This window comes from Pelodiscus sinensis, chromosome 6, assembly GCF_052426305.1.
Source record: "Pelodiscus sinensis isolate ZL-2025 chromosome 6, ASM5242630v1, whole genome shotgun sequence".
In the NCBI taxonomy this organism is placed as follows: Eukaryota; Metazoa; Chordata; order Testudines; family Trionychidae; genus Pelodiscus; species Pelodiscus sinensis.
The window spans coordinates 51,425,248-51,497,336 of record NC_143057.1 but is presented as its reverse complement, the minus strand read 5'-3'; the positions used below and the strand labels follow the sequence as shown (position 1 = coordinate 51,497,336).

At 42.1% G+C, this 72,089-nt stretch overlaps 1 protein-coding gene across 1 annotated transcript; it reads left to right on the top strand.

Annotated features, from left to right (window-relative positions):
- Nucleotides 1–16,793: 16,793 nt before the first annotated feature.
- ISOC1 (isochorismatase domain containing 1) lies at nt 16,794–32,912 on the top strand. The gene is made up of 5 exons (XM_006131898.5): nt 16,794–17,622; nt 22,999–23,118; nt 23,299–23,502; nt 23,845–23,961; nt 31,439–32,912. Exons 1-5 carry the CDS (start codon nt 17,185–17,187, stop codon nt 31,583–31,585), a joined length of 1,026 nt encoding a protein of 341 aa, XP_006131960.4. The 5' UTR covers nt 16,794–17,184; the 3' UTR covers nt 31,586–32,912.
- Nucleotides 32,913–72,089: the final 39,177 nt, after the last annotated feature.

Genomic DNA, 72,089 nt, shown 5'->3' with positions numbered 1-72,089 from the left:
AAGATCGTGCCAATGTAGACACAACCAAGGTCTCCAACACTCAGAACTATTACTTAAGGTTAGTAACAGAGCTCAAATGATCAAGAGGATGTAGATGAGGAAAGTTTGTCTATAAAGTACTCAAACTGATACCAAATAGAGATTTATAGAACATACTGGAAGATTTGCCAGTCATTGCTCAGCCTTAACTCAAATAAGTTTTGTTTTTCTTCATTGAAATAATTGTTGTGGGGTGGGCTAGGGATGAGGGGTTCAGTATGCAGGGGAGAGTACAATCCCCAGCTCTCTCATCGCAGCAGTTTGGGACCAGGTGAGAAGTTCCTCTCTGTGGCTGCTGCAGCAGACACAGACAGAATGGGGTGCATGTCCCCTGGCTGTGCAGGACACAAACTGCAAGACTCTCCTGCACCCGTCTCCCCCTCTCAGACCCTGCACCCAAATCTCGTGTTCCAGGTCACAAAACCCTCTAAGACCCTTCACCCCCTCGAACACTTCTTCTGCAGATAAAATCCTCTACTGCACCCATATCCCTTCCTGGACCTTGCACCCTAATTGCATATCCCAGGTCACAGCTCCTGCTTCACCCAAACTCCTTCCCAGAACTCACACTCCTTCCTGCCCCCCAGTCACCTACCCTGATCTCCTTTCTGAACCCAATCTCCATCCCAGACTGTGCACATCCTCCATTTTTATCATAGAAGAGTACAGACCTTGACCACTTACCAAATTCTTGGAATGCCCCTCTCCAATCAAAAATGATTGCCCACCCCTGCTGTAATTCAGTTGTCTTACACGTGGGGAGAATTGGCCTGGGATTGTCCACAGCATTCCAAAAAGAGCTAAGAGAGCACAGCTATCGTGTATATCCTCTTTGCATCGGTACGCTCACCATTTAAAAAAATGTTCTTCCAGAAATACCCCATGTATGATTGATCATTAATTTGCAATTATTCTGTAAATAAATGAGAATACTAATCAACCCCACCCTTTGGAACTGGAAATGAGTTTGAACTAAAGTCCCAGGTGCCCAAGACTCTTAAATTTTGAACCACATCCACATTTCATCTAGTCAAAATCTTGGGTACAAACAAGCTGTCATTTGGGGAACATCTGGCTGTTGTTCCCTGGCACGCTGTGAGTCTCAGTATCATCTCTACCTAAAACAACCAGAATCCTCATGGTAAAAGTTTCATTGTACTATCTTTGAGTCCATCTCAGCCAACACCTGATATATCCTTTATGACAGCAGAAATCTAGGGTCAGGTCTCTTTGAAACCAACAGTAAAACTCCAATGATTTCACTGATAGCAGGTCCTTAATGTGTAACATTCATCTTCAGAGTTCTCACAATTGTAGGTGTGCATCTATATCTAAGTTTCCTCTTCAAAGCCAATCAGTTCACATTTGTCCCACTGCGTTCTTGTCACTTTCCTGTATACTGTGCTGTTCAGTAGAACCATAGAAATACAGGGATGGAACATATCTCATATGGTCATCTAATACAGCACCCTGAACTGAGGCAGGACCTGAGTATACCTAGATCCATGACAGGTGTTTATTTAACCTATTCTTGAAAACCTCCAAAGACACAGATTTCACAATCTCCCTCAGTATCTATTTCAGTACTATCCCCATCATTAGAAAGTTTTTTCCTAATATTTAACTTAAAATCTCCCTTGTAGATTAAGTTCATTACTTCTTAGCCTATCTCTGGTGGATATGGAGAACACTTGATTGACTCATTTAGAATTACCTTAGCATATTTGAAGACTATTATGCACTATATAAATCATCTTTTCTCAAAACTAAACATGCCCACGTCTTTTAAGCTTTCCTAAATGCTTTAGAACACCATGACATATGATCACTTTTGTTGCCCCCTGTAGCCAGACAGACCCCCCCCATCACATCCATCTTATTTGCCTCTCTGAGGTTCCTGAAGCATACAGGGCAAAGAAGGAGCAATAAAATCAACATAGTCTATGCTGGCTCATCTGATCCTGAGAAACTGAAAATATAGATGTGAGGAAAGAGCGATTAAGGCAATAAGCTGACCTCGAAGCTGCGAGAACTGCCCGGCTGGCACCCATGTTGATATGATCACACACAGTCCCTGGGAGAGGAATCTCCCACTGAGAAAAGAATGCCCAGTACTTCCAATTTAGTTATCTCTCTTACAAGTGTAAATTAAGTTCACAACTCCCTTGTAAGAACTGGTCTCACAAAAGACAGACCAGCACCATTTGGCATGACAGATAAGGAAGAGAAATACGTGACCCCATGGGTATAAAGATGGGTCCAGCAGCACACTCACTTTGAGTGTCAATCTACCCTCTACCTGCTGGTCGGGTTAGGTGTTCGACCTCCCAAGGTTCCATGGGGATGCCCACCTCATATTTTCGTCTGTCCTAGGAATTGAGGGACTGGCCCTTGCCTGACATGCTGGAGTCGAGAGGCACAGAAAGGGGTTAAAAATTGTACCTGGATGTGGTCCTTTGTCTTAAGTGTACACATAGACTTAGAGCTCTTTAAAGATTAAGCTGTCACTTGGTACCATTATTTCTATTTTCTACCTTTATTTTCTTTGTAACCATTTTTAAAATCTATATTTGCTAGCCTTTAAGAAAGAGAGCAATAGCCATTGTCACCATATGATTTATAAGCTTCTTTAATAAACCTGTAAGGGTATGTCTACACTACAGCGCTAATTCAAACTAACTTAGTTCGAATTAGTTAATTCGAACTAAGCTAATTCGAATTAGCGCAGCTAGACTTAAAAACTAGTTCGAATTAGCGTTTTTCTAATTCAAACTAGCATGTCTACACAGAGTGGACCCTGAACAGAGGTTAAGGGTGGCCGGAAGCAGTGCCGGCAGGGCATCAGATGAGGACTTAGAGCGTGGAGCTGCTGTCTCAGGCTAGCCAAGGGCTGTGCTTAAAGGGACGCGACCCCCACCCCGGACAGACAGTTCTCAGGGTTCCCCGCTTGCAAAGCAGTCCTGGCTTGGAGTGCCCACACGTGGAACATCACAGCACTCGGCCATCACCCCGGCTGCACTTGCCACAGGCTGCCATCCGGGAGGAGGAGGCAATCGGGGGGCTGCAGGAGAGCTTCCACCCTGAGAAGCCCACAGAGCCAGCCCAGTCCTCCCCATCGGGGGCACGTATCCCATTCCTCCCTCACCTCCTTCCACTTACCCTTCCCTAGCCCTCCTTCCTGATGTACAAAATAAAGAAAATGTTTGTTCAAAAATAGAATCTTTCTTTATTGAACAAAACTGGGGGAGACTGGAAAAAAGAGGTGGGAGAGGGGAAGAGAGAGGTTGGGAGAGAGGAGGACAACTAAAATGATCAGGGGTTTGGAATAGGTCCCATATGAAGAGAGGCTAAAGAGACTGGGACTTTTCAGCTTAGAGAAGAGGAGACGGAGGGGGGATATGATAGAGGTCTCTAAAAGCAAGAGTGGTGTGGAGAGGGTGCATAAATAAAAGTTCTTCATTAGTTCCCATAATGAAGGACTAGAGGACACCAAAGGAAAGGAATGGGTAGCAGGCTTCAAACTAGTTACAGAAAGTTCTTCTTCACAAAGCAAATAGTCAACCTGTGGAACTCCTTGCTGCAGGAGGCTGTGAAGGCTACAACTAGAACAGAGTTTAAAGAGACGTGAGATCAAGTCATGGAGGTTGGGTCCATGGAGTGGTATTAGCCAGGGGGTAGAAATGGTGTCTCTGCCCAAAGTTTGTGGAAGGCTGGAGATGGATGGCATGAGACAAATGGCTTGGTCACTGTCTTTGGTCCATCCCCTCCAGGGTATCTAGGGTTGGCTGCTGTCGGCAGACAGGCAACTGGACTAGATGGACCTTTGGTCTGACCCAGTATGGCCATTCTAATCTCAGGGCTCAGGGTCGGGGGTCTCAGTGGACCACCCTGATTTTCATGCAAACCTGCTCCTGGGTGGCCAGGCTGGCAGCTCTCCTGCCCTAGACGGCCCCTTTCCTGTGCCTAGTACGGAGTTCGTGGACGAGGTCCACGATGTCTGCACTAGACCAGGCGGGTGCCTGCCTCTTGCGGTCCTGGCCAGGCTCCCGAGAGCCGCCAGCCTGGTCCCGGGAAGAGGCGGAGGCCTGGGGGGCATCGGGTGGCTGGCTCATGGCGTGCCAGGTGCAGGGTCTGCTGGCTGGGTGCTGGCACGGGCACCGTAGCCAGCCCGTGCCCCTTTAAGGGCTCCGGGGCCGGGAGGGGGGCATACAAGTTTCCCTGGTGGTGCCCAGAGTGGCCACCAGGGAAAGCTGGGGAGGGCTAGCCTCCCACTAGTTCGAATTAAGGGGCTACACAGCCCTTAATTCGAACTTGTAAGTTCGAACTAGGCTTGGTCCTCGTGCAATGAGGTTTTCCTAGTTCGAACTAAGCGCTCCGCTAGTTCGAATTAAGTTCGAACTAGCGGAGCGCTAGTGTAGTGCCTATGAAAGTTAATTCGAACTAACAGACGTTAGTTCTAATTAACTTTGTAGTGTAGACATACCCTAACTGTTTAAGTTTTAACCTGACTCCTTCAGTTGCTGTAACAGAACCAAGCACAATTTAAAAGAACTTCAGCCGGTCATAAGGGACAGGTATAGGAACACACCCTGCCCTGACCGTCAGCTGACACCCCCTCTGGACTCTCTCCAGTTCATCCACTTCTTTCCTGCAAGGTAATACCTAGAACTGGAACACTACTCCAGCTAAGGGCTTATCTGTGCCAAATAGAGTGGGACAATTACGTCTTGCATCTTACATACCACACTCCTGTTAAAATACCCCCAGAAGTCATTAGCCTATTTTGCAACTGCACCCCATTGACACATTCAATTTGTGATCAATTATAACCTACAGATCCTTTTCAAGCAGTACTACTACCTACCCCCCTTTTTGGCGATGTGCACTTGATTTTTCTTAGGTGTAGTATTTCATACTTGTTATGAAATTACAACTTGTTAATCTCATACCAATTCACCAATTGGTTAAGGTCATTTGGGTTTCCAATCCTGTACTCCAAAGTGCTTGCTACCCCTCCCAGCTGAGGTCATCCACTATTTCCATAAGCATTTTCTCCACTCATTTATGCATGCCATTAATGAAAATATTGATTAGTACTAGCCATAGAACAGATCCCCTGCAGAACTCCACTACGTTATCTCCATTTGACAGCAAATTATTGATAACGGATTGAAATATTTGTCTCAAAGTTATGTACCTATTTTAGTAACTTTATTTTAGACCACATTTTCCTTGCTTACTTATGATGGTAGATTGGATTAGAAATGCCATGCACAAAGGAGCAATAAAAGTACTATTTTATAATACAAATATTTGTAATCGTACTTTTTGCCAGAAAGGTCAGTGATATAAATTTAGCAGATTCTTTTCCATTTGGGTAATAAAAATGAGTAGGAGATAATCTGATAAATGTCCTGTCAGTACATGAAAGCACTGTAATAATGCTTTCTTTCTAGGATTATACACATCTAGAAAGTCATCCCTTACAAAAACCTATCTGTACACGGGCGGTCTTGCACTCACCCCCGTATTTGTCCTTGCGGCCTGCAGGGCTAGTCTCTTGTCTGCATCGCTCACTCGCTTTGGTGGCGAATGGTGGTCCCGACTCCGGATTCAGTCGTATTCCTGGTTCAGGAACGCGGGGTAGGGGGGCCCAGGCCCGCCCTCTCTCACGGGCCCCAGCCCAGGGCCCTAAAGACAAGTTCGCTGTGCCCTGTCCAGCCGGTGGGGGCTGGGCCGCAACTCACCGGCCTCACCTTAAGGCCCTGCCCTGGGCTACTTCCTACCCCGCTGGTTCCAGCGATGTCTCCAAGTGCCCTCTCCATCATATAACTCTCCAGCTGTCCCCCTCCTCTTTCTCGGCTCCCTTCCTCCCTGGCCTTTTAACCTCCACTCCCTCTCTCCCACCTGACCTGCTGACGTCACCCACCGACCCCGCCAACCGGCAGGGCATCCTTCCGCCCTGACCATGCCCCGGTGCGTGGCTGACGCCCCGTGCTCGCTCTTCCCCCGCCCATCAGCTGCTACCGCCGGGTCAGTGCGGGGTGGATCGGCTTTGGCCGGGCGGAGGCGTTCCGCCCCGTCACACTATCCTTTTTAATGTTGTGTCTAGGCCCCCATTTCCATTTTGCAAGGCACATCCAATCTGTGTAAAGAGAAAATTTCACATGTTATATGAAAATATCTAATATGTCATTAATGAAAATTTTGATAGGATATTAAGGTTTAAGATAATAGGGTTAACTCACCTCTGCTTCACTGCCATTTTACATCAATACAGCTCTTTAGAATGGAGAATCAGGCCCTGTTATGCTATTCAGGTTCTAGCTTGAAAGTCTTGAGTCTGAAGACTAGCCATTCCACAGTTCTTGTATATGGAGTTCAAAGACCTTTCTGACTTTTTTTAACTAAAAAATTAAAATTAAAGGCAGAATGTTTTTGTAATCTCTGGTTTTATCATTTGTATGTAAATCTAAGCATCACAGAAAAGAGCACTGAGTAGTGTGGGGCACATTAGGTAGGATATGCCATAAACTAACTGAAAGTTCTGTCATAAGCCATTGAACACAAGATTTAATATTCTTGGTTGTGGTTGTTAGATCAGAAAAGAATGAATATTAAGGAACATAATATTCCCGCTCAATTTATTCTTGCAAATATTATGTTATGGGATGCCTGATAGTTTTGCTTTCTTTGCTAAATTCCAAATAATGTATTTTACTATTCTGCTTATCTTAATTTAATTATTAGACATCAGAGGGATTTTAGCTAGTTAGAACCCAGAAAAGTCAAATACTATTATCTCAGTATTGAAGTTTTTATTGATGCTACTGTTGTCACTCAGGCCGTGTCCAGACTCAGGGGTTTTTTCGGGAAAAGTAGCCTTTTCCCGAAAAAACTTCCCCTGCGTCCAGACTCAAGCCGCGTTCTTTCGAAATTATTTCGAAAGAACGCGGCTTTTCTTTCGATGGCGGTAAACCTCGTTTCACGAGGAAGAACGCCTTCTTTCAAAAGTTCTTCTTTCGAAAGAAGGAGTTCTTCAATGTAAAGAGGCCGTCTTCGAAAGAGAGCATCCAGACTCGCTGGGTGCTCTCTTTCGAAAAAGCGGATTTCTCTTTCGAAAGATCCACCTGCAGTCTAGACGCAATCTTTTGAAAGAGGCTCTTTCGAAAGATGCTTTCGAAAGAGCCTCTTTCGAAAGAAGCCTGCAGTCTAGACATAGCCTCAGTTGAATTCAATGGAATTACTCCAGGAGTGCTTTGGCCATACATATCTAGTCACATCTCTCGATATTATTCACAAATACTCAATTCAAGTATTTACTTTTAGACCTGACCTTTTATAACCCATCATTGAACAATTAATTATGCAACCCTTGCTGTGCCCACCCACCCCCCATAGCAATATTACTGAAAAAGCCAAGCACAGAGCTTTCAGAAGGGCAAGAAACTATTTTATTTTTATTTCTTGAGGATTGTTGATTCTTCATTTGCTCAAAACAACAAACAGTATTTGTTGCACTGGAGCAGAGTTACAATAAATAATTTTTGTAGTTATTAAATATTTTGGTACATAATCAGCAGTGAAAGTAACTTAAAATTTACAAATACTGTCCTATAGCAACCTGGATCCCTGCCAGCACTATAAGTAGCTCCCTGCTGGCTTTTGCCACAGCTCAGCCAGCTATTGCAGGAGCTGCGCACCAGGGCACACCTATTTACTGTCACCTTTGTGCATAATTACAAAAGGAGATGGTTCACAATCAGACCTCCCTCCCAGAAACATAATCAATTGATTGCACAAGTCTTTCAACCCTGAATGGACTATAAAGCCACATTCAATTCTTTTGGGGAGACTGACTCCTACAAATTCAAGTTTATTTTCCCCCTCTATGCTAGCAAAATCTTCTGCATTTTGCTTCTTCATTAGAAATAAAATCCTATGGCAGAATCAGGCAAGGAGTAAATCTTAATTTAATGTACACTTACTCATGGATAAAGGATTTCAGGAATTAAATCCATCAGTCTCATGATTACTGGAAACTTCATTTTTTTGAATAGCTACTAATGTAGAAATTTGTCTGGCAGATGTTCCCAGGAAGGGAAAACAAATTAGAAAACCTTGAAAGAAGAACTTTAGTTTGTAAATTACATCTGTAGGCTAAAATATGAACTACTGGCAAATTAAGAAATAGAGCAATTGTCTTACTTTTAAAAAAGCAAATGGGCCCAGGCTGTGGAGGAGCAAAAAGGACAAATATTTTCTGAGCTCCATTTTTAACTTTTTTAGTTTCTACAACATCAGCTGATATTCATTATTTTTTATGACATCAGTGACAGCTGAAACCACTCTTTTTGTTTTTCTTTTTGACAAGCTAAATCAAAGAACAAATTCTGATAAAACTCTGATGGCCATGGTACACACAGGCTGTGTCTATACTACACCCCTTTTCCGGAAAAGGGATGCAGATGAGACAAGTCTGAATTGCAAATGAAGCAGGGGATTTAAATATCCCCCGCTTCATTTGTATAAACATGGCTGCCGCTTTTTTCCGGCTCGGGGCTTTGCCGGAGAAAAGCGCCAGTCTAGATGGGATCTTTCAGAAAATAAAGCCTTTTCCGAAAGGTCCCTTATTCCTGATTTGTTGGCTCCTCAAATCTGCCATGCTAGGCGCCATCTGCCATTTTTCCTTGTAGTTTCAGACATAACTTTTATAAAAAGTTATTTACAGGTTTTCACAAGTCAGTATTTTTAGGACTCTGTAGTAGAAGTCAGAAGGTGACCTATCTAGTAAGGACAGATGCACTGAAGACCACCATGTACATATTTTAAGACCTCTGTAATTTAAATATGGCATAGACTGAATATACATCTTCAAGTGTTGACATAAGAATGTTGTAAACATGAAGAGAAAAACAGAAAATATTGGAAACTAGATTTCCATTAAAGGATTAGATTCTCAGAATGTGGTTCAAGGACTATTGTTTTGCAGAACACTGCAGCAGAGTGTTGTCCTGTTTCATGGTCTGACTCCTCCTTATTTCCAGTAACTACAATTGTTTTACAAGACCATGAAAACTACATTAATGTTTTCCTAATAGTCTCCATTTAAACCACTGCTGTAATTACCACAGCAATGTTGCACAATTTTGATTGTAAGGTGAGGCAGGCTGTGAACCAGTCAAATGCAGAACAAACAATGAAAACTTTCAGCACCCTTGTATTACTGTGATTCCAGCTGCAAAGATTATGTAGATTACATTCTTCCCATTTTTATTAGCTGTTGTGTGAAAGATTGAATGGTACTTATATGGTCTATAAGAATAAGCCTAATTGAAGGTCTTGGTGTTGATTTATAGAGACCTGTGGCAGCCTTTGCACACCCCATACCAAGAGGGGTGCATGTCACGGGTGTGTGGACACTCCTATATTCCACTTCCCATCTGTCAGTGACTCAAGCCAGACTATCACTACAGGACGGCATAGCCTAATGATGAAAAGCAAGGAGGCAATCACTAGAAGAAGAGGTAGGGCAATAGGCCCATCCAATTCCCAACCCGAAGCCCCATCAGTGGTGGAGTGGTTCTCCACTAGCTCAATGGGGAAACTAATACACCAAGCTCACTCAGGTGGTAGATACTATTCACACCTCCTCCCTGGGTCACTTTGTACCATCTCTGGTAGTAGCACAACCCATGAAGCTTTAGAGTCCTCCAGTTCAAGTCACTCCCCAGAGCTCCACCAGCTTTGGAGGTTTATTCCTATCTTCTGGCTTTCCAACTCCCACTATCAGGACATGTGGCTAATCCATCTCTGGTACACCTGTTGAAGGTCCTTTCTCTCCAGCATAAAGCCCAAACTGAGCTGAATTGCCCCCCTTTTATGCTAGCCATAACACTTGGAGCATGCCCAGTATGGCTGGGGAGGAGGGACTTCCTCTGTTCACAGTATATTAACCCCTTCCAGCCCAGTGTAGGGTATGTGCACTCTATCAAAAGATCCAAATGCTTTGTGTCCAGAGTACACTAAAGGTTTCCTTTCATTCCGTACAAAACTATTACAGCTGTGATCAATGTAAATCTCAAACAAATAATTCCTTGATTTAACAGGGAGGCTTTTGGTGACAGAGGGTAAAATCCTGCCCTCATAGGAATGGGAGTATTGCTGTTGACTTCAGTGGGACCAGGATTTCACCCACAGCGTTTTCAGAATGCACATCATGACATTTCTTTTGACTTCTAGGAAAGAAAACAGAATTAAATGCTACCAGAAAGGATCCAGATGTTCTGGATAATGGAACAAAATTCTCTTGTTCCTAGCTGATGTCAATTGCTCGGTCATGAAGCTGACAGTAAACAAGGATTTATTAGAAAGAGTATTGCTACAATGTTGTTATGTTTTAAACCCTACACAAGATAGGGTTGTTTTTGAGAATAGAGTACATAATTTCTGGCGTTAAGATTCTTTTCTCTTCAGCTATCAGAGAAAACCAGAAACAGAGGTAGAGTGTTACCAGATGCACTGGGGGAATTATGGTGTTAGAAACATAATGGTTTTGTCTTGGGAGTGTCTTTTATATTTATATGTAGCTAGGCCAATGCATGTTCTGTATGTTTAGTAAACATGGTTATTTAGACCTATTGTGCCTGTGTAGTTCCTTCATCTTGCATATGTTATGTAAAAAGCAAAAGACACAACATTTTGCAAGGAGTGCAGAGGGGATGTGACTGTTGCCAGCATGCAGCACCAGGCATCCCCAATGATCCCTGAAAACACATCCTTGAGAGGATGTCAAGAGGGGAAAGACTAGAAGGAGCAGAGCTAAGAGGCCAGGACAGACAGGCCCACTGCAATCACTCTGGCCAGGGAAGGCCCACGTGCTGGGAGTTTGAGACCTCTGACCTAAAGGCTTGGCCACTGAAATGTACCCTCTCTAGAGAAAAAATCAGCTCCCAATCAAAAGAACTAATTTGTCAGAGGAGAGGCCACCTAACAATGAAGTTACCTGGTAGGAGTCTGTGATCACCTATTGAGGCTAACCCAGGAGTCACCTGACTTAGACTATAAACAGCAAAAGCAGTTCTATTTGGCCTTTCTCTTCAGCTGTGTAACACCAACTTAAAATGAGGGAAACTGCTGCAAGACCTGGATGAAATCAGAGAAAGGAGGGGCCCTGCCTGCCTGAATATAGATGATGCTCTAATACCAACCAAAGGAAAGGAGAACTACAGGAAGGAGAAAGGCATGTAGGATTTATATTTTTAAAATAGATCTGTGTAATACTCATATGATTAAAGAAAGAGCAATAGCATTTTAGAATTCTGTTCAAATTGTTTGTATGCTATATGATATACTTAGTATGTAGACTGTTGCAAAAGACTCACAAGTACAATGGAGAGGGTGTTTTGAAGATACAAGAGTCTGAGGAATCACTGCATAGGTAGGGGTCAATGAGGTCTCAGCTCTCAGGAGGGAATGGTAAGTAGAGGCCTGCATTCCAAGAGAGTCCCTGTGGGCCCTAAGGCTGGGATGGTGCCTGGGCTTTGTTCTGACTCCAGAGGGTAAAAATACCGAAGGATCCAGAGACTGGATTTCCACACAGTGATCTGGTGGGTTGTCACCAAGAGGAGCTACACTGGATCTGTCACAGCCTCCATTGCCCTCTTGTTTAATTTTCAAACAACTACCTTCATTCTTTCTCCCATGCAGCCCATTGTACTTAGAAGGTGTTCCCTAGAACACTGTGGGTTGGAGGGGCCACAGGCTGGCCAGCATCAGACGGAGGGACTAGGGGAGAGTCGGGTCCTGGCAGCAGGAGTCCGCCCTCCTTCTGCACTTACTATCAGTGGCAAGGTATGCAGAGCAACAACCTCAGCTCTTTGTGCTCCTCCATAGCTGTCACTTGGGAGAGGAGGCAGCATTTGCATTCACCTGCAGGAAGTGGAGCAACTTGGAGTGAGCTGGGACCATTGCTCTACTTGTCCTACCACCATCTGTGAGCGTGGTGAGGAGGTGGATCCCTGCAGCCAGCACCCAACTGGCCCCGCTAATCCCCTGGGCCACATCGCTCTGGAGAGGGACAAGCGGGGAGGAGGATTTGAGGGGGGGGTTGTGTCCTGGCCATTCCTCAGGCTGGGGGTTGGTCATACCTTTACCAGTCGCTAACAAAGCCTACAGAAAACATGACAATGGGTAGGTTGTTGGTATGCAGCAGAGACCACTGCATATCATTCTGGTCAGTATTGCCTCATTTCCTTATACTTGACCATCAGTCCATCTGTATTCATCTATCTCTTGTCTTATTCGTAGACTGTAATCTCTTTGGGGCAAAGACTAAATTTTTGTTCTGAGTTTCAGTGTCTAGCATAATGGGCTCCTGCTCCATGACTAATGCACTTAAGCATTACCCCAAAAATAAATAAAAAATCTTAACTATGCTGTTGAATTCTCTTACTACTTTCTTATGGTTTATTCAACAATTGCTAATATTCCCTCATACTACTGAGAATCCATTCAGCAAGTTGATGGTTCTCAAATACATATGAAAATCCAATTTCCACAGAAAATTAGAAGCTTCTAAGATAACTATGAGCAGACATAGCTCTCACCTTTATATATGGTGTGACTGACTAATAAGAAAAAAGGTTGACTTTAATAGATAGTGAATACTGAAACTTGAAATAGTTGCAGTGGAGAGGACTGGCTGCTATAATTTTTGAAAATGGTACATCACAGATTAAAATTAACTATAAGATCACTAAGTCAAACAGGATAAATAGGATTCATACAGATTATTAAATTTGCCACCCTTTCATTTGGAGAGCTGGAATTAATTCAAGTTAACTGAGTGACCCATAAAATTATTCTGTTCAAATGCTTCTACTTAATACAATTAATGACTATAGCCAGTTACTTAATAGTATCAGCAGAACAATAAGCCTCAATGAGCAATTAAAAATAAGTCCTGAATAACCAGCTAGTTGGCAGGGAGGGTATAGATGGCTATGTATTCTTCAGACTTTGAAAGTAATCCCAAAATGTGTATTTCTAATGCAATAATAATAATTTATAATTAATTTCAGAACATCCCAGTAAGGAACATACATTATATTTAATATAGAGCTAGGTAACCTGAGACTGAAGAGCTTAAATCATTTGGCAAATATCACACAGCAGATCAGTGACAAGTTCAAAAAATCTAAGTCGACTGCCTGCTTTCAAGTCCCTTGCTCTAAGTACTGTATTTGCAGATTACATTAGTTTTAAGAGTTGATCCTAAGCATGCTAAATGATTTTCTACATTTTAGAAATGCTATATTGACAAGTTAGTTTATGTTCTCTGAACATTGCAGAATTGTGTTCATACTTTTGCATTTAGCCTTAAATGTACACTAAGAGAAAATCCTTATCTAAATTAAGCTATATGGATCACAGAGAGACAGCTGTGGCTTCACTAAAGTAGACCATTCTTTTTTTCCTTGCTAATCCATGTGATTCATTGCTCTAATCCAGGGGTGAGGAACCATTTCTGGGTCAGGGGCTGCTGACCTACAAAAAAATCAGTCAGGGGGCCACACACAAGGAGCCAAACCCTCCCCCCAAAACATAACTGTCACTGACTTGATCCCCGACTGAGAGGGATAGACTTCCCACATTCTCCTCACACACCAGAGCCTGAGTGGGGAAGGGGCAGGCTAGTAGATTTTGAATGCTGCAGCCCTGCAATAGGGTGGCAAAGGGGTTGGTGTGCCAACACAGGCTCCCCAATGCTGGGGGGGGGGAGAGCCCTGAGGCCTTAGGTTCCCCACCCTTAACCATTATGTGTGTGATTCTTCCACTGTTTACCTCCAGGAGTGGTACTTACTCCTGTGAGCAGTCCTACCAATTTCAATAGGACTACTTGTGTAAGTACTAACTCAACATGAGTACAGATGACAGAAATGGGCCCTGTTCTTATTCATGGTGTGGTTAAAGTTCTGACCTCATTAGTGTCTGTAAACTTGCTGAATTTAGTGGGAGAAAATGAGGGCAGAGTCAATGACGTTATGGACCTATATTTTAATTCAATTTTAAGACTCATTTTGTGTATCTTCTGCTTACAAATAAGATCCTCAGTTTGAATACCTCCTCCTGTAACTCGTAGAATTTTCACTAAACACAGCTATTAGTTGAAACAATAGTAAAGAATAAAATTGTGAAGCATGTAGAAGAACATAAGTTGTTGGACAAAAGTCAACATGGTTCCTGTAAAGGGAAATCCTGTCTTACTAATCTGTTAGAGTTCTTTGGAGGGGTTAACAAACATGTGGAAAAGGGGGATCCAGTAGATATAGTATACTCGGATTTTCAGAAAGCCTTTGACAAGGTCCCTCACCAAAGGCTCTTGTGTAAATTACATGGCCATGGGATAAGAGGGAAGGTCCTTTCTTGGATTGAGAACTGGTTAAAAGACAGGAAACAAAGGGTAGGAATAAATGGTAAATTTTCAGATTGGAGAGGGGTAACTAGTGGTGTCCCCCAAGGGTCAGTCCTGGGACCAATCCTTTTCAACTTATTCATAAATGATCTGGAGAAAGGGGTAAGCAGTGAGGTAGTAAAGTTTGCAGATGATACCAAACTGTTTAGGATAGTCAAGACAGAAGCAGACTGTGAGGGACTCCAAGAAGATCTCACCAAACTGAGTGATTGGGCAACAAAATGGCAAATGAAATTTAATGTGGATAAGTGTAAAGTAATGCACATCGGGAAAAATAACCCAAACTATACATACAGTATGATGGGGGCTAATTTGGCTATGACAAATCAGTAAAGAGATCTTGGAGTTATCGTGGACAGTTCTCTGAGAACTTCCACGCAGTTTGCAGCAGCGGTCAAAAAGGCAAATAGGATGCTAGGAATTATTAGGAAAGGGATAGAAAATAAGACCCAGAATATCTTACTGCCCCTGTATAAAACTATGGTATGCCCACATCTTGAATACCGTGTACAGATGTGGTCTTCTCACCTCAAAAAGATATTTTGGCCTTGGAAAGGGTTCAGGAAAGGGCAACTAAAATGATTAGGGGTTTGGAACGGGTCCCATATGAGGAGAGGTTAAAGCGACTGGGACTTTTCAGTTTAGAAAAGAGGAGACTGAGGGGGGATATGATAGAGGTATATAAAATCATGAGAGGTGTGGAGAGGGCCGATAAAGTTATTTATTAGTTCCCTAAATAGAAGAACTAGAGGAAATTAATGGGGAGCAGGTTTAAAACTAATAAAAAAAAGTTCTTCTTCACACAGCATGAAGTCAAGCTGTGGAACTCCTTGCCAGAGGAGGCTGTGAAGGCTAGGACTATAATAGAGTTTAAAGAGAAGCTAGATAATTTCATGGAGGTTAGGTCCATAAAAGGCTATTAGCCAGGGGATAAAATGGTGTCCTTGACCTCTGTTTGTCAGAGGCTGGAGAGGGATGGCAGGGGACAAATCGCTTGGTCATTGTCTTTGGTCCACCCTCTCTGGGGCACCTGGTGCTGGCCACTGTCGTCAGACAGGATACTGGGCTGGATGGACCTTTCGTCTGACCCAGTACGGCCGTTCTTATGTTCTTATTGAAGTTTTCATTAATCAGTTAAGGCTGTTGTAGTGTCTGCAAATGTGATACTTTGGCATCAGCAGGGAAAAATACAATATTGAAGGACTACATTTGCTAGCCACTATATTTTTAAATCAAGCGCTAGGTTTATTTTCTGCTAAATTTGTAATTGTTAGTTCTTCAGCATTATAATAATTGTTGTGTGTGTCAGTCAGAATTCCAACATGTGTATTTTAGACAGGTAAACACTCAGTAATACTGTGAACAGTTCTGAATTGAATGACCATTGAAGCAGCCACCAGAACCTGAGATGTCAGCATTTTTGGTACTTTATTCCTATAATTCACACCCTTACCACAAATAATCCGGTGTATAACCTGACCTGAAGTTTGAGCCAAGAACTTGGTTATATTCCTGGCTGTACTACTCACTCACTGGGTGATTGTGGGCAAGTTACTTCTGGGAAAAGTCTGTCAATTTCACATCCTGGAAACTCAGAAAATGAGAGAAGAGAGGATGTAGACACAAAGTTCTCCCCCCTGTGGATCCAAGTGCAGCCTCAAGAATTTTTTTTAAGGATCATGGAATCTCACCAGTCTGCATTTTGGATTTAAATTTATTAAACGATCTTATCTCTCCATAATACCAGGATGAAAAACTGTCCCAAATCTATATCAAAGTCGAGGCTGCAAAGCATTTGAAAGAAATTAATTAAAACCCGGGCAGTCTTCAGACCATATAAGAGATCTATTTATCTATAGTAAGTGTACATACACTTACTAGTCCAGTGTCCATATGGTTAGGGCCTCAAACATGCAGCAATTCCTTTCTGAAGATAATTGTAAAGGATGGATTTTGTGTAAGTAGATAGTGCAGTAGAAGCTGTGAAACAAACAATGTAATGATAAATATTATCTACAGGTTACTGGCTGGCAATCAGATCAGCAGCACTCCTTAAGATATGTTCACTCGATAAAATACCCTTTATCCACTTGAGAAAATTACCAAATGGGAATAGTCTCAAAGAATTATAAAGTGCTTCGGAGGCCTAAACCGAAGGCAAGTGCTAGATTCAGGCCGTCACTGGCACGGCGCAGTCAGTGCTGGCAGCAATTCCAGATTAGTCTTTTCACAGCTCGGGTAGCTAACTGCTAAGGGGCATCCGTCCTGCTCAGCGGCAGCCGGAGAGCCACAACCCCGAGCAGCCTCTCTGATTACTGGGACTTGCACAGCTACCACCGCAGCGCGCCTGACTCAGGCGCCCCAGGGGAGGAGGGAGCGGAGAGGCTGCCTCGCAGGGGCCCGGCCGGCTCGCGCCGTGACGATGGAGGGGGCCGGTCCAGCAATCCGAGGCCCCGATCCTGCACTCGGGTCCGCGGCGGGGCAGCCCAGCTGAGCGGGACGCGGCGCCGCTGCAGGCTCTGCGCCAGCGGGATCCCCTAGGCGGCCCATTAGCTGCAGGGCCTGGGCCTCGGGCGCTCATCCAGCCCCGGGCAGACCGGGAGCGAGGCGCGCGGAGGGTGAAGGGCCTCTCCTGCCGCCTAGCCGAAGAGGGAGCAGGGCCGGGCCCCATGGTGAGGAGGCGGAGCAGGAGCCGGGACTGGGAGCCGCCCGTCTGGCCGGTGGGAGGGGGCAGCAGCAGACGGAGCAGCAGCGGCGGCGGGTTGGGCCGCAGGGAGGCGCCGGAGCGGCTGCCCCTGAACATGGCGGCGGCGGCGGCTGCTCCTCTCGCGGGCGGCGGGGGCTGCTGCCCGGCCGGGCCGGGAGGCGGCTCGGTGCCCGTGCTCTTCTGCTTCTCGGTCTTCGCCCGCCCCTCGACCGTGCCGCACGGCGCCGGCTACGAGCTGCTGATCCAGAAGTTCCTGAGCCTCTACGGGGACCAGCTGGACATGCACCGCAAGTTCGTGGTGCAGCTCTTCGCCGAGGAGTGGAGCCAGTACATCGACCTGCCCAAGGGCTTCCTGGTCAGCGAGCGCTGCAAGGTGCGCCTGGTGCCGCTGCAGATACAGGTGAGAGCCGCTCCCGGGCCCCGCAGCTTTCCGCCCTCGCTGTGCCTGCCCCCAGCCCGGACTTACGGGCCGCCTGGGAGAGCGCTGCTGTCTGTGTGCACATCGGGGGTGGCTTACACACACTCTCCTGAGGCGCACCCCTTCAACTTCCTCTGAATACACCGCACTTCTGGGTCCCCCTCACCCCATTCCTTTCCTTGCTCAGTGCCTTTCACTTCTCCTTCAGGCCCCCCAGAGGGTGCTGGAGCTAGGGGTGTGGGGGCTGTGGCAGCATCCCTTGTCTTGAAGTGGTGTCCGTTTATATATATATATATATATATATATATATATATATATATATATATATATAAGCTTCACCGTTTTATCCATTGGCTTTCAGCACCCCCATCATAAAAAGTATTCTAGTACCACAACCCCCAGCCAGCCACCTCTCTCTCAGGTACACTCCCCTTTTCACACCCATTGCCTGCTTCCCTCTGAAGTCCACATTCGCCCTTGCTGTAGAAACCTCATCCTCATACCCACCCACCCCCTCCTATGTAATCTAAAATTCCTTGAAAAAACGAAGGTTGTAGGAATATAACATTAATTTGTCTTAACATGCATATTTAGAATTCTATGTCTACAGTTGTGACCAGAGTTTTGGAGTAGGATTTATTAGCGTTTATCACTTTAATTGTTGCACAAATAGTTTAATAACAAATTATAATTATCTTCAAGAAATCTCAGAGCTTCCACATGTTGCAATACATGCCTTGTTTTAAAAATGATTCGCTATAGAACACAGGTTATGAAAACAATTGCATTTCCAGACTAGCTTTTTAATTGTAATGATTTGCAATGCTTGAGGGAAACTTTTGGGCAGAGTAAAAAGGGATTAAGCAAAATCTAAATCCAGGAAGAAACAATACAGCAAACCCACATTTTTATATTTATACCAACTGATACATTTATATTATTAAGTCTGTAACCTATTCTCTTCACAGAAACATGCATCTCCCAGCCACTCTTGAATCTGGGTTTTATATTTAATGAATCAGAACATATTTTTTTCCAGAGATGGTGCAATATATAAAACGGGTAAACGCTTACAATATGAAATAGACAGTGCCGGCCAACTGTTTCTTCCTTTAAAACAAACAAACAAACAAAACACACACACACAATTTGTGATGAGGCAGAGCTGAAGTTGGGGTCAAGGTTCAAAACTGAAAACATAAAGATTAATCTTTAATTACAAATCTTATAGTGCCAAAGCTTTGTACCATGCAATATATGTCTCCAACTTTATATTAAGCCCTGCACAAAAAAATTTCTGATAAGTTACAGGTTAGGGACTTAATGGCAATCAATCAGACCACTAGACAGATGCAGTACATGTTTTTCATAGTAATATATCTTCATGCCTACCAGACATTTTGTGCTGCAGTGGTTGCACTCTGAACAAAATTACCTAATTCCCCCCCCCCCCTTTTTTCAAGCTTAGGGAGCTGTGAAACTTCATCCTTTTTTAAATAATTAAAATGTGAATTTTATGGTAAGGATATTTAAAATGGTTAACTGCTATGCATACCATTAAGCAGGAGGCTTACCAGTATGCTTAATCTTTAACTAGTTTTCTGGCTCCTGTCGGTGACCTCTGGTGGCAGCCAGCTGGGGGACAGCCCCAGCTGCAGAGGATCCAGTGGGACCAGAGGTGAGAACCTCACAGCTGCAGTGGGGCTGAGTAGTTGTCTATGGGTGTTCAGTCCAGAGTTAAAACATTCCTCTCTGATGTGGAGAGGAATGATCCAGTTTTAGCTGTAGTCCATTCATTTTTCTCTGTCAGGCAGAAATTCTGGTTGAGTTGAAATGCAGTGTAAAAAATGAATAATTCTTTATTATTTAAGATATAGCTATTCTTTGTATCCCCCAGTGCTTCCTGTTTGCCTCCTGCCTTTTCACTGACTGTCAGAAGTGGGGGAGGTTTCGCAAACAGGGTCCCTGGGGCTGGCCACTGAGCAGCCTCTGCCTGTGGCCAGCCTGGGCTGCTGTAAACAGGGGCTGCTGGACCCTGTAGGAGCCAGGACCAGGACTGCTGCGCCTTTGCATTTTAAATGTTGTAAGAGCTACTAGGCCTCTTACAACATTTAAAATTCAGAAGAGCAGTGGTCCTGGAGTGAGCCTCTTCTTATCAACGAATTATGTAGTTGATACAATTTGTATCAACCACATGATTAGCAAAATACCCATTCCTTATCATCCTTAATTCAGATATGTCCTTCCATAAACTCATTGTAATTATGATAGGCATTCAGGCATTGGTCCAGAATATAATTGTGATTACTGTGATCAAAAAGTGACAACACTGCATGTTGTTCTTCAACTGAAAATATTCAATTCCTTCCCCCTCGTCTCCAAAGTTCAGAAGGCTTGTAACCTCACCTTTCATTAATTTTGTCTCTGCATGTTCCTTTATGAAAGCTACACTTCAATTTAGATACATCTAACAGGAAAACTTGCTCTTGTGTACCTACACTGATATACATACATTGATGTAAATTAATGTAAACGTGCTGTGTTAGTGAAAATCCAGGCATTAGCCTCTCAAATTCTTAATTGTCTGCCAGTGGTTAAGCTGTCTATTTGGATTACAGTAAATCCCTCTGTTCTTATTAGCTACTGATCTTGAAAGTTCTCATCTATACGCCAACAAAAATCTTGGCTGCATTAATTTCTAATCCCATTTCATGTGATACATAATTAAAAATAAATTATTTATACTGATTTGGATTGCAACACAGGGGAACACCGGTGGCCAGTATGCTAAGTGGGGAAAGCCTAGCATACTGCCTACCCAAACCGACAGCCTGGCCCCACCCATACTGTGCCTCCAGAATACCTACTGCAGGCAGAGAGGGTTGGGCCACACATCCTTCTTCCTACCTGTGCTGGAGAGGCTGGAGCTGCGTGTCTACCTTCCCCCTCCCCCCCAACCTGTGATGCTGAGTGGAGCAGGATCTAGGTACAAGGGACCAGACTGGGGCCAGGGTTGAAGGCTTGCTTCCCTCAGCCCCTGCCTTCACCTCTGCCCATGGAGGGCAATCAGGAGTACAGAAAAGGTGCAGCTAAATTTGGGGTTAAAAGTCAATTTTAGAGTTTGAAGAGGGTCAAAAGCTGAGGCAGCCACATTTGATTTGGTCATACACTGTAGTATGGGAGTTCTGTTGGTAGTACCTGAACACAAGTCTGGGTTTATAATAAGGATGTTAAGAAGCGGGTAACTGGCTAATCGTGTAGTTGATACAAATTGTATTGACTACACAATTAGTCTATAAGGGGGAGGGTGATTGTTTCACCTGCTGCAGCTCCACAGCTTAAATGTAATAGGTGCAGGAAGCCCGGCTCCTCCTACATTTAAAATGCAGAGCCACAGCATTGATAGCTTCCAGGACTGGCGCGAGCTGGGACTAAGCAGTTCTAGCTTTTGCCGGCTCTGGGACTGCTGCAGCTTTGCCTCCCCTGCTCTCCTCTCTGTGCATCATGGAGAGGGTGCTGAGGGGAACTGTTCCCTCCCCCTTGCTGCCTCTGTGAGACAGTGGGGGGGAGAAGGAGGGAAGAGCAAGTAGTCACTCAACCAGTCACTTATATTCCTTATTTTATAAACTTTTGGCTTCAATTTATTTACTAAGGTTAACATGAGGATACATCTTGCCAACATGAAGTTACCATTTAAATAATATCAGAAACAAACAAAGGTTCATTTTAAGAGGCTTTCACTTTTGGTGAGCATCTCAGTGTCTGTTTGGTCCTACATGGTTCTAAAGCCTTTTAGGAAATAGTCTTATAGTAATATTTAAATACAAAATTGAATAGTTTCTACAAAGATAGTAGTAGCATAAGCTTTCGTGGGCAAAGACCCACTTCGTCAGATGCATATACATGCATCTGACGAAGTGGGTCTTTGCCCACGAAAGCTTATGCTCCTATACTTCAGTTAGTCTATAAGGTGCCACAGGACTCCTCGCCGCTTTTGCAGATTCAGACTAACACGGCTACCCCTCTGATACAAAGATAGTAAACATCTTTTATGGAATGAATTTCAGCATTAAAGTAAAATAAAAGTTTTTACCACTTACATAGTGCCACCTGGGTGTTGGTCTTTACTAAGATGCTAGTGTATTAAAGAAAAAAAAATTCAGAAGAACGGAGTCCATGTTAAGAGAGAGATAAAGTACAGATGAAGGATGATGGAAGAAAGAATGCCGCATCAAAGTAAAATGTTTGGAAAAGTTATTTGTTACGTCCATTATTTAAAAAAAAATTGTAATGCAAACTCAATATAAGGCAAAAATATAAAAGCAGTGTTGTTGGAATCTAGAAGAGAGAAATGATCAGATGACAAAAATTCAAACATAGGTCACCTTTGGGTCTCTGATTACATGATCTCCTGGAAACTTCATGTTCGTGTTTGGTATTTAATGCAGAATTCCATATTGTGTTAATTCCATGAACATGCTACTTTAATTTTGTGTTATATCTGAAAGTCTAGACTTTGACCCCCTGGCATAGAACTACTGCAGGTTTATTTTAGAGTAGTTTATAGTTGTGTAAGTAATTGTTCTGTGAATAGTGAAACATAGTTGGGCAACCTTTCAAATATTTAACTTTTGTAAAGATGAACAGCAAAGCAAATCCAAAACTTGTATGCATGCTGTTCTGATTATTTATGATACTAAAAAAGGTTTCAAGCTTTTTCCAAAGATCTTTGTATTTCATATTTCCATTATGAAATTTCATATTTCAAGATGGTAAGGTCGTCAGTTTCTTCTAGTTGCTGGAGAATGTTGACCAGATGCTTGTAAGAGTAATGGTGCTGTTACTGGTGGCAGTACCTCAGCTGCGCACACACCATAAATCACCCTTTCCCCCTGGCAATTTCCTCCATAAGGGTAGATACTCTGATTCTTAATAGTAATATTCCAAATGTATTATTGATTTTCCAAAGTTGGTTTAGAAATGGAATATGTGGTGATCTTTGTGAAATTAATGTGTGGTCTTAATGCACTCCGCAGTGACCAGAACAGTTTGTACAATTAGTATTCTTATGATGTATCTACTCTGCAATAAAATGCCCACAGTTGACTTGAAAGAATTGATCAATGCCTGCCAAGGCTGTTTTATTGACATGTAGAGACCCCCTCGGAAGCTGAAGTTTGAATGGACCTGAAAAAGCAACTACTCTCTAATACTTAGGACTTATCTAAATTAGGATTTAAAAGTATGTGTTTTAAATCCTGGCATAAGGTTTTAAACCTTTATTTCCCATTCTAGAAATCCCCTTTTTTAACTAATTGAATTAAAACTGCAATGTTAAATCTGTATTTTTGTTTTCAGATAACCACACTGGGTAACTTGACACCTTCAAGCACTGTATTCTTTTGTTGCGATATGCAAGAAAGATTCAGACCTGCTATCAAATATTTTGGTGATATCATCAGTGTAGGACAACGATTGGTAGGTTTACTCATTTTTTTCCGCTTCAGTAACTAGTTAAAAAATATTTACGAATTGTCATCAATGCATGGATACTACCAGTGACTGGTGCCTATACAGTCCAATTTTAAGTACTATAGGTTCATGCCTCTAATGCTTAGATAACTGTTTCAAATTCTCGTGGAATTTTTTTCCTTGCAGCTCCAAGGTGCACGGATTTTAGGAATTCCGGTCATTGTGACAGAACAATATCCCAAAGGCCTTGGAAGCACTGTGCAAGAAATTGATTTAACGGGAGTTAAACTTGTGCTTCCAAAAACAAAATTTTCTATGGTATTGCCAGAAGTAGAAGCTGCATTAGCAGACATTCCTGGAGTCCGCAGTGTTGTCTTGTTTGGAGTAGAAGTAAGTCTTTGTTCATTATAGTACTGTGGTTGAAAAAGTGTTTTCATGTTGATGTCTTTGCACAAAGCAGTGTAATAGGACAGATAACACTTAGAGTTTAAATTGTTTGTCATCATGTTTGTTGTTCAAAGAGGACAATCTTGTAAAACTTGTAACTAGATGATTATAAATAGAGTTTGAGGCCAGATCCTACAATCATGAGGTTTTCATTCAAAATTCCCATTCAATTAATTAGTAATTTAATTAATGTGCAAACTATAGGATTGATGCCTAATTTAATTTTTTACTGTAGTTCCACATAATCTGATAAATATTTTTATAATGCTGGTATTTTTCTGATAGACTCATGTGTGCATCCAGCAAACAGCATTGGAATTGGTTGGCAGAGGTGTGGAAGTTCACATTGTAGCTGATGCCACCTCATCAAGAAGTATGATGGACAGAATGTTTGCTCTTGAGGTAACATGCATAATTTAGACAGTCCTTTCTTCTACAACTTGGTTTCATGTTTGGATCTCTTGCTGAGAAAATCACAAGCATAATAGCAAGTGAATAACTCAGCATACTTGAAGAACATTAATGGGGTTAGTCTTGTAGTCATCCACAGAAACAGGAAAGCCAGGATTTAAAAAAAAACCCTTAAATATTTTGGTGCCCTGTGACTATAAGTGAAGCACAGAGTTGGGGATGTCAGGGTCAGAATTTGGGAACTTCTCATGAAATGTGGAACATTCTACAACATGACTGACTTTCTTGCCCCTTAGATGACCTTATAAGGCAGAACTCTTTATGAAACAGTATTAAAATATTATAAAACTTTTTGTGGTTCAGAATGTTATTTTGCATGACAGGCTACTATTGTTTAACCCTTCAAAGTATAAAGATGCTCCATTTGTGAAGCACCTTCTAACATGCCCAAAAAAATCAGTAAATTCAGTCAAGTCCTACTTGACTCTAAGTAACGAAAAAGCTTTAACTTTCAGACTTTCAAAAAAGTTTCTTCATCACAATTAGAAAAATTCTAGTAGTCCAGTTGAATGTGTTATAATTGCTGTAGGAGTTACAATACATAAAGTTAGCCAATGTAAGAAGTGTAGCTGAATTTCATACACAACTTTGCCTTTATGGAAAACAATGCACTCTAATTAGCTTGCACGCTTCCTTGTGTTAAAAATTCAGGATAGAAAAGAAAACTCTGTTGGTGTTTAACATAGAACATTTTGTCTGGATTTTAGCAAATAGTTGAAAAATTAAACTCATAATAGTAACTGTAATTCCATAACTTTGTGCTAGTCACACAAAATCAAAAAAGTTTTTCTACACCTTCTATGTCTAATAAAACCCTAGAGCTAAAGGAAAGCCAGCAGTATTGAACATTTGATAAAATGCAGTAACTTTAATTAAGTGTGAGCTTAATGAAATCTACCACATTTGTATGATACTTTTCTGGTAGTAGTCCTTACGTAATAGTCATAGACTCATCTGCAAATTAATATAGTTCAGTATTATTATTGCTTAATACGTATAGCAGGAAAAACCCCCAGAAAAAAACCCAGAATTTTGGTTGTTCTCCTGTTTCTGTACATTTGCTTTGAACAAACAGCACATATCTTTTAGGTGTGCATGCAGACATGCACACAGACAAACACACACAAATCACAGTTTTGTGTATTGTAATAGGTTTTGAGTTATCTGGACTAAGGATGTAAAAGCGGTTAATTGGCTAATTGTGTAGTCGATACACTTTGTATCAACTACATGATTAGTCAATGAAAGGGCCACTCTGCAGAGCCACAGCAAGGGTAGCTCCAGGAGCCGGCTCGATCCGGGACTGAGCAGTCCTATCTCGTGCCAGCTCTGGACCACTGCGGCTCTGCATTTTAAATGTAGTAAAAGTCCAGCAGACTCTTACTTCATTTAAAATGCAGAGCTGCAGCGATCCTAGACCGGCATGAGCTGGTCCAGCAGCCCCTGTTTGCGGGTGGGCTGGGCTGGGCTGGGCTGGCTGTGGGCAGGGGCTGCTCCAGCCTCCCCTATTTCCTCCTATGCCCTGGAGGCGAGACAGTGCTGGGGGGAACTAGCTTTTAAGCTGGCTCCCCCTCAGCACCAGCTGCTCTTTCTTCCCTTCCCCCCACTGCCTCTCGTACAAAGGCAGCAAAGGGGGAAGGGAGAAGCAAGTAGTTGAGTACTCCACTCAACTGCTCGCTTACATCCCTAATCTGGACAAACACTGATTTTGTCCAGTCAAAACGGATACAGTGTAATTCTAAAAAAGCAGATAATACTCAGAAATCCTAGAAGGGCACGTCAACAAATTAATTGGTTTTAAGTAACTTCATTTTTGTTTTGAGGAGTTAGGGGTAAATGTCAATGGTTCTTAAAATGTTCACAAAGCATTTGCTAGTTCTCTGTGGAGAGCTGACAGGTTGCATGGTACTGGCTCCTCTTCACTTCCAGCCACCTCTAAAAGCTTCTAGTCTCCTTTTTACAACAAAGAACCTCTACTCGGGCTACTGCCTTATGCTCTACTATAATGGAGATGTATTGAATGCTGCTCTCCGGGACCATGGCTAGGGAAATAGGGACCAGAGAACAAGGCGTCCCTGTTTACAGAAAATGGAATCGTGGGACTCATTGCCTTAATGTTTCCATGTTTTCCAAACATTTGGTAATCCCTGATTTAGGCTAACTGCATCACAAGAAGGAATATTTAAAACCTTCAATTTTTTTCCCTCTGGATTTACAGGTTAAGTTTACCTATCCTACGGGGCAGTGTTAGATTTAATTAATACATGTTGCTTCACTTATGCACATGGTTTTTGAGATCCTCTAGCAGAGAGCTCTGTAGAATAATAAGAGTATGTAGACATTTTACAGTTTTCTAAATTATTGGTGTACAGGCAGTCCCCGGGTTACGTACAAGATAGGGACTGTAGGTTTGTTCTTAAGTTGAATCTGTATGTAAGTCGGAACTGTCCAGTTCTGACTTACATACAGAATCAACTTAAGAACCCCAGGCGTCCCCAAGTCAGCTGCTGCTGAAACTGATCAGCAGCTGATTCCAGGAAGCCCGGGGCAGAGCAACTCTGCCTGGGGCTTCCTGTAGTCAGCGCTGGTCAGTTTCAGCAGAAGCTGACTTGGGGACGCCTGGGGCAGAGCAGCTGGGGTGCTACTGGACCAACCCAGCAGCACCCCATCTGCTCTGCCCCAGACGTCCTGATTCAGCCGCTGCTGAAACTGACCAGCAGCGGCTGAATCAGGACCTGGGGCAGAGCAGCTGGGGTGCTGCCGGGTTGGTCCAGTAGTGCCCACGGGCGCTGCAGGACCAATCGGCAGCGCCCCAGCTGCTCTGCCCCAGAGTCCAAAACAAAAGCCTGGTCTGCTCGGGGGGGGGGGAGCACACTAGCTGCGCCCCCTTCCCCCAGCAGACCAGGGACACGGGGAGCAGAGCCGCAGCGGCAGCGGGGTGCCGCGCCTCTGAGGCTTTGCTCTGGCAAAGCCTCTGAGGCGCGGGACCCCCCGCGGCTGCGGCTTCAGTCAGGGTGCCTGTGGTCTGCTGGGGACCGTCCCCAGCAGACCACAGGCACCGGGACCCAAGCGGCAGCAGCGGGCGGGTTCCTGCGCTTCTGAGGTTTTGCCAGAGCAAAGCCTCAGAAGCGCGGGAACCCCCGCTGCTGCCGCATGAGACCCGGTGCCTGTGGTCTGCTGGGGACGGTCCCCAGCAGACCACAGGCACCCGGACTGAAGCCGCAGCCGCGGGGGGGTCCCGCGCCTCTGAGGCTTTGCCAGAGCAAAGCCTCAGAGGCGCGGGGGAACCGCCGCTGCTGCCGCTTCAGTCAAAGCAGCAGCAGCGGCGGTTCCCCGCGCCTCTGAGGCTTTGCGCTGGCAAAGCCTCAGAGGCGCGGGACCCCCCCGCGGCTGCGGCTTCAGTCCGGGTGCCTGTGGTCTGCTGGGGACGGTCCCCAGCAGACCACAGGCATCCAGACTGGAGCGGCAGCAGCGGCGGTTCCCCGCGCCTCTGAGGCTTTGCGCTGGCAAAGCCTCTGAGGCGCGGGACCACCCGCGGCTGCGGCTTCAGTCCGGGTGCCTGTGGTCTGCTGGGGACCGTCCCCAGCAGACCACAGGCACCGGGTCTCATGCGGCAGCAGCGGGGGTTCCCGCGCTTCTGAGGCTTTGCTCTGGCAAAGCCTCAGAAGCGCAGGAACCCGCCCGCTGCTGCCGCTTGGGTCCCGGTGCCTGTGGTCTGCTGGGGACGGTCCCCAGCAGACCACAGGCACCGGCACCCAAGTGGCAGCAGCAGCGGTTCCCGCGCTTCCGAGGCTTTGCTCTGGCAAAGCCTCAGAAGCGCGGGAACCCGCCCGGTGCCCCTGGTCTGCTGGAGACGGTCTCCAGCAGACCAGAGGCACCGGAGCAGCTTACGAACGGGGCTTTCTCGCCCCGACTTCCGGGGCGAGAAAGCTCCGTTGGTAAGTGCGGATCCGACGTAAGTCGGATCCGCGTAAGTCGGGGACTGCCTGTATAGTGCATTTAATTTTTTTCAAATTTGATCCATGTATGCATCAGAATGATTATATTCTGTATAATCAGACACATTTTGGCATGAAACAGGAATAGTTCTTCACTTTGAGCAGTGTTGTTGTCAACCTTTTTTTTCTGTTGCCCTTGGCCCTGTTTACATTCCTCAACTCTGTGCAGATTAGTACTTCCTTTATGGTGGGGTTTATATACTGAAACGCTGACTATGGAGCCTGCCTTATAATGGTTAGATTCTGTTGAAGGAGAATACTGCATAAAATTTGTGTAACTAAAGCTGAGGCAGACAACTGTCATCCTGTGATCTCCTCTCTTGCTGTTACTTTTTAGATATATACATATATATGTAGTCCCATTTAGAATTCAGTCCCGCATGTTGAGATTGTCTTAGTCATCTTGAAGCATTCTGTAAAAGAAAATGGCTTTTCAGTAAATTAGGTTTTTTATGCTTGAATGAGTACAAGCAATCCATGAAGCGGAAGAAGTTTTGAGTGCTGACTGAAGCTATCTTGAAGCTTCTATTAGTTTTCTCAGCTGCTGACAAAAAAGTGGTAGTGAGTACAAGACCAAAAGTTATGTGTACACTATGGCTAATGTCATCAGACCTTAGTTTTCTGGACGTCAGGCATGTGTTAGTGTATTCTTTTAGGGCACGTCCACACAGCAAGGCTAAAGCCAAAATAAGCTACGCAACTTGAGCTACGTCAGTTGCATAGCTTCAGTCGAAATGGCTTTTTTTCCTATACAGCAGGAAGTCTGAGAGAGCACTCTTCCACCGACTTCTCTTACTCCTCGTAAAATGAGGGTTAAAGGAGTCCTCCAGCTTGACATTTCGTCAAAATAACTGCTTGTAGTGTAGACACAGACTGTGTTATTTCGGAATAACATCAGTTATTCTGAAATAACACTGCAGTGTAGGCGTAGTCTTAAACAGTTAAGCGATGAGCCTGGGCTCATTGGTTAACCCTTATGGTTACACATAAGGGCCCGGCCCCCTTGTATCAGAGACAGCAGGATGGGAGAGGAGACAGGAGCTGGTGCTTGTGGGGAGCTGGTACGCGGAGCTACCTGTCCCCCCAGCACTGCTACCCTGTACAGAGGCAGCACCATGGGGTACCAGGTGGGAGCTGGTACCCGTGGGGAGCTGGCTTTTAAGCTGGTACTCCATGAATACCAGCTCCTATGGAGCTGCCTTTCCCTTCCCCCAGGTGTAAATGTGTGGGACAGGAAAAAAACAAAACAAAACACTTTTTAACATCCCTGTTCAAGGGTATGAATAAACCACTCCCTGAGAGACATAAGTTACACCAACATAAGCATCGGTGTGGACAGTGCTGTTGGAGAGCTTCTCATGGGTGTGGTTTTATTATGCCAATGAAAGAGCTCTCTTCTGTCGGTATAGAGCATCTTCACTAGACATGCAGCAGTGATGCAGCTACAGTGCTGTACATGATAGATGTGCCCTAAGACATTTAATAGCTCATTCCATGGAAAAATAGTTTCTCCACTTCGGCTAAGAGATTCATGGTTTCTTAAAATATATCCGTAAAGCTGATGGGTAGGTCATTTACACTTTTATTAGCCATTATAGAGAAGAGGTATATGCTACTTTCAGAACCATTTAAGCCTACAAGATAATGACCTTTATGCCTCACTTCACAGGGTGAATTTTACCCTCAGCATTTTCTTAAAGAAATACCATTTAAGGGCATTTAACAGCCAACTCTCACTTCTTACTCTGTTTTAATGACACATGGATTACTGACATGAACACAGATTTCAACTGTACTTCTGAGCAAAGCCTCAGAAGCAGGGGACCCCGCCGCTGCTGCGGGTTTGCTCGCAGTGTCCCTGGTCTGCTGGAGACGGTCCCCAGCAGACCAGGGGCACCGCGAGCAAACCCGCAGCAGTTGGCAAAGCTTCTGGCAAAGCCTCAGGGGACCCCACCACGGCTGCGGATTTGCTCCTGGTGCCCCTGGTGTGCTGGGGACCGTCTCCAGCAAACCAGGGGCACCAGGAGCAAAGCGGTCCCGCGCCAGAGCAAAGCCTCAGAGGCGAGGCACCCCCACTGCCGCTTTGCTCCCTGTGTCCCTGGTCTGCTGGGGGGGGGGGGGGCGCAGCTAGTGTGCCCCCCCCAGCAGACCAGGCTTTTGTTGTGGACCCTGGGGCAGAGCAGCTGGGGCGCTGCCAGTTGGTCCCTCAGCGCCGCTCTGGGCACTACTGGACCAACCCGGCAGCACCCCAGCTGCTCTGCCCCAGGCTTCCTGATTCAGCCGCTGCTGGTCAGTTTCAGCAGCGGCTGAATCAGGACTCCTGGGGCAGAGCAGCTGGGGTGCTGCTGGGTTGGTCCAGTAGCGCCGACGAGCGGTGCTACTGGAGCAACCTAGCAGCACCCCAGCTGCTCTGCCCCAGACGTCCCCAAGTCAGCCGTTGCTGAAACTGACCAGCGCTGACTACAGGAAGCCCGAGGCACAGTTGCTCTGCCCCGGGCTTCCTGGAATCAGCTGCTGATCAGGTTCAGCAGCAGCTGACTTGGGGTTCTTAAGTTGAATCTGTATGTAAGTCAGAACTGGTGGTCAGTTTCAGCAGCGGCTGAATCTGGACGCCAGTTCCGACTTACATACAGATTCAACTTAAGAACAAACCTACAGTCCCTATCTTGTACGTAACCCGGGGACTGCCTGTACTTTCAGAAGAGTTCTCTTTGTGTAAATGTTTTGGTACAGATTAAATAAAGACTTTACATCATTAATAAAACTTATTGCTGTCTTACTAATATGACTGAATTACAGTCAACAGTTAAGGCTTGTAAAAGAATCTTCCTTTCATGAGACTGCTGGTTCCATAGCATCATGTAATCTCATGAGCAGGATATTGGATAGTATCTAACCTCTGGGGAAAAAAAAGGAAATACAGCTTCAGTAGCAGCTAACTTACTTTCATTATAATAATAATAATAATAATACTTACTTAAATAGCTCCTTTTTATCTGAGGATCTCAGTTTTGTTTCAGAACCTCTTTGTGGTGGATAGGGAGGTGTATTAGTCTCACTTTATGTATGGGAAAACATGTTGGGGGAAGTGAGATGCTTAAATCCTTCGAAGATCTGAACTGGAGAGAGAAAACTGAGTACCATGCCTTTGCCTTAATTCATGACTGTCCTTTCCCCTAATATGCCATAATAAAATGGAACTGACATTCTCCTCCCCCTTCCTAATTCTCATTGGCATCCTGGTTTTATCAACAGTTTTATCCTTCCCAACAATGAATACTGGGGACAGAATAGCACAGGTTTCAGTGTTTAGTGAATATTTTAGAAGTATTTTTCATTTGATATATTGTATGTGTTTAGCCACACTTGTAAGGGTCTCACCTTTGTCTGTCTGTCCTTTTCTCTTTTAGCGTCTTGCTCGCACTGGAATAATAGTTACCACTAGTGAGGCCATCTTGCTGCAGCTGGTAGCTGATAAAGACCATCCAAAATTCAAAGAAATTCAAAACATCATTAAGGCAAGTGCGCCAGAGTCAGGGCTCCTCTCCAAAGTATAAAGAGGGCTTTCTGAAAGAGCAATATATTGTCATCTTTAAGGAAGAACTAAAGCTGTAAGCAGACACATGCACACACATTCACACAAACTTTAGTAGAAATATAAACCTAAAAATTGGCATATTTGTGCTTGCCTTAGAAAAATTTGTCTAGGTGCCAGTGTGCTCTGTTCAATCACAGCTGTCAGACATTGAATACCATAAGATGCTTTTATTGTCAGATGCTTTATTATTTATTTAAAAAAAAAGTAACAGAGGTGCCTATTTGTACTGTACCCACTGATTGTTTCACATCTTGAAAAAGTGCACATTTCTGTGAAATCTCTATTGATTGCTCACTTTGTAAAAGTGTTCTGTGATATTCTGCTTCACTTTTGTATTGATGGAGGTAAAAGTGATGTGGTAATATGATTTAACTTTGTGCATAAATTAAACTATTTTAATAGAAAAGTATTTCAGTAGCATAAAATAGATGGATTACATGTTTACATTCTGTCTTTTAGAATAAAAACTAAATGCTTTGCTTATTCAGTAGACAAACCATGTAGCTCAAGCAACAATCTAGGTTTAATTATTTTGGGTAGCTGAAGTGGACTACATTGATTCTTGATTATTCCAGACTTTTGGCTCTTTAATCCTGTTTTAATGTTCCGTATTTCAACTAAAAGTTCCAGGGGGAAGCAGTCTTTGGGTTACAGCCGCTTTCAAAATTATAAAGAATCTGTCAATTTGTTAATGAAATGATATAAGTAGTTTACAGTAAATCACAGATGGGAGACTACTAGCATTTAAAATTGAAAAAATCTAAACTTTTCAGTTTCATTTACTGAAGGCTAATTATTTCTAGAAACATCCTTGGATTTTTTTAATCCTTGTGTGACTAGATTTAATAAATCCATCTGGTTTCTGCTTTAAGCCAAGCAAACCCTGAAAAAATAATTAACGTTTCAGGTCTGTTGCAGACTTCTGAACTACTGATGTTTAAATTTGATTGGAATCTAGTCTAAAAGTGTAATTTAAAAGTAGCATCTACTTTGTTGCTTTTGTAGCTGAAATTAAACTTTAACATGATTGTTCCTCTTGAAGGCACCTTCTTCATGTTCAAATGGATTAAGATTGTTATAACATGTTTACAACAAGAATGTAACTTTGAAAAGTTTTTTTCTTATTTTTTTAAGTAGATTAAACAAAATATTGAACAATGATATTTTGGGAATAAAACTAATTACAGTAAATGTATTATTGAAATGATTTATTTTCCCCCGTAAGATGGCTCTAAAAGAATTGTATAACCTTTATATGTTTAAAGCAAATAAAATGTTAACATTTATTGTCTCTCTTACTCTTGTGGTATTTGCAAAAGGAAGAATCTTAAACATGATTTTTACCATAGACCTTATTTTAGCTTGTGCAGCCTGTAAAATCCCCATAGGCGTCATAGAAATTTTGTGAAACAACTAAGGGCAAAATATGTCCCAGTAGATTTGCTTATGTTACTGAGGAAACCTATTTTATGCTCTTAATTTGAAGAATGAACACCACTCTCTTGTGACCCAGAGCAAGAAAGAGAGAAGGAAGGAAAAGTTGAAGAAACCATTATCCATATCACTGACCTACTTTTACATTTTTTTTGCTGCTATATTAATCATGCTGTCTAGCATAGTAAAGTCCACTTATATAAATCAACAGATGTGCCCAATACTATAAATATTTCATGAAATATTATTCTGTTCCTTCAGTAGTCATACATCTGTATTACCTGTGGTAGTGAGGAGGGGGAAATTTCCAACTATCTTTTTTGCATATGATTTTTTGGACCAATATTACCACTTTCCAGAATGCCATATTTTATGTTAGAAACATGAGCAGTTATTTGATTGTTGGTAAAACAAATTACTTGTTCTGATAGTATTCTGTGAAATTCATTAGAAAACCAAAAGCTCCATTGGAGCCATGCTGCCAGGATGAGCCATGAGGACCCAAAAGTCTAAGCATGTTTCCTCAACCTCCAGCAGATCCCAGAGAACCATAAGGTTTTTGGATCTGGGGCAGAGAGTGCTACTTACCTCATCTGGTATCAGGCAAGTTGGTGAGCCTCAGTCCTGCTGGCCACTTTCTTGGTGGTGTGGCAGCTCCCAGTGGTAACTCTGCAGTATATCTCCCCAATTCTCTCTGCCTCTAGTGGCCACTCTTAATATTACGTCCCTCCTCCCTGTCCTCCCTCCCTCCCTTTCCATGATATGGAAAACAGTCTCATTCCTGGCATAGCCAGACCCTTACCTTACTTTAAGTTAGGATAAGAGGAAGCTGCATGCCAAATTTGGTGGTCCGAGCTCTTATGTTCAGGAGGAGTTCTTGAATAAATGAACTCAGACAGACAGATGTGCATTTCTTAAATATATAGATAAAATATAAGCTAAATATATATAAATATAAGCTAACAATAGTCCAGGCATTTTCATAATTTTCTAATAGTCCTTGTATTAGACATGTAAAAATAACATATTATCCTTATTAAAACATATTATCCTTATCCTTATCCTGACTTAATACTGCTATCTTTTGTCATAAAAAGTCTCGGAATATAATTACTTTTAAAAAGGTATAGCTTTACCTAAATGACTGACTATGAATTAATGGGAGAGTGTGGCTACAAAATTACCTTCCTAGATGTTCATTAATTGGGCTGCATAATGCCTTTATTCTAAGGATTACTTAACTGTATATCTGAGTAAATATATAGGATTGTAATAAGCAGCCTTACTGACAGACAAACCTGACAATTAGAATAATATATATGAAAATATTTCACAGTGATGTGGTCCCTGCCCTGATGAGCTTATACATTCATACCTATTCAATAAATCTGCTGCCTTAATGATTATCAAGGCTTGATGTGATCTCTTTTGCAGAGTATGTAATGTTTGTCTGAGGGCAAATCCACCAGTAGGTACATACACCACAGACCAGGTGAGCAGCTTCAAACTGCAGTTAACTGGCATCATGCAGACAATAAATGCAGAGTTATAGGTGGGCATTTTGATACAAAATGGCCATAGCTTCTATTTTGCTGCAGAAGAGAATGTGACCCAAAAGTGAATTTGAATTAATGATTTCCGTGAGAGTTAGGTGCCCAAATACCTTTGAGGATCTGAATCTTAGTGTGTTATAGAATCATATAATGCTAGAGCTGAAAGGGGCTTTGAGAGGGCATCAAGTCCAGTCCCCTGCTTCCATTGCAGGATCAAGCCCCAACTAGAGTACTCCGATAGATGTCTATCACTTCTCTTAAATATCTCCAGTTACGGCAGTTCCACAGCCTCCCTAGGCAAACTGTTTAACCACCTTTACAGTTAGGAAGTTTTTCCTAATGTCTAACATAAACCTCCCTTGCTGCAATTCAAGCCCATTGCTTCTTGTTCTATCATCAGAGGTCAAGAACAATTTTTCTCCCTCCTTCTTGTAAAATACTCTTTTAGATATTGTACGGTCTCAACCAAGAACACTGGGCAACTATCATTTTGTCTTTTTCACATTTACAAGCAGGAAGTAAAGGAAATACTCTTTGCAATACAACTATTGTAATATCTCTAGAAGTGTATTCATAGGTAGGTATTTTCAAAACTTATTTTTGTTTTTAGGAACAAACTTACAACTTTTCAATAGTCTTCAACACTCACCACTTGCAGATATATCTACGTTTAATAAAAATGGAGGAGATACTTGTTAAATTTGGCAGAGCTAAAATTATCGCTATCAACTTGAGTGTGCAGCCTGCTTTTCCTGCACACTGAACAATTTATTGTGAGTTATCCTGCTGCCAGTGAGACTATATCTCTTTGCTTATAAAAAGCAAACGGAGTTGAACTGGAAAAATAAGATTGTGAATAAATCTAATGTCCTGGGTCTCATACAAACACATCCTAGTTAATATTTTGTTTCACAACTATGCAAACTAGTCATGGTAAGCAATTTTCTAAAGAATGTTGCTCTCTATTTCATAAATAAGCTTTGATTTTTGCTATTTTGTTCAATATTTGAAATTATTCTACAGGTAAGTTTTATAATGGGTCTCACTAATGTATTTGGACGGATTGATGAGCTGCCTGTAGTCTTCAAAATTGCCTCTTCATTCCCTTACGTAGATGTTGTTGTGCCCTATATGGAGTGCCTGGGGAGGAATCCTACCCAGCAGTTCACCCTCACTAACTGATAACTGAATCAGCACAGGTTCCAAACAGGTACCATCTTGAGGAACTGATTGATAGCTCTGAGACAAAGTTCTTAGCTCTGCAGATGATTTTAGTGGAGCTGAAGCTCTGGCCTGGGAAACTGAGAGCATAAAGAAGGAGACTACGTAGACAACAGGAGAAAGGGCAGTTTTAGGGTTGTAGTAGGGAGTTCATTTGTTGACATACAGTCAGTTTCTTTGACCTATAATGATGATGAAGTTTTGTTGACCCGTGGTAGGTTTTGCTTATAAACTTAACCTAGATGAAGGTAAATGGGCTTTTAGGATTTGGATTATCTCCACAAGATCCTGGAGATAATCCTGAAGGACATTGAGGCTCAGGGGAGAAAATTTTAGACTGAAGTTTATGGTTGTATGTTGTATATTTATGGTTGAGGTTTATGGTTGTGTGTTTAATTTTTGTTACCAACAAGTGAAATCCTTAGAAGGATGCATTTTTGCTATATTAAAAGTCCGTGCTGCTTTAAGGATGGAGTAGAGATTTTGCCCATACATAGAACTTAGATTACAGGTCCTTTCCCCAAGTGGCAGTTTTGATGAGTTAATGCAGACCAAATCTGCATTCTCTGCAAAGCTTGCATGAAAGTGCAGGATAAGTGGAAGAACAGTTGTAGTGGTCAAGGAATTGATCATCAATCCTTCAGGTGCCTACTGCAGAGATGAAGTTCATTTTAAAATTAAGATATTGTAGAATACTTTAACAAATGATTTTCTCTACGCTATTAAATCAACTGCATTCCCTTCATCTTTTCCAAAAGAACAATCTTTCTTTTTTCTGGAAAAATCTGTTCTTTATGAAAAATATATTTATTGCTCACGATTCTTTTCTGCTCTAGATGTGGAGTGATTTTTTTCTCTTAATATACCTGCCATTAATTAACCACTGATATATGTCCAACTTTTAGGAAGCAAGAATCAGAATAAGTCTTCTTTTGGTTTTTTTAGATGACCAAGGTCTCATTATTTTAAGGATACAGTACATAAAGGTCAGCAGTCTAATTTCATAGTCTTTCAATTTATCATGAGTTGCAAATGCTATAGACCTGCTAAGAAAGACAATGGGAGACTATGAAGGATAAAGTCTTAACCATTTGATAAACAATGCTATCCAAAACTTACCTAGCCTATGGAGAAATATCACTCTAAGAATTTTTCATGGCAACAACAGCAGGACTCGGCGGTGATCAGAGGCATTTGTTTAATATCTTATGATACATTACAGAGGATAAATTCTTCTAGATGTGCATAACAGATGTCTCTTACAGGTTCAGGACATTTGTTTTTTGGGGGGAAAAATGGTTTTTGACACCTGCGTACAGGCCCAGTAAATGAGCTCTATTTTGTGGATTCATTGTTAGTGTTCTTATCATAATTTTAGGACATGGGAGTTTGATTAATTTAAAGACTGATCTTTCTGAATCCTCAAGAACAGCGTCTGGAAACTTAAGAGGGGGCTATTATAGATAGAGGCTGCGTTGTCTCATAGGACTGTGATATTTATTTATATTGCTCTAGCTTTTGATTACTCATTTGAGTTGTATCATAGACAATAAAGAGCTATTGAGAAAGAACTGCTACAAATAGCTGGAATCTATTAAGTATTAACATACTATAGTCAGCTTAACTGATTTGGTAATACAGCCAAGGTTGGCAGCCCTCCTCCAGCTTTTGGCTTTGCTTTAATGAAACCTTTTCATTGTCTCACAAGAAAGACAAAGCAAACAAACAAAGACAACAGTTACTATAGCATAGATGGCAATGTGAGAATGAAAAATAAGTAACTTCTCTTTTTATTCAATATTGTTTTTCCAGTAAGATATCTAGGATGCTGAATCATTTACAAACATATCAGTTTCTCTATATAGTGAAATGACTAGGCCATAGTATTCCATGTCTATCATTCTTTTTTTTAGAAACTTCTTTGTTCCTTTTATAAATAACACTTTTTAGAAGATTTTTATTATTTGTAATTGTCCAAGGACAAGACTCCATTACCCTTTCTAACACTAAATAGTGTCATTAATTGCTCATGCCAAAAGGAGTAACACTATTAGCCCTGTTCTATGAATAATCACTGGATGGGTTGTATGCTCTCTGACACAATAAAATACATACAGCCAAAGATTGTGGAAAAGGGTTTTAGACTTGATGTTCAAGTTCTCAAAAGACAGTGCTAACACAGGACTTTTGGAATTAAAGCTTTTAACTGTATGCTAAAATATGAACTATACAAAAGTATGAATGTTGTATTATTTAGTACTAGTTACTACTAGCAGAAATACCCAGTGTTGCCTGGGGAAAATATAGTAAAAGGTGTGATGAATGAGCTACGTCAATGACATTAACATAGTATATTTTATTGGAAAATACTTCTCTTATATAGTACTGTAAGAAATTAACATAGCTAGTACTTTTTCTGTTCTCATAGGGAAAGGATCTTGTAGTTGCAGTTTGTGATGCTTAAAAGAAGAGTCCAACATATGCCTATAATCAGGTGCTACTAAAAGCTAATTAGTGTCCCAAATTGGGCTCTGGGGGCCCAACTGGGGCTCTGGGAGAACCGATTTTGAGATATAACCAATCCAGTTATTGAAGTTAGGAAATCAGTACTATCCATTCAAAATTTGGTGTTTCTAGCTCTTACTGTTTTGGAGATCTTTCAGGGAAAACAAACTTTCAGAAGTATTTATAAGAAGATTCTGTTCTCCAGGAGTGAAATCCCGAGCCTGCTGAAATCAGTGGGAACTTTGCCATTGACTTTGACAGGGGCAGGGTTTCACCCCATATGTGCAAACATTGCATAAGCAGACATTTCAGGATTTAAAACCTAGCAGCACTAAGCATGCCGGGGGAATCAGTCAAACACAGTGCATTACCCCAAAAGAAACTGCAGAGGAGAAGCTTACTCAGGATGAATGTGGACTCCGTCTTAGATGGATTGCCAGTGTAAGGAACAAAGTACAAGATGAAAAGTAATTTGCAGTGAAAACAATGCATTTCTAATGCATCATTGTCAATGTTATCAATAGAGTTGTGGAAAAAATGCAAAAGATAAAATCCATCAATTTTTAAATTAATTGGCTTATTACTCTTCTGTGCCCTAGTAGAGAACAGGCAAGTGGCCAGATGTTAAGTCATTAAAATTAAATTTCAAATTGATAAGTAGTAGTTGTGGAAACTAAATTTAAAATTTGCATAAGTATTAATGCCAGAAGTACTTGTCCATTCATCCCGGCAGGGAATAGATACAAAGACATGATTTGTCTAATCAGTCCCATTGCAAATTGATTTCTGAATATTCACAATCCATTCACCGGATAAAAAAAATTACAGTAACATTTTCTAAAGCAACTGTTTTAGACTTCTACATCCAATTGAAAGACAGTAGTGATAGTTGGTTGCTTTATAGCATTATTCATACAATCATCTCAAAGTGCTTTTTTAAGAGTAGCAGATATTTTCCCCATTTCACAGATGGGGAAACTGAGGCACAGAAAAGTGCTCAAAGTCTATAAATGCTTCTGAAAATGGTGACTTTAGCCAAATAAGTGTGAACAACAATTAATTTAGGGTGCTGTAGAAGCTGAGTGTGGGATTTCTAAAGCACTTTGCATTGTGCTAACTGTGCTCCCAGTGTGACTTCACAGTGATTAAACTCCCATTGACTTCTAACGAAGGAAGAGTTAGACCAATGCTGAATGCTTTGAAAATCCCATCCTAAGGTCACTTTGGACCCCTTTATTCACAACATTGAAGGGTTACTCACCTAAGTAATCCCAATGACTTCAATGAACAACAGTTTCATAATCTGACTAAGTAATAGCAAGCTGCACTCATGTTTATGCTGTCAGGGCCTGCTACAGTTTTTGAAAGCATCAATATTCATTAGGTACTAAACTAAATAGGAATAGCTTTTAAAAAATGCTGATTCATAAGGAGTTAGATTTATGGATGCTATTGATGTTTATTCAATGGGATCAAAAATTGTATCACAATCTAACCTCTCTTTTTGTTGTTCCTGGCTTTTTATTATATTGTCCATTTCACCACTTTAAACTAATAGGGGATATATTACTGCTCACACTCATCTAGTAGTGAGAACAGGAAAAAGTCATATTGTAAACTTGTGAGGTAGTTGTGATTTTCTATACCAAAGGAAAAATTCTGTTATTAAAACTAGATATGGTTGGTGCCATTATGAGAAACAACCCAGAGAGTGGGACATAGTGGAAAATTCAAGTCTGTTAAGTAAGTAAAGAAGTTAATTCAGAAACAGAATGCCTATTCAGAAATTAATACTATTAAATGCCTATTTTTGCATGACTTTACCAGCCCCTTTCTACTCCAATTGAAGGGTTGTGACAAGTCACCAAACTGGATTTGATTTGCGTACAAATCCACTTCCACTAGAATTGTATGGACTCATTGAATAGTGATCAAAGAAATTGTCAAACCCTAGCCAAATCTGTACGTAACTTCTGATCTTCTAGTGAACTGTACAGAGCTGGACTCCAACTGATCAGATGACTCCGAAGGAGCTCTACAAGGATGCAGAGGTCATCCTGCTTTGAAGTCACTGAAGGACTGGGGACTTATATTTCAGTGAGTCACAAACTCCCAGCTCAAGCAAAATTCTCACCAGTACTAGGAGGTTGGGTAGAGAAGAGACTGAGGGAATCCTAGTCCCACTAATGTCAGTGGGAACTACTTCATTGATCTCAATATAGAAAAGATTTGGTCCTGAGTCAGTATTGAAATAATAAATTCAGGATTTGGCCCAGTATGAATAATGCCCATTTATTGTAAAAAAACCTAACTCTTCAATAGGGAAGCATATGCCAGTTATAAAATCTAGATATCTACTTACAAATTTAAAAATTAATATTGAATACAATAGTATTGTGACATTTATAACTCACCACATTTAAATAAATTAGAGCCAAACACCTGGAATGTGTTACACTTCATACTCCCTACAGGTTATCCCTCAGTTTAGTGCTATCCATATGTTTTATTGTAAAGAATGCTATGTAGTCTCTGATGTTTGCTTGTGATGTATAAAGAATTGAATTAAATTACAGAAGAAGCAAAGAAGATTATACAGATAATGCTTTCAGTATTCTCATGAATTTTTCTCTGGCTAGTGTTTGTCAACTCCATAACACTTCTCACAACATAAGAATGATTCAGTCTCTTGGCAATAGTGGAAATTAATAAGTACACGTTCACCTAGAATGCCTCTATTGCTCAGTGTCATAAAATACAAAAGACAGCCATTCAATCTTACTAGATTTAATAGAATACCTCCTATTCCTAGAAAATATAATGCATGCTGATATGTTGAGATGTCATGACAAACACAGAGTTTTATAACCTATATAACAGTGTTTCTTAAACTGTGTCCATGGGACACTGGTGTGCCGCAAGACAGTCGGAGGTGTGCCACAGAAAACAGAATTCAAAATGGCCACCCTTAAAAGCAACCTTTTTTGTGGGGGGAGGGGAAGGGGCTCAATAACTTTCCCCGATCCTTTTTTTTTCCTCGGCAACTTTCCCCCCAACCCTTTTCCCCCTGACCTTTTTTTTTTTTTTTTTTTTCCTCCTCAACAAAAGAAATCCTTGGTCTTAAAAAGTTTAAGAAACACTGCTATATAATGATACACACAGTAATGCAGAAACCTATTCTGGTCCATTTCTACTTTCCTTCATTTATAACCTTTTAATCTTTTCATTATGATTTTTGTCTTTTGTCACACTGCAGGTTTTTGTTTATGGTTCAAACCATAATCTGTGACTCTATACAATAATGGAATTTTGGAGAAGAAAAAAAGCCATTGTACTAGTGGCCAGGGCAGAAGGAAGATCATTAAGAACTACTTAGCTAGAAATCTTCCAGTTGTGTAAGTGGATTCCTGTCAGATTTTTCACATCCTGCAAATGCTGAGGGCAGCCTACCTGCAACATGTGGTGTTGGGTAAAAAAATGACAATTTCTGTTTTTGTGGGTGTTTTTTTTTCATAAGGTAATGCATATTTTAATTTCAAGTGTAACTATAAAAATAGAATGCTGACTTTCTACAAGATTTCAAGGCTATTGATTAGATCTTAGTCACTCTCTCAGAATGTGTCTATAGCCACATCAGGAAAGCCCAAAGCATAGGTTTGTCTCTGTTATGTGAAGTTGAATATATGTAATGTACTTTATACAGTGTACTCATCATGGTGATGAATGTAATAAGGCCTAGCTAATTAGAATGTGACAGAGAGATTTATATAGTGCACATTGAATAGTACCACGTGTTGAATTTCAAATACATCTCTCATACTCCAAAGTAGGACACACTGCAAAGCATTTCTAGTGAATATAATAGTTGCTCTGTGTAGTATAGCAATGATTTATCACATGACAAATGTAAATTTAACTCATTCTTTCCAATCAGTGTGTATTTACACACACAATCATTTAAGTGTGTGACTGGAAGGGACATCAATTAGTCATCTAGGCCAGTCTCTTGCACTTAATGCAGGACTAAATAATAATTAGGCCATTCCTGACCAGGTATTTGTCTAACATGTTCTTAAAAACCTTCAATAACAAAGATTCCACAACCTTCCTAGGCAATTTGTTCCAGCACTGACAGTTAAGATTTTTTTCCTAGTGTCCAATCTAAACTCCTCCTGCTGCAATTTAAGCCCATTGCTGCATGTCCTATCTGTGGCCTGCAAGCCCCATGTGGCCCACTGGGGCTCCATCTGCAACCTGAATTAGGGTTGCCAGGTGTCCGGTTTTGAACCAGCAATCTGGTATTTGAAGGTTCTGTCTGGGAAAAAAATTACAAAAATACTGGACACAGAAAATGTCCGGTATTTTCTAATTAGGTAAGTTTTATTATTATTAGCAGTATCAGTACGTAGTTGCGAGCTGCCTGATTGGTAGACACGCGCATGCTGCATGAGGGTGTCTACCAGCCTGGCAACACAACTACACGAGGGAGGGGCCGGAGCGAGAAGGAATCCCTGGGGACAGACTCGCTCGTGCTTCGCCGGGACTGTGCGCAGGATAGGCAGTGCCTGGGATCTGTGTGCTCCTGGATCAGTCCTGCTCCCCACCGGCCGATTCGCTCGCCGCCCCCTGGCCAGACCTGCTCCTCCAGACCCCCTCCCAGCCAGCCCCACTTCCCGTAGGCCAGTCCTCCCCACCCAATCTCTCCCAGCCAGCCAACCAGTCCTGCTTCCCGCTTGCCGGTTCTCCCCCCATCCTCCTCCTCCTCCCAATCTCTGCCGGCCAGGTCTGCTCCCCCCAATCCTCCCCCCCAGCCTTGCTTCCCACCAGCCGGTTCCTCCCCATCCTCCCAGCCAGCCCCATTTCCCTCCTGGTCGGTCCCCCCCACCCATCCGAGATCAAGTGTGTCTGATATTTTTTTTGAAGCCATCTGGTAACCCTAACCTGTATACCCTCTGTGTGCCCCTCTGTCGCACATGCCTCTCGCACACTGTGGCACCAGAGTCCCACAATTCCTACTCCTCCCCCTCCCAGCACCTTCAGAGCACCATGAATCTGCTGATTTGTGTTCTGTTCCTGCTCGCTCCTCTCCTTCTCAGAGCTTGAACAGCCACAAATCAGCTGTTTGCAGCATTCCAGCTCTGGGAGAGAAGGGGAGGAGCAGGGACAGAGTGCAAATCAGGAAATTTGTGATTTGTTAAGTGCTGGGAGGAGGAGGAATTCTAAGACTCTGGTTCCCCAGTTCGTGAGAGGTGGATGGGGAAGGGGGACAGACAGTGGCCCTGTGGGACCACAGGAGGACCCCAATTGGGCCGCAGGCTTCTGCGGCCCACAGAAATGGAGGGTCACTCATGTGGCCCACTCACTTTTCTTGGTTGCCCATTACTGCTCCAGAGATTAAGAAGAACCGTATAACAACCTTTTAAGTATTTGAAAACTTATCATGAGCCCTTTAGTCTTCCCTTTTCCAAACACAACAATCCCATTTTTTTTACAAATCTTTCCTCCATAAGTAATGGTTTTTAGACCTTTAATCATTATTGTTGCTCTTCCCTGGACTTCTTCCAATTTGTCCACATCTTTCCTGAAATGTGGCACTTAGAACTTGACACAGTACTCCAGTTGAGACCTAATTAGCACTTACATCTGCTGTTTTACTTGAAAACTCTTTCTAGAACACCCAGAATTCTGTTTTTCCCCCACAGTGTCATACTGTTGACATTTATCTTGTGGCCCGTATAACATCCAGATCCCTTGCCTCAGTACTCCTTCCTAGGCATTCGTTTACCATTTTGTTTGTGCCATTGATTGTTCCTTCCTAAGTGGAGTATTTTGCAGTTGTTCTTATTGAATTTCATCCTATGTACTTCATACCATTTCTCCAGTTTCTTCAGATAATTTTGAATTTTAATCCTATTATGCAAAGCCCTTGCAACCCCTCCCAGCTTGATATACTTCCATTTTATTCTTGATCCCCTGCATACCTGACATAGATAAAATTCTACTCCATTTACTGTAGTAGTCCTAAGTACAGGAATTTAGGAGCAAAACATTGAAAATAAAATCTTCTCTGCCTTTTATTCTCAAATCTCCTTTCTCATATACAGTAAAACTCCAATTGTCCGGCATCCAGTGGTCTGGCACTCCCGATAGTTCAGCACCAACTGGAACCCGGAAGTGCTCCAGCCAGCTGGACAATTGGAGTTTCTGTGAGCCCCATGGGCGCTCATGGCTGGGAAAGGGAAGGGGAGAAGAGGGGAAGGGGATTTATACCCCTGTGATGGGTCTGCAGGGACCCGCACTGCAACCGGGGGTGGGCAGGGAACTGACAAGCGGCGGACTTGGGGAAGCTGTGGAGCAGAGCAGCTGGGGTGCTACTGGGCACCGAGCAGGGGGGATGAGGGGCGGTGCTGAGGGACCAACCCAGCAGCACCCCAGTTGCTTTGCTCTGTCACTTCCCCAAGCCTGCCTCATCAGTTTCAGCAGCGGCGGAGTTGGGGAAGCAGCACGGAGCAGAGCAGCTGGGGTGCTGCCGGGTTGGTCCTGCAGCGCTGACCCTCACCCCCCCGTTCAGTGATAACTACTGCAGTCTGCGGGGTGGGGAGTCTGCTCCCCTCCCGGAAACTCTCGGCGGTGATGCTGAGCTTCTCCTGCCTTCCTGCAAAACAGCGGAGGGTTTGCCCCTTGTCGCGCCGTTCCCCGCCCATCCCCCAGACGCAGTGCGGGTCCCGGCAGACCCGTCACAGCCCCCTGCCAGAGTACCTCCCGATACTCTGGCATATCCGATAATCCGGCACCACCTAGGTCTCAAAGGTGCCGGATTATTGGAAGTCTACTGTATTTTTAAATATTCTTTTCATTGGGCCTTTCCTGATATTTTATAAGAATAGCTGCAACATTTTATCACTACAACAACTGTCTCAACAACATAAGCCAGTGCATCCACGACAACTATTCTAACATCTTTTTGCACAAAGAACCTATGCAGTTAAGTCTTCAATCTAGACTGCTACTAAAGCTATAATTGGTGATCTCCTTAGCGATGTTTGGATTTCAATTATAGTGTCTTGAGATTAGTAGCAATTACGTCCTAGCAATTGTAACGACGATATGGCTTTTTTGTTTTTTAAATACCTCTATGTCTATATAATGCTTTAAGTAAACAAACATTCTGCTTTCTTTATTATGTTAAAATTAAATCTTCAAAACAGTTGAACCAGAGAGGCACTTATATTAGGCTATGTCTGGGAAGGTTTGGCGGTGAAAGTGGTGTCAGCATGCAAAAGTGTTAGCATGCAAAAATGGTCAAACATTTCATGGCCACATTGTTAGCACCCCGTCGACAGAGCAAAGCAATATGGGTAAGCATCCCACAGTGCAGTGTTTTGGGAAGGCAGAGATGATCTGTGCACTTCTTGGGATTCCCTTGTAGCTTTTGTGAGCTCTCTCTGTTAGGGAATGTCAAAGCAGTTTTTTCAGCCCTTCCCCTGCAACAACAGTCTGCCTGCCCCGTGTTGGTGGCAGGGCAGAACAGGAGCATTCCAATGATTTCTTCTTTGTTCCCCAAAAGGAGCATCTCACTCAGCTGTCAGAGATTTCCTAGAGCTTTGGAAGGGGAGGGGCGCATGCCTGTAGGGCAGCAGAGATCACAAAACACTAAGCACAGCCATCAGGGCAGGCATTGTGGGATGCTGATGAAAGCCAATTTTCTCAACGACAAAAAAGCAGAGTCCACACTGGCTTTTTGTTGACAATAAAAGGAAGAGAAAACAAAAAACCTCTCTCTCAGGGTGGAAGATTTTTGTTGTCAACAGTGAGTGTTTTTCTCGACAAAGGTCATATTGCAGTGTAAAGACTTTCACCCTTTTGTCGCCAGAAGGCTCCACACTCACCACCATGGTAGCAGAGCATGCTACTTGTAAAAACTTGCAGTTCAATGCTTTATAACAGCATACACATCTATAGACTAAGGATTTTAAGAATAGTCCATACACAGTGTGTAGTCAACCTGTGGAACTCCTTGCCAGAGGAGGCTGTGAAGGCTAGGACTATAATAGAGTTTAAAGAGAAGCTAGATAATTTCATGGAGGTTAGGTCCATAAAAGGCTATTAGCCAGGGGGATAAAATGGTGTCCTTGGCCTCTGTCTGTCAGAGGCTGGAGAGGGATGGCAGGAGACAAATCGCTTGATCATTGTCTTCGGTCCACCCTCTCTGGGGCACTTGGTGCTGGCCACTGTCGGTAGACAGGATACTGGGCTAGAAGGACCTTTGGTCTGACCCAGTATGGCTGTTCTTATGTTCTTAATTTGTATTGACTACATGATTAGTCAAAAAGGGAAGGTGCTCAGAAGGAGCTACCCCTGCTATGGCTCTGCAGTTGATGGGAAGGAAGGCAGCATGACTCCTACTACATTTAAACTGCGGAATCGCAGTGGGGGTAGCTCCTGGACCCTGCGCGAGCTGGGACTGAGACAAGCTTGCTCAGTCTCAGCTTGCTCTGAGTCCAACAGCCACTGTCTACGGGAGACTCCTAGCAGGAAGTTGGGACCCTTTGTGGACAGGGGCTGCTGCCGGAGAAGCCTTTCCTCATGGCCAGTCCCAGCTGCTGCAGGCCGGGTCTACTGCCAGAGCAGCCTCTGTTCGTGGCCAGCCCTGTTTGCAGTCAGCCCTGGTCACTATGAATAGAGGACTCCCCATGGACAAGGGCTATCAGTAGGGTTGCCAGATGGTTTAAACAAAAATACCAAACCCTACTCTCTCCTCTCTCCTCTTCCCCCCCCCCCCCAAAAAAAAAAACCCCACCAGGGAAAAAATTCTGTTGAGGAGGGGAAAAAAGGGGAGAGACCAAAGTTGCTGAGGGGAAAAAAACCCCAAGAGTTATTAAGCACAAATAAATAAATAAATAAAATAAATTAACATTAAAAGAGCATGGCCCCTTTAAGTGCATGCAGAGTCAGAATAGGGATAGGAAGAGCAGAGGTTGAGCACTAAGACCCAGAGAAAGCATTGCTTCCTCTTGCTCAGGTCTTTAGGCTTTTTGCTGACGACCATCTTGTTTTCTTGGTCGAACCAGAAGGGAACTTCCCTGCGGAACCAGGTAAGCAGGGCATCTTGTGGGGGGGGAGAGGGTTCGAGGACCCAGGGGCTGGGCCTAGTTGCTGAGTGTGTTGTAGGGTTGCCAGGTGTCTGGTATTTTCACCTCCTGGCAGGGAAAAAAGCCCAGAAAATAACAGACATTTTAGGTGTCCGGTATCTTCTGAATTTTTTTACCAGACAGGAGGCGAACATACCAGACTGTCCGGGTCAATACCAGACACCTGGCAACCCTAGCTATCAGAGGCAGCAGCGTGGGGAAGGGAGGGCAAGCAGAACCTCAGAGATGGTGCTGGGAGGAACCGGCTTTTAAGGCAGCAAGGCGGGGAGGGGGGAAATGCGAGTAGTTGACTAATTGACTACTCTTTTACATCCCTTCTATAGACTTTAATAAATGGTATTTAAAGCACTAAACTGGGATCTGGTTCTCCACAATCTTGCATATTTTGGAATATATATCAGAACAATAGTATTTTGCACAAGTGTAAGGTCAAAATCCACAAAATAACTTAGATTTAGCAGTAGCGACGAGGAGTCCTGTGGTACCTTCTTAGACTAACAGAGGTATTGGAGCATAAGCTTTTGTGGGCAAAGATCCACTTCATCAGATACAAGCTTAGATTTAGCAGTAGTTACTGTGACTCATTTTGTCTGCTGCCAAACCCTGTAGGTTTAATTTAGCAAATCATTTTTTTTCTATAAAAGTTCCTTGGGCTTTTAAGGTTCTGTCTAATCCCAGCATTTAGTCCTGGGCCCCAGACCTGTGCTCAGGCCTGTAAATAAATAGTTAGACGTCTCTTTTAAGTCTGGGCTCAGAGTATAGGGTGGAGCCAGCAACCAAAAGCAGTTCAATGGTCTTTACACTGGCCCAAGCCCTGGGGCAGGGCGGGGCAGGGTGGACAAAAAACCAATCAGGGGCTCAAGCCTGGTTGCAGGCTGAGCAGCAGTTTATCAGAGGCCACACTCTTGAGCAGAGCAGGGCAGGGCAACAAACAGTTTATCAACAGCAGTCTATGCAGCTAAGGGTGCCAGGCCGTTGGCAGGTGCAGCCAAATAGTTTATCCGGTCTGGCTCTTGGTCAAGGTGGGGCAACAGCCAAATGGTGCAAAGAGTTAAACAGTTTAATGCTCAGGCTGAGGTGGAGGTCACGTTCCCTCACTGGCAGGGAACTAACAAGCATAGGGGGGTTTAGAACTTGCCACCCAGGGACGGGTGGCAGGGGGGACCCAGACCCACTCACTTCATTGCATCCCAGCCCAGGGCTATCACTGGGCAGTGGGGATCCTAGCTGCAACATGTTAACCGGGTCAGCGGAGACTGAGTCTTCCAAGAAGGCCCAGGTTTGGAATGACATCCTTTTCTCTGTAAATGATTTAGGTAAGTGAAACCTAGATGAATTTAAGCACAAGTGATGAGATTTCCTGTGCACTGTAAGGAAGAAGCTTTGGGTCCATCATCAGGCAACAGCCAGCCCCAAAGGAAGACTTTCCATATAAACTGATTCACTACAACAGAGAAGAAAATGACTGCTTCTTGAGAGAAGGCTGCATAAAGGGAGTTTCTTCAAGACTTGAGGCTGATAGTGGTAGGATTTTCTTACAAGGATAGCCTTTAAATGTGTTATAAACTAGTGGTATCTATAATTATGTAATAACTTGATTATTTGATATGCCTTCCTTAACTCTTTAAAATATAACCAGTCCTTTCTCCAATGTAGAAAGAGAGTGTAGATGAAGGAAGTTTTATCATTATTACTATGTATGTATTAACATTATTGGCTTGAGTCAGTATATTCTCTGAAAAAAACCCGAACACCCAATCACACCTACTCTCTGAAAATGACAGCTGGGTCAGGGATGTTACGTGGCAGCTACCGCTCTTGTTGATAAGACACTTGTGTGCTTAAATGATGGAACAGAAGAAAGAGGAAATCTGGGTGCCAAGATAATCAACTGCGTTTTCTAGAGATTTTGAATCCCAGATCTCAAGGGTTCTCTCTGATTAATTTATGACCAGCAGATGCAGTCTGGTAGAATTATCCTCCATGTACATGTATTACTAACTGTTCTTCTTGTCCCTGGTACTGGTGAGTGTACTTGGAGTGCCCTTCAGCACACTGTTGGCTACCAGATTCTTCTCCTGATACCTGACTCTTCTCCCTGCCTAATTGCTAAAATCTGTACCTTGCTTCTGTTCTGACCTGTCTCCTAGTCCAGAGATGCAATGTAAATATCTAACAAACTGTTCCACAAATCCCTCTCCTTTCCCTGCTGTATGGCTAATACATACTACCCTTAATCTGTGACAGATTTAATGTCCCTGAGGAGCAGACACTATCTGAGAAAAGAAGTGAGGGTCTGGACGTTTGTGTTTGCATTTTTATTAACATAAATTCACTCTTAGAACCACTGCAAAGAAGGAACTTCCAGTGTCATTTGGAAATGAAATGTTATATATTGAATCCCACTTAGATGGAACTATTCAGGTGCCATTGCTTAAATATACGGTGTTAGCACAGCATACAGTTCAGATTATAACTTCAAAAAGGGTGAGGTGACATGACCTGTCCACTAGAGCTGATAAGTAACCTTTTGACTAAAGGACTTTCACTGAAAAAGTGTTGATTTGACAACATGAAAACTTTTTGTAGGCATGCACCAGTTTTGCTGAAAATTTCCTAAGGAAAGAGGGAGATAGATTAATATCCCAGAATAGCCAGAACATGGACTCAAACCTAGGCATCCTACCTTCTAAGAGAGTGCTCTTACCATTAGGCAAGTGGCTACTATGATTAAGGAGTATTTTTGTTGTTCTTTTGCTCTGCAAACAAACCATGATGAAGCTTGATAAAGCACATCTTGGTGAAGCAAAATTGCATCATCTTCAAGAACACATAACTATTCTAGCGAATTAAAATGGGCTGCTTCTCAGTTCCAGATATTAGTATGACCATATTTGGATTATTGTGGACAACTGTCTGAAAATCTAGCCTCTTTATTTGATATTGCCTTAAAGATAAGGAAAAAATGGTCATCCTTTCCAATACAAATTCTGCAAGCAACAGTATTTAAATCTCCCTCTCCTTAGTGAGTGCACAGAAAAGCAAGGAACCCAACGTCTTACATGTGCACACAAGAGGAGGGAGTGTGCACTTATGCTGTCCTTTTCCCTTCTTGCTACATGATACTCTACTTTTGTATCTCAGCAGTGACCTCAAAGTGAGGGGAATCTTGTTTTCTGAAGCAAAGTTTGAAACTGATGGTCTCTGTCCTTATTTCAGGCTTAAATTCAACATTGGCAGAGCTGGATAAAACTGTAGGGCTACGTCTAGATTGCATCCCTTTTTTGTAAAAGGGATTCAAATTAGACGTATCGGAATTGCTAATGAAGTGGGGATTTAAATCTCCCCCACTTCATTAGCATAAAAATGGCTGCCGCTTTTTGTCGGCACGGAGCTTTGCTGGAAAAAAGCGCCAGTCTAGACGCGGATCTTTCGGAAAATAAAGGGATAAGGGACCTTTCGGAAAAGGCTTTATTTTCCGAAAGATCCGCGTCTAGACTGGCGCTTTTTTCTGGCAAAGTGCCGTGCCGACAAAAAGCGGCAGCCATTTTTATGCTAATGAAGCGGGGGAGATTTAAATCCCTGCTTCATTAGCAATTGTGATACGTCTAATTTGCATCCCTTTTACGAAAAAGGGATGCAATCTAGGCATAGCCTAGGTGTTTGGGCCAATCTATAGTTCTAATCAGTATTTAAAGACAAAGTGGTTAACAAATAAACCATAAATAAAATTATATTAAATCAAAACATATTTTAGTGAATTCATACATGTTTCAGTAACACTCAGCTATGTAAGAATATTAGAACCGATTGGAGGAGTGAAGTCCTTATATGTGGTCTTAGAGCTCCCCCTGCTAGTTGGATGCTATAGTGGCTCCATTATAAAGTAACAGGACCTGTTCTATCCGATTGCATCCATTATTGGATATAGCCTCACTGCACTATCTCTGGAGTCTCCACTGAATTCCTGTGGGGAAACGTTTGCATTAATGATCAAAATATGTTTTAAAACTCGACAGGTTGTTCCTGTGAGCCAGAAGTCCCCTTCACCATACTTCAGAATGGGGACCCTCTAGATAACATGTTAACAGCTGTCTATAAAAGTGATCAAACAAAAAAAAAGCAGACATGTAGCACTTTAAAGACTAACAAATATTAGGTGATGAGCGTTCGTGGGGGCAGACCCACTTCTTCAGATCATATTCTGAAAGTGAATAGGCATGACCATTTTATAACAGAGGGATACAATGAAAGAAGGTAAAAAAAATTACAAACTAACAAATCAGCTACATAGAACAGAAGGTGGGGTGAACGGGGGAGGTAGGGAGCGACAAAGGAGGAGGAAATTGCTTACTGTAAGAGCCAATTAAGTGGCTAATCTGGGGTCACTATGAATATCAAAAGGTGGGGAGGCTATCTTTGTAATGTGTAAAATAATTATCATCTCGATTAAGGCCCATTGGTCGAATTTTACAATAAATAAAAGTTCTGAAGTCTCCCTCTGTAATCTGGTGTTAAAGTCTCTTTGTTGTAAGACACGTTGTCAGGTCTTTAAGAGAATGACCAATTTGATTGAAATGCTGGCCTGGGGGAAATAGTTTTGGTTGGAATGAGAGGGTGTTTTTTTAATTGTGTGTGAATTCAGTGCTTCTGAAAGGAGTCTAGTAGCATTGGCTTTGATCAGACACAGTGTGACTAACTGCGGTGAAATCTTTCCTGAGTAGCTCTGATACTGTACCTCGGGCTGGTTTGTTTTGTCTCTCCTCATTCCAGTTCTGGATCTCTCTTAAGTAAAGGCTTCCAGCTGTATTGTATTGTGCCAAATTCTGTGGAAGTTTTCTGATATGCATAAATGGAGTAGTGACTCAGGTACTGAACCATTGGGGTATCAAAAAAACAACAGTAATTATGTGCTGTAATGATTTCTAACTTCTATATTTAATAAGCAAAGCTAAATAACTTATGTAATAAAGACTTTAAAAATATATAAATAAATCTCCCAAGAGATACTTGGGCAGTTGAAATGCAAACTGATTTTTATTTTACTAATATTCCATGGAATTAACTTGAGAAGAGTCAGCACGAGGCAGGGATTTGATGTAACAATCTCTTCTACTGGGAAAATTGTGACTATTTTAATGATACTTCATATTATGAGGGTTTTTTTAAGCAATGTGTTCTTTATCTCTTTCTGCCCTACATAGTGCTGTACTTCTTGACTAGGTATATCTGTGGAATAAATCACAGGCAGATTATTTCAGAATCAGCATGTGCCTACAACACCATAGGTAGAGCATGGAATCACAGAAATCACACCTATTATAATTGATTAGTGACTTCAATTGCATCTTGAAACTATTGTTACGGAATTGCCTTAAATGGAGGAGAATTCAGTTAGCTTTAGGTACAATCTTAAAAGCACTGAGAACTGGCTCTCGACTGCTCCCACTGAAGTCAATGAAGCGGAATTAGGCCAAAGCAAAGCCCCTTTGAAAATCCTACTCTCACTATATAGATAGAGGGTTTTTTTTTGTGTGGTAAGAATTTCTTCCTCAACCCTGATATGAGCCAAAGAACCCATTATTACTTGGTCTATTTTCTTTTCACCAGTATCATTAATTTCTTTGCTATGCCTGTTTCAGATCAGAGGGAGGAATTATGATTTTTTTTAAAGGATGCTACCATAATTCATCTGTTCTGCAAATTGGTTAACAGGGAAAATTCAAAAAGTAGAGTGGTTCTTGTCATCTCCTCCCTTAAATAGATTGCTTACTTTTAAAAATGGGAATATTGGACAAATATATGCAATTTCACCATACTGTAACTCAATGACGTATATTCATTAGTATGGCATAAATCTGGGGGTTCAGTTCAGATAAGTATAAATGGCATTCAGACTTCTAGTCTATAAAATGATACAGAAATCTCAGATACAATGCCCAATACAGGCATTTTTTTATGTGAGATTGTCAGTATATTTTGATTTTAGCCCAACTGGAATGACTATCACATCACCCCCTTACATATACTTTTTTTTTTCTTCAATACTGCTCATCCAGCTGAAACCAGGAAACACAGGGGCACATAATATTAAAAACAAAACACTATTGTGACAGGATGTGCATACCCTGCACTGGGACAGAAGGAGTTAAAACACTGTGGGCAGAGGAAGTCCCACTCCTCCAGCCCAGTCTGGGCTGGCTGTTGGAAAGGAAGGACCTGCTGCAGAAGCTCCAGAGGGAACCCAGCCAGAGACCTGGGAGACCACACTGAGTCTCCAGAGCTGGTGGAGCCCCAGGACATGCTGCGGAGCCTGAGGATCTTAAAACCATGTGGATGCCAATGCCAGAACTGGTAGGAAGTGACCTAGGGAGGATGTGTGAGTGGTATCTCCTGCCTGAGTGACCTCAGTGTGTTGGGGTGGGATTCACAGCTGAACGAGTGGTGGATCACTCCCTCACTAACAGGGCCCTAGGCTGGGGCCTGTGGAGCAGGGTGGACTGCCCCCCCACTGGGGTTGCTACCCCAGACTCTTAAACTCTCGCCATTGGGCTGTGCCACCCTGTAACCCAACGGCTCTGCTACTGACTCGGGATGTTAACATTTGTTTAGTTTTGTAAATGTGTAACTGCTGAAGTGTTGGGAGCAATGTCAGCCTCTGTACATGGCATTCTTCAATTTGACTAAAGCGTTCAACTCGGTCAAGGCCCTCTGGATAATCCTGCGACGCTTTGGCTGTCCACCAAAATTCGTCAGTGTTATGCATCTCTTACATGACAACATGCAGGCCATGATACTCAACAATGGCGATGCAACTGAACCAATTGACATAAGGGTGACATCAAACAAGAGTGTGTGATAGCACCTATGATATTTAATATCTTTTTGGCAGCTAGGTGTTGCCCTATCAGGAGGCTGCCGCTTTTTTCGGAAAATAAAGCCTTTTTTTATTTTAAGAGGGATAAGGGATCTTTTGGAAAAGGCTTTATTTTCCGAAAGATCCGTGTCTAGACTGGCGCTTTTTTCCGGCAAAGCTCTGAGCCAAAAAAAAGAGGCAGCCATTTTTATGCTAATAAAGCGGGGGAGATTTAAATCCTCACTTCATTAGCAATTGCGATACGTCTAATTTGCATCCCTTTTATGAAAAAGGGATGCAATCTAGACGTAGCCAATAGGTTTTATTGCCAAAGCATATTATGCCTTATAGCCTTCATGCATTACTAAATATGTGCTTCTCACAATGAAGAAGCAGGCAATTAAGCAAGCAGGCATGCAAGGATCCAATGCTTATGCCCCTTCTGCTACCGACAAATCCCGGGCCCTCTGTCTGTGCTTTCGAGGGCTGGTAGCTGGCCCTGCTCCAGTGTGGGGAATTCCTGGGCATCCACATGGCCTAGATCCACACGTGAGTCTGTCCGTTCAAGCAGTGCCTTTTGGCCATTTTATAACAATTCCTTTCTTAGGGACATAAACATTCACAGGCAGATTCTAGCAAGAAACACCACGGCTATCCAATTTCCACACATGTCCTTGAGCCTAATTATCTCACAACTTGTTTATACAGCTAAGGAGGCTTTGAGCCAGCTCATCACTGGTTAGAACTGGCCCACCACTGGCTCCAGCCGAGCCACCTGTAAGAAACAGCAGAAGTAACTGATGGTCACCACTGACACCATGCTCCAGGTTATTGGAGATGACCTCCCAGGAAGAGTCGAAATAACCTACAGGATGGATGGTAGCCTCTTTAATATGGGCTACTTCAGAACTAAGACCAAAACCACAACAATGTCAGTGGTAGAACTTTAGCACGCTGATGACACTGAGATCGGTGCCACCTCGGAAGATGATCTCCAAGCAATCGTCAGTGTTTTCATCAGGGCCTACCATAGGTTGGGATTGACTATCCATACATGAAAGACCAAGGTTCTCTTTTAGCCAACACCCACCACACCATTACCCAAGCCAACCATAATGGCAGGCGACCAAGTGCTGGAAAATGTCAACAACTTCCCCTATCTCAGAATCTCTCTGACATGAATGATGAAATCGACCACTGAATCTCCAGTGCCAATGCAGCTTATGAACGTTTTATGGAAGTGAGTCTTTAATGACCGTGACATCAAGACGCAGACCAAGATCAATGTCTACACTGCCACAGTCATCCCAACGCTGTTGTATGGAGCTGAAGTCTGCACTCCCTATAGATGTCATATTAAAGATCTGGAGAAATTCCATCAAAGGTATCTGAGGAGAATATTGGACAACTATGTGGCAGGACAGATGACCAATGTTAGTGTCCTTGCAGAGGATTCCTGCATCATTGAGGCAATAATCGCCCACCGGCAATACGATGGTCTGGTCACGTAGTTAGGATGCCTGAGACACATTTACCCAAACAGATTTTCTATGCTCCGCTGAGGACTGGGGCGAGGTCTCATGGTGGGCAGAGGAAGCACTACAGAGACTTCCTTAACAACACCTTGGTAACAACACATTGATGCTGATACCTGGAGAAGCGGGTGCAGGAGCGAGTGTAACCTGCAGGACCACCATCAAGAATGGTGCCCGACACTAAGATCAAGCATCATCTCCATGAAGAAGATGAGAGAGCCTGATGTATGGAGTGTTCCTGAGCCCACATTGGTGCTGTTGGTGTCGGTGCCGATGGAGATAGGGACCTCACATGCAGCTACTGTAGGAGAGTGTTCCTTGCCAGAATTGGCCTAATTTCTCATCTTCACACTCATTAGTTATAGGTGTCCAAGAGGACATCTTACTTGCTTCAAGGGATCCCAGAGAGAAAGAGTGTATTGTAAATACTTGTTTAGTCAAGTTTTCTGTTGCTTATGCAGTATCTCCATAACACAGTTTTGTAAGAATACTTTTTGGGTGTAGTCTCTCTTTATTTGGACAGAATATGTTTCTTAGCAATTATAGAAAGCTTTTTTATATGCATTTAATGTATATATTTAAATAATTCATTGTAACATATTGGTGTAAGCAGTGCTTTTTTTGTTTTTTAAAAAAAGAAAAAGGTGCTGGTACTCCGGGGGAAAAGTTGTTGAGCTCTGACTGGAGGTGCTAGTACTGAGTACCAGGAAGTACTGTCACAAAAAAAGCACTGAGTGTAAGACATTTTTCCTTTGCTGTGATTCTTAGAGTAGTTGCTATGGAAACTGTAGCTTTATGTACAACTTTTTAATATAGAGCAATTATTTCAGACATTTTTGTACAGACAAGTGGTTGATTTGTTTGTTTTTGGTTTTTGGTCTCCTGCATAAATGACAGGAATTAGAAATGTGGATTCAACACTAGCTTGTCTTGCTAAAGCAATATGATAAGGTATTTACATATTTTCCCCCTTCTAGCATGGAAGTAGAAAACAGAAACTAGAAAGTAGGCAAGTGACCTAGTTATAGGTGTCATTATAGTAAGAAAAAAAGAGAAAGTAGCACTAACTCCTGCAGTCAGTAATCTCTACCTGACTTCTCCCTGAATAGATCCAGAAATAGAAGCATCTGTCGCATTAATGCTGCCTTTCAAATGACAATAGAAAGGAGGGGATTTGAGAATTTATTTAGATCAATTGGCTTTGGTAGTTACTTTACTCTGAATAACTTAGTCTAGATTTTTTTTTCTTTTTCTCCTTCCTTGCTAGTCTTTTGTATAGCAATTAAAAACAACAAGTAGGCACCTTAGGGTACGTCTACCCAGCAGCACTATTTTGGAATAATTGACATTATTTCGAAATAACTCAGTGCTCATCTACACAGCAAGCCAATATTTCAAAATAATGTTGAGCTGGAGGACTTCTTACTCTGACTCCTGTAATACTAATTTCATGAGGAGTAAGGGAAGTTGAAGGAAGAGTGTTCTTCCTTTGACTTCCTGCTGTGCAGACAGTGCAAAAAGCCAAGTTAAGCCATTTCGCCTTCAGCTATGCAACTGACGTAGATGAAGTTGTGTATCTTAACTCAACTTGTGCACTGCCGCACAGAAGTGCCCTTAGAGACTATCAAAAATAACAACAAGAATCGTGAGCTTTTGTGGGTAAAACCCACTTCATCAGACTAACCAGCAGGTGGCAGCAGTATTTAACAAATACAAAATTAGGCAATGATTGATGGTGAGGCATAAATGAGCTTGATATTTGACAGAACACAGATAATACATGTTTACTCTATAAGAGATTATTTTCATTGGGCAAATTTTGCCATGTTTCCATATGCTGAATAGTGACTTAGTTTGTGAGATCAATGGTACTACTCAGGCCAAACAGTTTCTTATTCCTAAGTAAGACTACGTTTACACAGCATAATTCTTTTAGTTGTGTGTAGATAGAGTATGTACTTGCATTCCTTCCCTTCATGATACCAAGGAACAGTGTTATTGATGAGGCATGGCAGAGATCAGGGGTGGGGAGCTTCAGGCCTGTGAGCCAGATGGCCCCTTGCTTGTCTGGATGTGGGCCCTGAGGCTTAGGGAGCCCCCCAGCATTGGGGAGCCTCCTGCTGCCCCACTGTGGGGCTGGAAGCACTCAAAATCTACTAGTCTGGGCCCCATAAGGCTCTGGTATACCAGGGGAATGTGGGGAGTGTCTTTCTCCTCAGCTGGGGGCTATATCAGTGATGGGTTGTTTGTTTTTGCTTCTCACCTGTATGCGTCTCTCAGCTGATTTTTCTGTGCGTCAAGCGGCCCCCGACTCAAGAAAGATTCTCCACCCCTAACATAGGTGACCATAGACACACTGGAAGGGTGTTCATATTTGCCCAAGTACATAGCCTGCATTGCTCTTTTCTCATGCAAGCTGCACCTTCCTAGGTATTGTGGTATTTTTAACAATGGAGTGTCCCACTTCCTCCCTGCTGCAAGAGTCTTTCCCCAATGTAGGAAAAGACTTGAGCAGTGAGGAAAGGCTTTGTCAGTTCTCTGTGCTGAAGCCTTCACTCATTAGAGGGAAAAATTCCAGCAGCTTCCCAGTACTGGAGCCCTAAATTCCAAGCTGTAGGTCAAGATTCTGGCAGTGGTAAGAAGGCTCTGCCCATCTTTCCTTGCTACAATGAAAGGCTCTGTCAGCCAGGAACCATTGAAGCCTTTCCTCTGCCTCACCGTGCATCTCATTTGGCTTCAATGGGTTTCCTTCATTGTATCTTAAAGTGCACAGTAGGTGGAAGCACCATTTTCCACCAATTTATTTACATTACTTCACACACTTGTGATTGATAAATAAGTGGTAAAAATGACTTTAGGTTAGTGTGGCACAAAATTAAATTTGGATTTGAAATGATGGTTGACCCTTGTGTTGAAAGAAAGTTTAGAGGTGTGAACTATGTGGTCCCAATGATCATGTCCGATATGGTCAGGTTCAGTTAAAAAAGATGACCAAATGGGCCAATTTCTTGTCAAGAAAGAAAAATTGGAGGCATACCAGCACTGTGATGTAATGAAGAATAATAGATGAATTTGTAGTTAAAAACAACAACAATAACAAGCAGTAGTCTCATTCAACACTGGATAATCCCAATATTGATGATTCAATGAGAATATTAATCAAGACACAATCATGTTAAATTACTGGACTATGTAATCACGTTTCACAACATGTTAATTTCAGGACAGAAACTATATTTCCCCTAAATCTTAGTTTTAAGAGACTGCATTTAGTACTTCTAAACTGGATTCTTTCATCAGTCAACATCCCTGTAAATATTAGGGTACGTCTAGACTACAGGCTTTTGTCGACAGAAGTTTTGTCGACAGATACTGTCGACAAAACTTCTGTCGACAAAGAGCATCTAGACTACATTCAATTCTGTCGACAAAGCAAGCTGCTTTGTCGACAAAACCCTGTAGTCTAGACACAACCCTAGATGCAATAACACCTTCTGTCGACAGAACTCTGTTGACAAAAGTCGTTATGCCTCGTAAAATGAGGTTTACCAGCATCAACAAAACTGCTGAGTTCTGTCGACATTATGTCGACGCAGGTATAGTTTTGTCGACAAAAGTCCACTTTTGTCGACAAAACCCTGTAGTCTAGACACACCCTTAGGGAGACAACTGTAGCAACAATGATACTGACCATAGTAAACTCCATGATCCAGTGGTCACAAATTTCTTTAGTTTTGAGATACAGATTCCAGCTCTATTTTCCATTTTAATATCACTTATTAATAGAATATTTCAACAAATAATTGTATATAATTAGTGTAGGATATAGAAAATCAAGTTTTAATATTCCCCATCCTACAAAAAAGTGATGAAGGTATACACAACTTTCTCTCCCCTCCTGCCAACCAGCAGCATCTGTTCCTTCTCTAGTTGAAGCACTGGAATAGAAATAAAGAGAGGAATGTTGTCCAATAAGAAGTAAGGCAGAAAAAGTTGATAGAGTGAGTAGAGAATAATATCAGCTAAAAACAACTCCAAATTAATACAGCCAAATGATAAAACATGCAAGTGGAAATATTGGGGGTTGATAGTCAGGATAGAGGTCTTGAACCTGTTGACAAATGAGATTTTTCTGTTGCTTTTTGTCGCAAATCGAGGAGTACTAGCATCCATCAGGGCAACCTCAACATTTGATTTAGTGGGTACTTACTAGGCCAACTAAACAGAATGCCAGAAGATCGATCTCCAGCACAGTAAGTATAGACTTGGCCTGAATTTGCTGCCAAACATTTGACTGCTCTCACTGAGAGTTCAATATGGCATGCTTGAAGTACTATATCAGACAGTTGCTGAAATGAGCCATTCATTAAATATTGATCTTTGCCTGTCGTTAACTCATCTATATCCTATGGCCAAGTGTCTTGAGATATGCAATGTATTGTTATATTGTTCAGTTCATCGTGCAGCTGCTCAACTGCTTTCTGTTTCCTGTATTTTCTTCAATTTTTGTATTTAAATTATTTCCTCTTTGAACATAACTGTCATGCCTCACCTGAATAGGATATCTCAAGGTCTGATCCTACACTATCAGTATTGCTGAACATTTCTCATTTCACACTGTATGGTATGGTGATATTTCTTTAAATTCCAGCACCACCTACAGGACCCTATTAGGAATGATGGCCCCATTGTACATATTTCCAATGAGCAAAACAAAAACTGTCCCTACCCATGAGAGCTCATAATCTAGGACTATGACACAGTGTAATAAGTGAATAGTCATGTACTGCCAGTAGAGAAAGATACTCATACATAAATGTATAACATAGTGGGCATAGTCATCAGCCTAACCAGTTCCAGTTAGGGCTCTTACTTCTAATCACAGCTTTACTTACTTATGAAGGTCCATTGAGTGCTTACTTTAGATCCCACAGAAGTCAATGGAAAGACTCCTATTGACTTCAAAGTGGTTAGGATCAGAGCCTTAGACAATATTTTTTGTAAATAGGCATCATGAGTATTGTAAGCCTCTTTGTTATAATAAGAACATGCACACACTCTGAATCAGTGGTGGGAAAGGTAATGGCAATTTGTTTTGCTATCTGATGATTTATGCTTGTTTCCTACTAGTTTCTGAACACATGCCATCCAGTTTTCCTTGTTCCTCTATTTTAATGCTGCAGGGAGATGCATGGTTTGGACTTGTTTAGGAACAGTAATCCAGTAAGATTTTAAGATTGAAAATGTCTGGGCTTTTTCTGGTGGTCATTCATCACTCTATCAAACTCCTGTAAGGTTTGGTGAGTTGGGGTTTCTCATCTGAGGCTATAAATTCTGTTTCTGGAATGAGCAGCCTTTGAGTCACAGTTATTTCAAACTCTTCTTGTAAGTGCACTTGCATTGGCATTTACTTCAAATTCTCTGCTTTCACTATTTATAGGTTACATTGAAAGAATGGCTGTTATGAATAAACCTTTTATTAGGCTTATATTTCAAATTTAAGTTACCCCTTTTTCATATTCACTTTTAAAAAATGTAGTTTTTAAAAATCAATTCAGTGCTTTACACTAGATTTCTGTAAAATGGCTTCCAACAGTTTATGATTTATTCCAACTTGGACTAATTCTGTCCATAAATGAATTCCCCACTTGCAACCAAAAGTAATTGCCAGCATTTTCTTTTTCAGTCTGAGCAGAGTTTTCTTATGTTTTTAGTCAGAGTTTTGGAAGCATCTGTCACTGAGCACTCATCTTGCAGCAGGACAGCTCTCGGTATCAACTGAGATCACAGATTCTCTGTTAATTTTAGAATATTTCTTCACTGTGACAACTTCTAATTCCCAGAAGTCTTTTTTCTTGCCAATTATCCCAGTGCCATTCTATGTTGACCTCAAGGTGCATACTGAGTAGAGTATTCAATTGTGCCAAAGTAAGGCTGAATAATGATATGTTAGCATGGCCATGAAGTTTATAAGATGTTCTTATTTTGGGGGTAATCTTCTCGTTTGAGGAGATGTCTCTCATTTTGTACAGTTGCTCCTACTTTTCCTGGGTATAAGTGAACTCTGTTGCTGGGCAGGTATTATACATCAGTAATCTCATTTAATTCAATGACGCTTGTTTTTGAGTAGTTTTAACAGGTTTTTTGTACACTGAGGAACATTATCCAGTCTATCTTGCATGGTGTTCATCAATTCCAATCAAGTCACCAGCTCATCAACAGTTATTTCCACAGGCATTGTAGCTTGCAAGAATAACAAATAAAAACATACTACAGTGGACCAAATATTATCCTAATGGAGGATGTCCCTAGAAAATAAAGCTAGACTAGCACTGATCTATATCTAGAGTAGTACAGTGATTGGGCCCTCTCAGTGCTCATGGTAGACCCACCTCTGGGACCTGTGTCAATCAGATGCTGACCCCACAGCAGTGTGTCTGTATTTACAACCTCCGCCCTGATTTGCATGGAACTGGGAGTTGGGCCAGCAGCTGGGATCATGACTGTGTGTGGAGGGAGAAGAGGAGCCCTGGTCATGGGACCTATCTTTCCCTGCTTCATGAGTCTCACTGGGTCTTAGGCAGAAGACAGGTATCCAGGCAACAGTGCACATTCTCAGAGGCAGAAACTTAGGCTCCTAGGGAGCTCACATTATAAATTAAAATAAATAATAATAATTTAGGAATCCACCAGTTCCAATGAGAGTGTCATGAATAACAGTGGGGAACACAGGTACCCAAATAACTTTTAGATGAGATGATCATGAAGGGTAGTTGCTTAAAAAGGTGTCTTATCTACAATCCCCATGTTCTCCAAGTTCCATAAACCTAATTAACAAGGTTTCTCTCTGAATAGCTGCTGCAGCTATTCAGTGTGTTCATGAACAAGCTGTAAATTGAAACTGTAGTTCACACCTGATCTTCCCTCCTGGAATCATCCCTGCACAGAGTCACATGAACACACAAAATATAGTGGACTCCTCCTTGACCTGCTAGGTCTTCATTAGTCTCAAACTGTGACAAGTAAATCTTTGTTAACGCAATCGTAACATTTAAAATGAATAATAAAAATTGTCAGGATGCGGAAACATTTTACAAGCACCCTTCTAAAGAAGATAATTATCTTCTCCATGTAAAACTGACATTCAGAGTGATCTGGTGATTTGAGCTGGGCCACACTGCAAGTAAGAAATTAGCATCTCCAGAATTAAGGAGATTTGACTCCTAGGTTGCTAGGTAACTGGTTTACAATAAAAAAACAATGTGCACTGGTCTTCTGCTGAGATAGTGATTTGTGTAGATTGCAGTTGCATCTTCTACAAATAGGCAAAACATTCAGTCTTAGGGTATGTCTAGGCTGCATCCCTCTGTCGGCAGAGGGATGCAGATTAGGCAGGTCGACATTGCAAATGAGGCAGGGATTTAAATATCCCACACCTCATTTGCATAAAAATGGCCACCGTGTTTTGCCGACTCAGCACTTTGTCTGCAAAAAGCAGCAGTCTAGAGGGGGATCTGTCGAGAAAGAAAGCCTTTTTCGACAGATCCTGTAAACCTCCTTGCAGGAGGCATAAGGGATCTGTCAAAAAAGGCTCTTTCTCAACAGATCCCCCTCTAGACTGCTGCTTTTTGCAGACAAAGTGCTGAGTCGGCAAAACACAACAGCCATTTTTATGCAAATTAGGTGTGGGATATTTAAATCCCTGCCTCATTTGCAATGTCGACCTGCCTAATCTGCATCCCACTGCTGACAGAGGGATGCAGTCTAGACATACCCTTAGTGTTCAGCTGAAGATCTTGCTCATCCACAGAAGCCAAAATGCAAGTTGAGCCATTGCCGAACAGGTTGGACCTCCCTGTTCCTGCACACTCGAGACCTGACTGTTCTTGGACAAGAGAGTTTGCCAGACCAGGAGAGGTCAGCAGGGAGGGCACCAGCCTCTGTGCTGGGGTCCTCTCCCCAGCAGCTGGGCTCCAATTGGCCCACCAGTTTTGCTGCTCTGTCAGGCTCCGGTGCCTGGCCAGACCTTGCCAGCCCTGTTTCCCCACTGGGCTCTGTGGGCTCTGCTGCTGGTGGGGCTCAGCTGGACCATGGATGCTACCAGGCCAGGGAATCCCGGACTAAAGAGGCTCAATCTGTAAAGTGTATGTAATGTATATGAAAAGGATAATGCCTACCGTGGTATCTTAAGTCTGAGGGGAAATCATATTCTCTCCCATTTACCATCAGCAATAGATGGTCTGAAGTGTTGATTATGAAACTGCTACCTTTCTATCACTTTCCATCTCACTCAGTAGTGCATAGGAGTTATTTCTAGATAATGCGCATGGCATAACAGTTTGCTACATCCCGCTGGCCAAGGTAAGTACTGTATGTGCTTCCACACATTAAGCAAAACTGACAAAATTGGCCTCCTGCAGTTCTGCAAAAAACAACTGTTTTCACACTGCTCCCTTTATATTTATCTCTTGAACCTGCTTCCACCTCCCCAAAGTGTAAACAAAAATTGAATGCCATGGGAAAGTGCATGTGGAGGGGAGAGGAGAGATCAAGTAAAGTTTCTAAGATGTTTACCTTGATTTTCTAAAAACACAATTCCTCTCCCAATGTTGTTCAGAGTACTTGAGGAAATCATCCTTGGGACTAATTATGCTAGCAGGATGTGTTTGAGGCAGGTGTTTCAATGCTGGAACTCATTTTTGTCTTTGAGGCAAAGAAGCCAAAACCTCCTGCTTACTCTCAGGTAATGCTGTGATGCCATTTTGAGAGGAGAGGGTGCATCTGTGCTTATAGGGTAGTTAATGATAGCATGAATAGGTGACTGGGATGGTGAAATATACAGCGAGGAACAAAATCAAGAGAAAATATTTTAAAAGAATTTAAATGCAACAAGAGTCAGTGTGAAGGAAAATGGGTAGAGCCTTGCAAATCCACAGATATCCTCTCTATCTGCGGATATCCGGTGCTCATTTTTTTATCCATTCAGGGATCTAACAATTGGGAAATTGCTAATGTACTAGATATGGAAAACAACTCCATCATTGGACTTCTGACTACAGTGCAGAAAGGCCTGGGAGAGGTGTCACTTTAAAAAAAAATAATGTTGCTGAAGGCAAAAAGGGGGGTGGGAAGAATCACATTTCAAATAGAAATGAAAAGCTGTCAGTTTTCCTTATTTGTATAGTGACTTAATTGTACATAACAATGAGAGTCTCCTCCCATCCTCTACTAAGTAATGAAGTAGGAGGAACTTTTAGGCACGAGAAGACTTAAATAGCTCATGTCCTAGAAAACAGCAAAAGGCAATCTGCCTAGTCATTTTACTCTCCTTTTCTTCTTCCCCCACCTCCAAGGAAGTAGCACTGTTCATAGGCAACTTTCTGTGCCTTTTTCATTTTTCTGTGACAAGGGAACACCTTGGGTGAAATTCTAGGCCCACTGATGTCAATGGGACATTGATTTGAATCGGGAGGGGAAAGATTTCACCTCATGCTTGCAGAAGTTGTGTATATACAGCATGAGGGGAAGAGAAGGAGTCATTGAGAGGAAATTAAGTCAAGGTGAAATTAATCAAAACAGGCAGAAGCTTGGGAGGCTTCCCATGTGTGGGATTCTGGTCTTGTGTGAGCAATGAGGAGAAGGTGAAGGAAAATTGAAAAGATTAGTTTGTTTTATATTTAATTTAACAAAACATACAATTGGATCCCTCCCTGCTTGTTAAAAACTGTTATTTAGAGTCAATGTTGTTGTGGCTGAGCTGCATCTTATGTTTTGATATTCATTAGGTTGACAAGGGAATTCGTGTATTGGAACAAATGAAACAGAAATGGTAGAGACTATAGTGCCTATGTCTGAAGAATGTTGCTGAAACAGAGCGGTGTGAGTGGACTTCCTTTATCAGGCCTTCGTGTCTCCTGCTGAGAGGAGCTTTCCAAAGAAAATTGAGCTCATCCACATCAATCCCTCTGGAGTGATCAGTGTCAAGGCTAGAGCGAATGTGTTTGTCTAAACAAGCTTCATCCTGTTTCACAATCTGAGTTTCTAGATGACTGGTAATCAAACCTATCTGTTACAGCTAGTAACAGTGATCGGGGAATAACCGGGTATCCTACTGAGAGGCTCATTAATTTTTTGTTTGGGTGGTGAGGGGAAACATGCTGGGAGAAACACTCTGACATATTGTGCTCTGAACCTTGAACAAATTCTCCATTTTTTTGGTAATGACTGACTCAGTTATCATCCAGATAGTCTTTACTTTCTCCTTTGTCGGGAGCACGAAAGTGAATGAAGCTGGAGTATAATATTTGTTAACAAATGTATTTGTTGAATTTCCTATTTTTCAGATAAATAATGAATCTTCATAAAATAATTAGTTTATGGCTGGGAGAACAGTGCACAAGATTCACAGATACTTCATTTAATAAAAATGCAAGACAGTTGTTTGGGTTTTGTTGCATTAATCTCCTAGGTCTAGCCATAAGCCAACTCCAGCAGCACATGACAACTTCAGATATTTTGAGCTCTATTCCCTCGGATCTTACTAGGTTGCTGCACAAAAGCATAGTTAATCTCGGTGGTTCATCTGCTTGGATAAAGGTTAAAAGTCTATTACATATGTCAGTGGACTCTGACTTCATTAGTCATTAGATGCTACTAACACCACTGAGAAATCTTGCAAGGGTGACTGAATTCCTCTAAAGTCACTCAGCCTTTTTGTGAGCGAGATCACACAAAATAATGCTGCTTTCTCCAAGAGGGTGCTCAACTGGGGTATCCTACAGTATTCAAACCTGTCAGTCTTATTCAGTGTGTATGTGAAACTGCTAGAGGAAATTAACTCTGGGCTACAATGACCTCCAAATACCAGTTACTTCTATTTCTCTGTCTCAGCACTCACAGATGGAACAGTTCCTCTGATTTCCCAATCTCTATTGGAGACAGGACACTGGCTCAAACTGGATAAAACAGAGATGGTGCTGATCATGGCTAATAGGCACAAACCGACTGAAGAACTGATAATAATCATGGGTTAAATCCTGGGAGCCTGGGTGTTTTGCTATTGACTTCAGTGAAGCCAGGATTTTATGCCTGGAGCATAATTTCAAAGGAGTTTGCTTGCATATTGGCAAAGTGGTTTGCAGTCTTCAGGACCTGGTAGAACTCTCTTCGCACTTAGACTCACAGATAGTAGCACTCTCCAAAAATGTATTTCCTGACTTTTTAGCTGATCAAGAAATAGCACCCATTGCTCTAAGCTGCGGATGTTATTTTAGTCATCCATGTCTCTACAATCTTGAGATACAAGGTCTTTACAGTAGTCTATCCAGGGATAACTTTGGAGGCTATTTGGAAGCACTAGTAAGTGCACTACCATTTCATTTGCAGGTAACAATTAGCAAGTAGGAGACATTCTTTAAAGCATTAAATAGTAGAGCTGGTCAAAAAGACCTTTTTTTCCCCTTGCAAAAAAAAAATTAACAAATTTTCCTCTAAATTGTTTGTTTTATTTTTTTCCCCCTGGGAAAATTTCAAAACATTTTTTATTTATGTTTTTAATTTACATTATATTTTAACTTGAATCAATATTTTTGTTTCAGTTTGGCTTTTGAAAAAAATATTTTAGAAATTTGGAACTTTGATCCCCTCCTTTTTCATTATGTTTGACCAATCATGCAATAGAATGAATAAATATCTAGGTTTTTTTGCTTTTCACTATTTCCACTCCAATTTTTCTAAACGTCTCTAACTTAAGAAAATTTTAGAGTGGGGAAAATCAGGAAGGAAGAAAAACCCCCTATTATCATTTTGTGGCACTCATAACAATGGAAAAATAAGGGAAAAACCTAGTTTTGAAATCTGGGTTTTTTTGTTTTCAAGTCAAAACAAAATTAAAACTTCAATTAAAAATAAAATGAGAACTCTTGTTGAAATTTCTAGTTGAAACATTTATTAAAAATTACATTTTCCCCATAAAATACTTGATTTTCAATAAAGCCCCATTTTTGGTGGGAACAATTTAATGAAAAATTTCTACCAGCTCCACTAAATTGTGTGGGCCCCAGCTATCTGAAAGATTTCTCTCTGTATGCCCTATCACAACAGATGCATTTGGAAGCAATGGTGAAACCTAATCTGTATAATTCAGTCTTGCCATATATACTTCCAATTTCTTGACCCTTACTTCAAAGGGTCATAGATTCCAAGGCCAGAATCTGACTTCCTGTAGTATATAACAAAGACCATGCAACTTCCCAAAGTAATTCCCAGAACAGATATTTTTCGGAAAAACATCCAATTGTCATTGGTTAGGGGTGGAGAGTTCACCATCATCCTTGGTCTGCAGTTTGCTACCAGTTGTCACGGCTCTCCTCAACAAAGGTGGATCATCTGAAGAGAAATGTGAAATATATATGCTTCCTTTTCTAGAGAAATATTTAAATAAGGCCTGGATGGTCTTTCTAAAGATATAGCATATCTCAGAAAGAAGTTACGAGCTTAATTTAGAAAATTACAGCATGAGGGTCTCTGACTAGGTCAGATTAGGTGGTCATAATGGGCCTTTCTGTCCTTAATCTGTAAATATTTTGTTTGGTATTCTGTCCTATATCCGTATATTCAGACATCACTGATAAATGGGTTATAAATATTTCTAATAATAATTTGCAAACCATTTATACATGATGGAGAAAAACATTTATAGAATCCCAAGTTTGTATTCTGCAGCTGTTTACTTTCCCCCTAATTCTAGTTTGTTTCTCAAATACATTTTTTTCCCCTGTAGGGACAAGGAAGTGAGTGAGAAGAATGGAAATAAAATGTATGTCTCGTGTCACGTGTAGAATGACTTCTTAAACATCCAAAGTAAATCTAAAAGTGTCATGTAACTCTAACTGAAATCTCCATTCTGAAGACATTTTTTCCCTTTTATTTCTCTACTTCATTTCTTTAGATACAGTTAGTTTCTCTATTGAAAGTAACATGAAATTTGATGCTGGAGATATTTATTCAGTAATATCATATATAAAAAGAATGGTTCATTTCTTCTGTCATGAAAAATTGTTGCAAATTAGAAGTAACCCCAGCAAAATAGTAGAATTTCAATAGTTCAAAGCCAATGCAAGTGAGAGAATTCCAAGCCTCTGATACTTATGTAAAAACTTAATAAATTTAATTCTGAATTTGGTAAACATCCGTCATTGAGAATGGATTATTGCTTTTATTTTTCTTTAAGGATAAAAGAGAAGCAGCATGGAAATGTGGATAAGGCCCAAAATGGGGACTTGATTGACTATTCTTGGCTCTGCCACTGTATCTTTTAGGCCAGTCACTGCATCTGCATCTGTTTTTAACAGTTTCCCTTCCCCTTTGAACGACTTGCCTATTTAGATAGTCCTTTGCAGACCTGACAGTCTCAACACTGATGGCTATACAGTGTTGAGCATAATGGGGCCATAATCTTGGGTGAGGCTTCTAGATGCTACGGAAACATTAATAACAAGAAATTTACCCTGTAAAGTCACATTTGTGATGTGGCTGTCCTCTTAAACCTGACAACAGGAGATAATTTTGGAACTTCTCAAAATTAGTAGTGTTCCATAGGAGAATATATTTGTCTCTGGAATAATTGTGTATTGGGCTTACCTATTTTGCTTACTTAAAGCCATTTTAGGGATATGAAATACGCAACATACACACTAGTAGTACATAATTTAGAGTTCTGTCATCTGTGTCTAAAATGTCTAGACCAGGTATCCTGTTCAGTAAGCCAGCTGTAACAGTTTACCAACTGCTGTATAAACATTTGGAGCTTGGATCAGTTTCAAAAATACTAATGCCATGTGCTTTTCTGGTCTAGAAAATCACTCTGTAGCACCTTACCTACTGTGTGTAAATTATAAAATAGAATTTTTCATCTTTACATTAAAACAGCTTCAGTTATTGCTAGAATTTGATATATTTCTGTGTAAATGCATAGCTACCTAATAAATGTGTTATGAACAGCATGGATTGTCTATCAGTTTTATTTCGTGATTTGTGCACAAAATTAAGTTTCAGGGCTCCTGGGTTTTATTCCTGATTCTTCCATTGATTGGTTGTGGGATTCCGTGTGTAAGTCATTTTCCCCCTTTCCATGGTAGTTTAACTAGTTGTAAAGTTGGTATATATGTTCTTAATACCCTTGCAAGTGTGTTGTGAGTCTTAATGTCTGTAAAGTATTTACAGTCATGGAGATTAAGGCCAAAGGTACTACTAGGTCATCCTATCTGACCTCCTGTACATTGCAGACCAACTGCACCTTCACACAAATACCAGCAATTGAAATGAGATCAAAGAATTACAGACCACAGGAAATTAGACCAGGAAATGCCGGTAAGGTCTCACAGGTCTAGAACAAAGGTCTGCAGAGCTACTAACTAGTTAACAGCTCCAAGTTGCCACCCAGTGACAACTGTAACTAACCTGCAGTCCAATTCCCATGTCTGCTGTGGGCAAATACCATAGGAAATTTTGTCAAGTTGCAGTTCCCGCCTATATAGACTTAAGTGGTGTTCAGGAAGTGTCCAGGCCTGAATTCCTCCCCATGCTGCACAGCTTCCCATTCAGCCCTGAACAGGGACTATTAAGCCTCATCCAGGGGATGGTGGAGGGACATCCCTCCCTGCCAGCCCTAGCACCAAGCTGTCATGGCTAGCTGAGGGGATCCTTCTCTGCCTGCCTCAGCATGGAGCTACTGTGGCTGGGGGAGGGAAAGAGACCCCTCTTCAACATTTCCAAGAGTGGGCTACTATGTAAGCCTGAGCCCCAACCCCATACCCCATCTTGAAACCTCCCCAAACCTGGAACTCCCCTCCTGCACCGCAAGCCTCTCCCCAGTGCTACCCTGAAGTCTGCACCCTGAGCTAATGCCCTTGTACTCCAACCCTTTGTACTAGCCATGAGCCCTCTCCCATACTCATAGCCCCTGGTCTCACTGCCACCACATGAATTTGAAGATGATGTGTCTCATATCCCCTCCACAGCAATGCACATAAGAACATTTCTTTTGCTTAGGGGTGGAAAAAATTAAAGGGAACATTGGCCCAGGCAATGGTGGTATTCTGCTGTAGCTTTCGTGACGGTTCCTGTTCCATTCTCTTGAACTCATGGCTTGATCTTGGGTTGTTTTGGACTTGCCTCATGACTTAGACCCAGAACTCGGCTTGAACTCTGACCCTCAGTATTGAGCCTGGCCTAGAATTGATTATGAACTCATCGGCTGCTCCTATACCCAGGTTTGCCCCGGTTTGATCCTTGGCCATGTCTGCCCTTGTGGTATCCTAACTCCCCAAGTCACTGCCAATCTGACCTGGGGATGAGATTGTAACAACTTAGTTTGTTTACAGATTCCAGCATAGACTGGAAAACTGAGACACTAAAATACATATTGGCTATGTCTACACTGCAGACTTTTTGTGCAAGGACAACTGTTCTTGCGCAAAGACTTGCGGAGCGTCTACACTGCACGTGCATTCTTGCTCAAGTAAATTTACAGTAAAGCGTCGGAACAGAGGGCTTCTTGCATAAGAGTTATTCCTCTCCCCATGAGGAATAAGCCCTCTTGCACAAGAGCTCTTGCGCAAGAAGGTAGTGTGGATGGGCAACAGGGCTTTCTTGCGCAAGAAACCCCTATGGCTAAAATGGCCATCAGAGCTTTCTTGTGAAAGAGAGCGTCCACACTGCCATGGATGCTCTTGTGCAAAAGCACATCTCTTGCCGAAAAACACATGGCAGTGTGGATGCGCTCTTGCGCAAGATCTTTTGTGCAAGAACTCTTGCACAAAACCGTTCTTGTGCAATAAGCCTGCAGAGTAGACGTAGCCATTGGGTTTAAGATTTGGGGCTGAGCCAGTGTTTTGTCAGAAAGGTGATGGAACAGTTATGGGCAGTACAGCTATTCCTACAACCATCATAAAGCTGACTTGGTGTAGAAGTGAGGGAAGTGTTCTGTCTCTGATGAGCTTCTGTGCAGCCATAGCTCCACTTCTCATAAACCATGCTGATCTGTGTTCATAGCTTAAAATGGTCTGCTTAGCCCACATATGTTCCCAGAACCCCATCTCTCTTCATCAGGATATGTGCAGACATTACTTAGCCAAGCAAGGATATACCTGCTTACTTTCTGTTTTCCACCAAGATTTACTAACATTTGGAAGTTTGGGGGTGTTTT

Bases quoted from the DNA above. Each gene is read 5' to 3' on its own strand.
- ISOC1 (XM_006131898.5), top strand. From the start codon at position 17,185: ATGGTGAGGAGGCGGAGCAGGAGCCGGGACTGGGAGCCGCCCGTCTGG. The intron at 23,119-23,298 runs GTAGGTTTACTC...TTTTCCTTGCAG, and splicing joins TCAGTGTAGGACAACGATTG to CTCCAAGGTGCACGGATTTT. The intron at 23,962-31,438 runs GTAACATGCATA...TTTCTCTTTTAG, and splicing joins ACAGAATGTTTGCTCTTGAG to CGTCTTGCTCGCACTGGAAT.